General features: G+C 44.1%; 1 protein-coding gene and 1 long non-coding RNA gene across 5 annotated transcripts in view; both read left to right on the forward strand.

The window, feature by feature from the left end:
* Nucleotides 1–1,376: 1,376 nt before the first annotated feature.
* On the forward strand, nucleotides 1,377–28,802 carry LOC148757353 (uncharacterized). Of its 3 annotated transcripts, XR_016021865.1 has the most exons (4): nucleotides 1,377–1,997; nucleotides 3,861–3,949; nucleotides 25,727–26,295; nucleotides 26,845–28,802. It is a non-coding gene; the product is annotated as an uncharacterized LOC148757353 (long non-coding RNA). The 3 variants fall into 3 exon arrangements; XR_016021864.1 differs by lacking the exon at nucleotides 1,377–1,997 and having other exon boundaries at nucleotides 2,063–3,949; XR_016021866.1 differs by lacking the exons at nucleotides 1,377–1,997; nucleotides 3,861–3,949 and adding an exon at nucleotides 6,086–6,558.
* Nucleotides 28,803–42,891: 14,089 nt separating this feature from the next.
* Nucleotides 42,892–72,089, forward strand: part of VIPR2 (vasoactive intestinal peptide receptor 2) — an 85,120-nt gene continuing 55,922 nt past the window's right edge. Inside the window, exon 1 of one of the 2 annotated variants that reach the window (XM_088799756.1) lies at nucleotides 42,892–43,080. The gene's annotated coding sequence lies outside the window, so the exon portion shown is untranslated. The remainder of the gene's footprint in view (nucleotides 43,081–72,089) is intronic. The other variant, XM_088799757.1, reaches the window with a different exon arrangement.

Consider the following 72,089-nt stretch of genomic DNA (forward strand, 5'->3'; position numbering starts at 1 on the left):
AACCCTAACCCTACCTAACCTAACCCTAACCCTAACCCTAACCCTAACCCTAACCCTAACCCTAACCCTAACCCTAACCCTAAACCCTAACCCTAACCCTAACCCTAACCCTAACCCTAACCCTAACCCTAACCCTAACCCTACCCCTAACCCTAACCCTAACCCTACCCTAACCCTAACCCTAACCCTAACCCTAACCCTAACCCTAACCCTAACCCTACCCTCACCCTAACCCTAACCCTAACCCTAACCCTAACCCTAACCCTAACCCTTACCCTAACCCTAACCCTAACCCTAACCCTAACCTACCCTAACCCTAACCCTAACCCTAACCCTAACCCTAACCCTAACCCTAACCCTAACCCTAACCCTAACCCTAACCCTAACCTAACCTAACCCTAACCCTAACCCTAACCCTAACCCTAACCCTAACCCTAACCCTAACCCTAACCCTAACCCTAACCCTAACCCTAACCCTAACCCTAACCCTAACCCTAACCCAACCTAACCCTAACCCTAACCCTAACCCCTAACCCCTAACCCTAACCCTAACCCTAACCCTAACCCTAACCCTACCCTAACCCTAACCCTAACCCTCACCCTAACCCCTAACCCTACCCTCCCTAACCCTAACCCTACCCCTAACCCTAACCCTAACCCTAACCCTAACCCTAACCCTAACCCTAACCTAACCCTAACCCTAACCCTAACCCTAACCCTAACCCTAACCCTAACCCAAACCCTAACCCTAAACCTAACCCTAACACTCACCCTACCCTAACCCTAACCCTAACCTAACCCTAACCTAACCCTAACCCTAACCCTAACCCTAACCCTAACCTAACCCTAACCCTAACCCTAACCCTAACCCTAACCTAACCCTAACCCTAACCCTAACCCTAAACCCTAACCCTAACCCTAACCCTAACCCTAACCCTAACCCTCAACCACGAAGCTCTGAACCCCAAAACCCAAACCCTGAACCCCGAAAAACCATTACCCCAAAACCAGAGCCAAAACACAATCCCTAAACAGAGCCTGAAACCGAAACCTCTATACCCTAACCCTGAACCCGTGAACCCCAAAATAATGTACCCAGAAACTCAAATTAGAACCAGATCACCGAAACCAAACCCAAACCTCTAAACATTATCCAGGAACCATGAACCCCAAAACCTGTACCACGAACCCCAAAGACATGTACCCCAAAACAGGACACAAACACAAACCCCAAAATTAAACCGCAAAATGGAACACCAAACCCCAAAACCCACACCCCTAGCATGAACCCTGAACCCCTGTACCATAAACCTCATACCCAAACAGCATCCCCAACCCAACCCCCAACCATGAAACCAAATCCAAATGCTGATAGCACAAGAAAAAAAATGAGAAACAAAAACTCATAGACAAACAATACTTTAATATTTACCACAGGGTAAGGGGGGCGGGGGGTGGGAGATGAGAGTAAGGGGGATAAAATATATGGTGATGGAAGGAGAACTGACTCTGGGTGGTGAACACACAGTGGGATTTACAGATGATGTAATACAGAATTATACACCTGAAATCTATATAATTTTACTAACAATTGTCACCCCCAGTAAATTTTTTTAAAAAAACACTCAAAAAAACAAAAAACCCGCACACCCTAACCCTAAACCCAACATCTAAACCTACCCCTGAACTGTAAATTTTAACACTAACCCTAACCTTAGACATAAACCGTAAACTTTCACCCTATCCCTAACCTTAATCTCACGAGATAGGAGCTCAAGAGCCCAGCGTGAGAGCCACGGACCATATTCACGCGAGAGCCAGGAGAGCGAGAGACGCCAGGATATTTACCCGCGACTGGAGGTGTAGTTTGTTTAGAGAGCTTTGCTTAGCTCGGTGTTTGCCGTGGAGACACTGCTACTCTGGGGACGGCATCGACTGCCGTCTATACCTGCTTCTTTCAGTATTTCCCAGAGAAACACTGGACAAGGGAAGAGAAGGTAAGGACCTTGCTGTGCTGCTGAGTCGCTGAAGGGGGTGTTGAGCCCCGGCGGACAGAGCGGAGGCCGGGCTGGGTGTGGAGCCAGGGCTGGTGTTTGTTATGTGAAGCGAGATAGGCTTTAGGGTCATTGTTCTACGAGCGGCTGTTTACTGTTTTCACTGCCATTCGTGTAGGTTTTATTTTAAGCTCCATTTTGCTTCCTTGATGTATGTGGTTTATGTCAATTCCACTGTGTTGCTTATGATTTTTTGTCTTTTCTCGAGTGACCTGGATGAGTCCATTAAAACTCCTACTGTGTCTGCTGACACATTTCTAGTTACTCACGTCACCTGAGGCCCAACGGCTGCTGATGTAGTCTTCACACATTGCCTTTTAATAAAACGGTGATTGCAACAGGGGTGAACAGCTTCACCTCCTTGAGTGAACTTGGATATGCATAGGGCCTGGACTCTATTAAATGCATGTCTTTCTGCTTTCATGGTCCGGTTTTGACATTGTTGTGTAGAATTGTAATTTACTTTCCATTAATTTCAAACGTGAAAACTTTGAATAGCATTACAGGTACTATGTCTGCACTCAAATTATGCAGCTGCATAGCATCTGTTGATACACAAAAGTTTTTAAAATTGAGGAAATAGCATTTGTCCATTATTTATTACTTCTGCTTTGGTGTCAGATTACAGAAACCATGGTCAAGTCCTAGGTCAGACATTCATCACGATGTTTTCTTTTAGCTTTCTTAATCTAATCTCATACATGTAAGACTTTGATCTATCTCAAGTCAGTATTTTATGGTGTAAGTTAAGGGCACCATTTGATTCCTACACCTGGGGATACTCCATTGCCCATCACCATTTTTTTGAGATGACTCTTTACCTAAATGAATGGTTTCCTCCTATGACAAATGACTGAAGATGGATGCATTGATTTTTGAGGTCTTCATTCGGTTGCATTCTATGTCTCTAGAAATGCATCACATCGTGATATTTCTGTCAGTGAGACTGGACATATCACCGTGACCACAGAAAACTATAATGGTGCAGAAAATCTGTCACCTGGAGATGTCCTAGCTGTCCTAATGTACCACAAGGCATCATTCACGCATTCGTGGTGATGCTCATATAAATACTACAGTGCTGCCTGTCATCTAAAGAATGTACTTAATGTGAAAGTGTACATATTTGGAGTTAGCAATTTGGAGAGATGTGTGAAACGGGAAAAGTGATGGGAGATTGGAAGTTCCAGGCCCCACATACATTCATAGGGCCTCACCCCTCCAGGATAGTAAATGTGGCACAGAAAATGATACAGTTAAATTACACAAGGGCAAATCGTGACTGGCTTCACATAGGTTGTTGAGTGGTCTGTGATCTTTCTGTGATGCTCCTGTAAAAACAGTGAACCAAATGCAGGGGGTAGGAAGCATTGGTTATTCTACTTTGTCTTCAAAAATGATGAACTTTAGACATCGATATCTATGCATAGAATGGCTGCTTCTACTATTTTTCTTGGTAACTGTCGTGCACTTACAGTCTTGGCAATTCAATGGGGCTTTGACCTTACTGGGATAACTGATGTGCCCTTCAATAAGTGAAAAGTTTTTCACAATATATCTTAGTCACATTTTTAACGTAAAAGGTGCATCATCTGCAGCTTTAAGTCAAAAGGTAGAAAAAGGGGCATCTGCATTATAATGTTTTAGGTTCACTATTCTGCAGTTTGTACCATTCTCTAAACGCATGAAACTAATAAAAAATTCTCTTTGTATTTAACAAAGCAGACGTCAGTTTTAACTCTTAGCTCAGAGAATATCCAAACCTGTTTGGAGGGAACTTGGTAAACCTCTGTATCTACCCTGCAGGTACTACGTCTTCGAAGACGAGGTGGAACGTGCTTTTGTACCTGCTTTACTTCAGTATCTCTTCAGGAACTGTGGAAAAGAAGAAAAAGGTAAGGAGAATCTTCCTGTGTATATAGTCTGCTGAGAGGTGGGGAAAAGCTTATCTGTTATCTTAAAACGACGCATAGAAAGAAATTGGTGTGAAAAATCATGGTTTTTTTGGTGGTATCAGTAAGTATTCAGTGCTGATTTTTTTGCATGTGGCTGTCCAGTGTTAATAGTGCCGTTTATGTGAGTTCAGTCATGGGCTCCTTTATGCTCTATGATCTATGTCTTTGGTTTTATGCCAGTGCCACGCTGTTTTTGCTACTATACTTCGTGGTCTAGTGATCTGGAACACTGAAAATAAAACTCTGATTATGTCTACCACATCCCAGGTCACCCACGTCACCCGAGGCACAGTGGCTACTGATACAGTCTCCCGACAGTGCCTCTAATTAGCTTCACCTCTTTGGGAGAGTTGGGTCTGCATAGGTCTTATCCCCTCTGACAGACTTGGATGTGTTCTGCTTTTCTGGCATAGTATTGATGTGGTTGTTTCAAATAGATTACTATGCAGTTATTACAAAGTTATGGAAAACTTTCTATAGCACTAGATTCTTTCTGTGCTCAGATTTCAGGATTCGGTCCCTAGTCGGGCTCTGCATCTGATATCCGGGGTTCAAGACTGGTTGGGTCCAGCTTCAAGTCTGGGCCCGTGTGTGTGAGATATGTACAGCTCTGGCTCCAAGGTTTGATGTCTGCGACCTAGTATCCGTGGTCCGGCATCACATGTGAGGCTCTGGCGGTTGGTGTCCGGCATCCGTGGTGTCTAGCTTGTGTTCTGGCTTTGAGACTGGCTCAGATTGGGGTCCGGTTCTACTCTGCGACATCGGATCGATGTCCCGGGGTCTGTTGTCCAGCGTTGGAAAAATGGTTAGGTACCCAGTACAGATTCGGGAACACAGGATGTGTGTCCCGAATCTAGCATTGGCAGCAGGTGTCTGTCAAACTATGATCGTTTACCATGATTCAATGTCAAAAGGAATCCCCAAATTGGGGTTGTGGTGAAGATGGAAATTGTATTCAGTGCAAATAGCTCTATTGTGATACAGCATTGCTGTGAGAATAGCATAGCTGTGGAGCGGCTCAGTAGTGTTACAGCTCAATTATGCATCATCGGAGCCCTAAGTAGAAGAGACCCTGAGGTGAGTTCCCTCTCTGGCTAGACACTTCTACTCTACGTTCCTCCATGAGCTCCGGCGTTGTCTGGTCCTGTCTGCTTTGCCCCTGAGAGACATCGTTCATATGCAGTGCACTGTGGGAGGCAGGCGGTTTCCTGCCAGACCCTCCCTGAAGTGTGGTTTGTGTAAAAACCGTGTGTGAAAATGGCTGCTGGGCTAACTTTTTAACAATTTGAGGCGTTAGCCGGCCTTGACACTTAAGGAGATGTCTTCTTTCTCAGAGCTTACGTCTGTGTTCTTTTTGCATGTGAGGGGCACGGGTAAATGAAACATGGCTGCCAGAGTCTCCTGAGAGCAATTAGGCAACAGAAACATAGCTGTCAGAATCTCGGGACAGCAGAATTTCACACTAGAAACTTGTCCTCTGAAATATCCCAAGAGCACTTCCGTGTGAAAAATATGGCCACCAAAATCTCCCGAGAGCACTTTCGCTTGTAAAATATGGCGCCGAAATCTCACGATAAATATGGCCGAGATCTCCCAAGAGCACTTTCGCTTGAAAATATGGCGCCGAACTCTCGCGATAAATATGGCCGCCGAGATCTCCCAACAGCACTTTCGTGGGAAAATATGGCGCCGAACTCTCGCGATAAATATGGCCGCCGAGATCTCCCGACAGCACTTTCGTGGGAAAATATGGCGCCGAAATCTCGTGATAAATATGGCCACCGAGATCTCCCGACAGCACTTTCGGGGAAAATATGGCGCCGAAATCTCGCGATAAATATGGCCGCCGAGATTTCCCGACAGCACTTTCGCGGGAAAATATGGCGCCGAAATCTCGCGATAAATATGGCCGCCGAGATTTCCCGACAGCACTTTCGCGGAAAACATGGCGCCGAAATCTCGCGATAAATATGGCCGCCGAGATTTCCCGACAGTATTTTCGTGGGAAAATATGGCGCCGAAATCTCGTGATAAATATGGCCGCCGAGATTTCCCGACAGCACTTTCGCAGGAAAATATGGCGCCGAAACCTCGCGATAAATATGGCTGCTGAGATTTCCCGACAGCACTTCCGCATTAAAATATGGCTGCCGAAATCTCGCCACAAACACAGCCGCCGGTATCTCCCAACAGCACTTACGCGTGAAAAATATGGCCGCCAAAATCGCGCAAGAGCAGAGGTTCGCGCGTGAAACATGGCCACTGGAGTCACGGGAGAACAGCAGTTTGCACAATAAACATGGTCGTGGGAATCTCATGAGAGCAGAGGGTCACACCAGAGCTGGGGCCGCTAGAGAATCAGAAGAGAGGCCTCTGCCGTGACAGACGCCATGATGCCTTTCGTGTCCTGCAGTGGTATCTTCTGTGAGGGAACTGGTTTTTTCACTGTATCTATCCTGGACGCTCTCCGGCTGGGACACGACGTGGGATTTCCTTCTGTACCTGCTTTACCTCTCTGTCTCCCCGGGAGGCATGAACAAGAGCCAAAGGTAAGGAGACTATGCCGACTCTGCGGTTCGTGGGAGGTGTGTTGGCCAGTGTTGGCCACTAGAGGGCCCAGCACTGAAAAGACATAGTAGTGAAAATTGTTGGTTTTTATTTCTGGCGTAAAATAGCGTTCAGTGCTGTTGTTTTGCATACAGCTGTCCCATATTCCCAGTGTCGTTTCTGCTGCTTCAAATTTGGCTGGATTCTGCTCCACTGATCTCCGTGTTTGATTTTATGCCAATACCACCCTGTTTTGGTTAATATAGGTGGTTTTTGGAATAGTAATATGGAAAACTGGAATTAGAAATCTTGCTGTCTCCCAAAGCCCAGATCATCCACGTTACCCAAGGCGCTAATACGGTCTCCCCACAGTGACTCTTACGCCAAGGGCAGTTAGCTTCACCTCTTTTGGAGAACTGGGTCTGCGTAGGGCTTGTGCTGTGTAATAAACTGGGATGTCTTTTCCACTATTTCGGTGTGGTGTTGACATGGTTGTTTAGAATTATTACTTTCCAGTGATTTCAAAACCATAGCCATTCTACTGTGTGTGAAAGGGGTATCGTATTGTGATTTCAATTTTCATTTACACGAGTAATAATGTTTAACATCTGTTTGAGTGTGTTTTTGCCCATTGGTGTTTTCTATGGGGAAGGGTGTGTTCAAGTCTATTGTCAGCCATAAAAAAATAAACTGATAAATACCCTAACTACAGAGATGAACTTTTGTGGTATAAGTGCCTGAAAATTAGTTCAGTTTTGTTTTACTGTAATGTAACTGTTGGGCATTAAGCTTTTGGTTGCTGAGGCACCAACTTTAAACCATCCATCTGAAATATACTTGCGCGGGTACACAGTCACAGAGAGAGCCAGGCTGCCTCACCCATAAACTTCCCCTTTGAAAAAGCCCAAGTTGACCTAAATTTCTGCCTGCTAGAGTGACCCAATAAAGAGTGAATCTCTGAAACCCAAGGTACTCCCAACATCTGCCCCTACAAAGGCAGAAACGCAGGTCTGCACATGCACTCCCTCTATACCCAGGACCTTACCGTGTGGCCAGGGACAGTCAGACCTTCCACGGGCCGTAAATTATAAACCTTGTTTTTTTCCCCCACTCATAGTTTCCTGATAGTTGTTGCTGAGGTCATTCTTACAATCATAATAATAACAAGGGCGGGTCCGGCCACATTGCTTCAGGTCAGGGAAATATCTACAGCGGCTCACGACAAGTGACAAGGACCCCAGGCATCCATAGGCAATAGCATCGTGACAGACCAGCTCAGACCAACGCAAAACAACCTTGACAGAACGCTAAATGACAGCCAGATAGAAAAGGCCACCGATAGAATGCTTCTCTTTATATGGGTTTATACAGATGTCCAGATTAAGTACACTCCTAAAAATACAAAGTAGAGTAATGGTACCTAGGGGATAGGGGAAGGAATGGAGTCACTGTGAATGGCGACAGGGTTTCATTTTGGAGTGATGATAATGTTCTGGAATTTCACAGTGGTGAGATTTGCACAACTGTGTGAATACCGGGGTCCCCTAGATCCATGTTTTCTCACTTTCCGTGGTCAACTTTGGTCCAAAATTATTACATGGAAAATTCCACTAAAAAAATTTTAAGTTTTAAAATGCAGTGTTCTGAGAAGCATGATGACATCCAGTGACATTACGTACTTTTTCACCCAGGATGTAAATCATGCCTTTCTCCAGCGTACACACGCTATATATTTTCCCTGCGTATTAGTCACCTGGGTTATCAGGTGGACTGCAGCGGTACTGCAGTGCTTTTGTTCCAGTGACCCTCGTTTTACTTAATTATGGCTCCAAAGTACAACAATAGTGATGCTGGCAATTCTGACACACCAAAGAAAAGCCATAAAGTTCTTCCTTTAAGTGAATATATAGGTATGGTTCAGTACTATCTGAGGTTTCAGGCATCCATTGGGGGTCTGTAAATGTATCATCCATAATTAAATGGGAACGATTATGCTGAAAGTGAAACAATGATACACTTTAAAATGATGAATTGTATGGAATATAGATATTATACTTCACGAACTCTCCTAAAAAGAGAGCAATTTTTTAACCTCAAAGATTTTGAGTAATTTGATAGTTTTTCAACAGTCATCTCATCAAGATTTACAACATTTCCATTGCCCTGGAAGACAATCTTTTAAATGCCAGGCTTAATAGAAACTAGCTGGAGTCTCATGGTATCTTCTGCATTCAATCTACATCTTGTACTTGTGGAAATGCATTAAGGAAATATGGACACGCCCAAGTATGTAGTTGAAAAAGGACAGGTAGTTTAATATACTTATCCAGTAACTGTGGATATTGCTCTTAGACAGTAAAAACTGAACAAGGGATCATTTACTAGCAATGTACAGTCTGAGATCATACAGATGTTGACCTTAAACAAAAAGTCAACTAGATATTCCTTCGACAACCAAAAAAAAGGTTTATTTGGGGGAAAAGGGAGAATTCCCACCCAGGACATGCAGCCGTGGACAGCCAGTCCCCAACAGAAAAGCAGAGATTCTTTTCTAGGAGTTTGGAGAGCTGTGATAACTAAGGGGCTCTTCCTGTAGGGCTTTGTCATCCGTGTAGCAGTGAGAGCTCCCCCTACATGCCCTCCCCATTCCAGTCTTGGGCGAGGGTCTGTATTTTTTTTACACAGGCAAACTTTTTTTGCTGTATTATATTACAATCCATTGGTCTAACGTGCACTTTAAATCGTAGTTTCGTGCATGATTTTGTAACATCATGCACTGGTTATTTCAAAAAACTATGGGTTCGATGACCTATGCAGATCTCACGAATGTGAACACATTTCATTTTACATCAATAATCATATTCATCACTATCATCAGTCTTAAGTACTTGGAAGCTGTGACATTCACAGTGGCAGATACAACTTTTCCAAAATTCTGTTTTTCATTTGAAGCTCAGTTTTATATTGACAAGAAACGCTGTTATTTATTTTGCATGAATTTTCCTTCATGCAAAGTTGAGCTTCCAAATCTTATGATCACACAAGTGCTCTTTCTGGGGACAATTTAAATACAAATTGTAGAATATTTGTTACATAGATATTATAAGACAGGTAATCAAAAGTTGAGATCGTATAAAATTATTTTTTAATGCTCCATTAAGGACATTCTGAAGTGAAATATGTCACATTTCTTAAAACTGTGAATGTGGTCATGAAGAATAACAACATAGCTACTGATTAATCAACTCTAGTACCATTTGCTTGATGCATAATGAGTGGCAATAGTTTTACTGACTATAGTTTTTGCAAATCAAGGGAAATAATGCAAATAATCGGTGGAAATCCAACAAATATGTTAAATCTGGGATTATCAGTGATAACTGTAAAATTCTTTCGTCTTTTCTGTATGTGTGAAATTTTTCATAATAACACATTGGGGGAGAAATATAGTAGACAGCAGGACAGATGTGGACTATGATCTATTGTTTGCCAAGTCCTGGTGAATTACCCTAGGCCAATACATCACTGTCTCGTTCTTAAAGCATTACGGTGAGCCGTGACAAGTAGTAGGTCAAAACACTTCTTATTCTTCTTCAAAGTGGTCTCGGTTATTTTAATTCCTTTGGTCTTGCATGATATTTTAGACTCTGATTACCCACTTCGACATATACCACCCTTTATGTATATTGTGATGTCTGTTAGGATGTATCTCCATGTGCCAAGCACGGTGTCTTCATTATCCAAGGACTATCCTCTCCCCTTCCTCTTTGCTAAAAGATGACTGTGTCTTTACTTATTGGTTGGTGGTAAATATATGACACCTCCCCATTTGTGATTCACTGGATGAAGGTTGATGTCGTCATTGATTCATTCAACACTTGAGAAATATTTCTCAAATGCCTGGTATGAGCCTGCCACGATTACTAGGCACAGAAGATACATCGGTAACTAATGTTCCTTGTGATAAATTCATTGAGGCGTGGAACACAATAAATGATATAAATATTGATTTTTTTAAAGGTAACAAGTACTCTGGAAAAACTAGAAATAACCAAGTAAAGGGGATTGACAGTGCCAGTGGAGTAGCTGCAATGTTAAATAAAGCAGTGCCTTAGTTTCCTAGGCCTGCTGTAACAAGTACCACATAGTGTGGACTTAAAAAAAAATGTATTGTGTCACAGTTCTGGAGACTATATGCCCATAATCAGGGTGTTGGTAGCATTGGTTCCTTCTGAGGGCTGTGAGCGAAGGATGTGTTATAGGCCTGTCTCCTTCACTCGTAGACCTGTCTTCTATCTGTGTCTTCACATCATCTTTACTCTATGTGTGTCTGTGTCCACATTTCTCCTTTTTTAAAAAATAAGAACAGAGGTATCGGATTGGTGATCTAATGACCTCACTTTACCTTGATGACCTCTGTAAAGACCCTTTCTCCAAAAAAGGCCGCATTCTGGGCCTGGGGGATATAACTTCCGAGCGTGACTTTTGGGAGGACACAATTCAATGCTTAACAGACAGTCAGGATAGAATTCATTTATTTATAAGGTGATACATACTAAATCTAATCTTTTTCCATAGGACTGTGTGATTGAGTGAACTTTATCACTAAAAATATCTAAACTGTAATTGCTGATGGACGTAACCAAAAGCGGTTGGTCTTTCAAACTGTTCGAAGCCCAAAATCTGTGGAATCTCTATTCCCTTGCCATCCATCTCTTAAATTCATCTCATTCTTGGAATAACTTGCCAACTGCAACCAATAGCTGTTTTATACACCATTACTTTGTTTTTGCTTGATTCCTATACAGCTGCTGAGACACTAGCAACATAGTTAGTTTGGAACTGGGCTAAGGACAAAGTTAACTAAATCAATTTCTTTCATTGCCTGCCAATGAACAGGAAAGCCAGTGCCATGGGTTTCATCAGTGTGTGCTTAATGAAGGGATGAATGTTAAGATACATTGACCCCCCATGTGCCTATAGCTTTGGACACTGTGATGCTGGGGTTTTTTAATTCGTCAGGGCTTTCCCATTCCTCTTAGTAAATTGCCAAGATCCTTAGCCAGACGTGGCAGCAAGGAGTTTCATAAAATAGTTCAGCCTCTGGATTATGGAGCCAAAGTGATCTGGGTGTGAACCCTGGCCCCAACATTTCTTATTGTGCAACCTGGCCCAGATCACTTTGAGCTTATGAAGTGGAAGTTAGTACATATGAGCAGATTTACCGTGAAATTTAAACGAGATGGTGCGTGTAACTCACATGCCACAAGATGTTTGAAACATTACTTTCTTCCCTTCAAATTCTAATTTCAACTTAGTAGCCGTTGCATTTTAAGTTATTATGTCATCAACACAATGATGGAGGGAGACGGAACAGTATTCGAGGGAGCTCTGAGTGGTTTTTCAGAGAGAATTGTTATTCGCCCAAGAGAATAACGATGGTAGGGCATATTTACTTTTTCAGTTAGAATAGCTGATTTTATAAGATGCTATGCCATGTGCCAGGCATTGTAGTATTGAGACCAGCCACACACTAGCCAGTTATTTTGTCATTGAAGCTTCGCCATTACTAGCTGTTTGCATTTGGGCAAATTACTTAAAAATTCCAAACTCTAGTTCACTTAACTAGAGGGGGGAGAATATTATGTTCCTCGTACGGTTATAGATAGAAATAACGCAGTAAAGGGCTCAGCAGACGGGGCACCTCACAGTCCGGTGTCTGTAGTTTTTAAAATAAGCAATGATGAGTACAACTTGTTGTGAGCATTCACTTGGAGCTGAAGATTTGTTTCCCAAAAATCCCTGTTTTTCTGAGTATTTCTTAAAATCGGCTTTACTGAGGGTACAATTTACAGAGAGCAAACTGGGTCCATTTAAAGTGTTAGCAAATGAATAGTCACGGAACCACCACCATCAACAGACAGATCGCTCCCAGTGGCTCCATGGTGGTCCTGTTTGCAGTCCGTTGCTCTCCCACCCCCAGCCGCAGACAACCAGGGACTTACCTGTTGTCATTAGACATTATCTGTTTTAGAATGGCATATACGGGAGTCACAGAGTGTGTACTCTTGTGTGTCTCACTTCTTTTACTTAGAATGCTTTTCACATTTAACCATGCAGTTTAGTGGTCATTAGTTTGTCACATTTTATTGCTGAGTAGAATTCCATTATGTGGCTATACCCCGATTTGTTTATCCAGTCACGTGTTGTGAATTATTATACGTGACATCTGTTCTTTACATGGACATAGGGTTTCAATTCGATAAATGGACTTGATGAATCATATAACTGTACATTTAGCATTTTAAAGACATGCCAAACTGTTTTCCATAGAGGCTGCACTGTTTCATAATCCCCTCAGCCAAGGATGAGGTTTCTATTCGCTCCAGTACTCATCAATTATTACACTTTTTATCTTAGTTCTGTTACTGGCTGTGAAGTACTAGCTCCTTATCTTTTCATTTGCATTTCCGTAGTGACTAATGAATGCTGAGCCTCTTTACATGGGTTTAATGGACAGTCAGTCCTATGTATTCTTTTAAGTGAAGCATCTGGTAACATATTTTTATTGTGGTTTTTTTTTTTTTTGGTTTGTCTTACTACATAACTTATGAGTTATAAGGGAGACATTTTATACTTCTCTGTACAGACCATCCTCGTTTCGTTACATTTATCTAAGTGTCTCATGTTTTTGTATTACCCAGAAAGCACAGCTCATGGTGGAAGTAAGGTTCGGTGGATTAGGAAAAGGCCTGACCTGAAGCCCAGAATGACTGCTGCTTTTACTGTAACCAAAGCAACTGGGAAACCAGGGGCTCACAAGGCGGTGGATCAGCCCAGGAATGTTAACAGTGTAAGGGGAGGTATTCCCTAAATGCCAGTATTTCCAAAAGCCACACCTATGACGTGTGCCAAGTAAGGCCAACTCTGAGACATGCTGACCTCTCACAGTTGGGGCTCAGTGCTAGTCCTGTAACCGCAACACAGCAACTTTCAGCAGGAGGCTGCCTTAGGTCTGGGTCAGATTTTGCTTCAAGAAAAGCATCTTGGGTGCCAGTGGGCCCAGAGGGGCTGGTGCTGAGTCTGCACATGCAGTGGCTGAATGAACTCAACCAAGGATTGGCACACACACAAGCCACCACCAAACACTGATGACCACAGAACAGCAGCAGGGTTGTGCCACATGGCTCTTGAGACCTTAGTCTCTGTGAATTAAATCCCATACTCAGGGAGAGAAGGACTAGAATCCAGGCCTTCTGAAAACCAGAATAGCCAGTAGTCTCATCGGACCTCGTAGGAGCTCATATATGTTATATATGAGATAACAAGCTCCTGGATTGACCTGATTATTTCCCACGAAAAGATACTACTGGGGTGGGGGGGCCTGGTTGGGCCCAAAGTCCAACCCCTCCTCTGATCACCAGCCTGGTCTCTTGTCAGTCACGGGGAGAAAAAATATTTTTAGTTACTTAGCCCAGAGTGGCTCCTTTTCTAATTGTCACTTCTTCATGTGAGACTGCAGGAGTTCTGAGAGAGGGAACTCCAGCATTAGGCCTCTGGAATTGGTGTCATTCATTGTTCTGATGATGACACTTAAAACTCACATGAGTGAACATATTAAAAATAATGGTAAAACTTCTTTAAATAAAGTTGTATTTGAGGCTTATTGCTATTAGACAAGACTAATATTTATACTCATATTTTTCCATCTATTGAGCAGATAGTTTACTGGATAGTGGAATTGGAATAGAAAGATACTGAGAAAATTGTCTGCATACATTATTCTTATTGCTCAACTGGTAACTTAAACTTTGAGTCTAATCTCCTTCCTGGCATCATCTCAGAAAAACGTGGTCAGAGCAGGAAAAAATGCTTACAGACCCAGTTATGCAGAAACTCTACAGCTAGGAGTATACTCTGAGGAACTGATATTAAATGTGTGGACAGTGTTAGAATATTCATTGCAGAGAAATAGTTGAAGTCAACCTAGATTTAACGGGAGGAAGTCTATAAATACGACATATACATGAGATGGCATATACGCAACCATTTACAATCACATGTACACAGAATATTTATGCAGTGGGAAATAATCTTGATGTATGTGAAATTTCTTAAAAATGTAGTAACGGTCTTGGTTAAATGTCAAGGAACACAATACCTACCAAGACTAAATCACAAACAAATAGAAAATCTGAATAGACCTGTAACAAATAAGGAGATTGAATCCGTAATCAAAAATCAAATAGAGTAGTACATACAGAAAGGGCTTTGGGAAATGGGGAGAGGTCTACAAACATAAGCTTTTATTGCAGAACACTTAGCAGAATTGTGTCTATAGGTTTACCCAAATTACTTAATGTCTGAATGACTAAATAAGTCTTTTTAACATATGATTGGTAGAAAAGGGAATGGTGAAGATGCTGAGGAGTCACCTTCCCAATGTCACAGGGGCTCCTGTGCCGGTTCATGCTCTTCTAAGTTTGCGGCACTTCAGTGTGTGAGCAACTTGGGGAAATAGGAATTTAATTGTTAAATGACCCGAATAGAACCTTCTCCATAGTAGACACACAGACGGTCAACAGGCACACTAAAATGTTACAGATCATTAGCCATGATGGAAATACAAATTAAAACCACAATGTGAAGCCCCTTCACATGAAACAGAATGGCTATAATTGAGAAAAATAAAACAAACGGCAGCAACAATGTGGAGAAATTAGAACCTTTAAATATTCCTTCTGAACATGCAAAATGGTGGCCTGAGTGCACTATAGTTGAGAATTTCTAACCCATAAAAAAATTCCCCTGTGGTACAAGTCCACTTCGAGAAGTAGACCCCACAAAATTGAAAACAGGTGTTCAAACAAACACTGATACATGAATCCATGGCAGCGCTGTTCACAACAGCAGAGGCCTAAACAATCCAATGTCCATCTTAATCAGCAGTGAAAATTAAGTAAATAATTGTGCAGCCACTCCAGGATTCTTTAGATTAATATAATTATGAACATATTAATAATTTCTAGAAACATATCCCCATAGCACACACAGACTTTTAATGTACCACATGGCATGTTTACTAATACACCAATGTATTTAGTTCCTCTACAATAAATACCCAAAAAGTTGATAAATCTATCTTCAGTAATCAGTGTTTCATTATTTTCTCCTATTATGGAAGTAATCTAGACATTAAATACATATCCATCATTAATTTAGATAACAAAACTGTTAAGTTTCAAATTACCAAATACACGTAGAAAACCTTTTCAAAGCTTATGTACAATATAATTATCGCTGAAAAGTTTACATAAATATCTTTTATTTCCATTGTATCTATCTTACATACTAGTTAAAAATTAAACATGTCAAAAGCAGTTATTACCGAAGCTATTTTCTGGACACATTTTGTAACACAGATAACAAATTTATTTTTAGAAACCCAGTTAAAATATATATTTTTTATGCTAATGACTTTCACAGACATGCCTATGTGATAAACCCAAACTAAAACCATCTGTAATATCAAATATTTCACCACATCATCTGATCCTGAAAAGCATTTGGGTCAGTTTGTATTTTATTTCTTAATTTATATAAGTATTTGATTTGTTCAAACCAATCAAATATTACACTAGTAACACCATCCACAGATACAAAACATTTTACCACACACAAAACAAACTGGTTTCACATAGAGATCACAAATTAACAGAATTAGTAATAACTTAGAGAACGCACAAGGTGGTTTAGAAGAAAACAGCTGGTAGTCACAAGAGCTCTGTAATACAATTTAAATGTAGAAGTTTTTCCCATTCCACGATCCATCGTCTATCCCTGGACAGTGAGGACTAAATAGTAAAACACACCAACCAGCCTCCTTACAGCTCAGGCCAGGAAGCCAGAGGCCCCTACACACGGAATATAGAGGAAGCAGCCCTCCCAGAGCCAAAGGGTCACCCCCAAAGACAGTCGGAGAAAGTACAGACCTTCGTCACCCAGGAGGTCAGGATGGAGGTGTGGACAGGGTGTCTCCGGTCTCCCACAAAATGTGAGGCACCTCCAGCCCCAACCCACTAAATCGTGGTCCCCGGGAGGTGCTACTAGACTGGGATCTGTCCAGCTCTAACGGGTGAGAAAGGCAGGGGGGACAGATGCCCCTTATGGGCAGAGGCCCCTCAGGACACACTCCCCTGGGAGCTGGCACAGCCAGGCAGAGGCGCACTGGGAACCCCAGCTTATCTCACTGGCCACCAGGTGCAATGGAGTAAGTGCACCTGGCCGATGGTGGGGACGCCGGTCTGGACAGAACCGCTTAACTCCCCAGCCTGTGGGGCCGGCTCCAACGACAGGCTTACGGGAGCCTGTGCCTGTGTTCCGTCCCCGTGGTAGTGACTTCTTAGGACAAACGACATGCAAGACACAGATACAAGAAAAAACGAACACCTCTGGGAGGAAAGAATATAGAGTCTCTAGGTGCAAGAAGTTAGCTGCAGAAATATTTTTTTCTGACGATCTAAATTCAGAAAAGAGACAAAAGCCTCGCACCCCTTCTAACTTCTACCCAACACCACAGACAGAGACCAGGAATTGTAATACATGCGCACCTAGAATTCACATCACCATGAAATTTCCAAATACAGCGAGGAGAAATCAGGTAAATATGACATTTCGACAAGGGTGGGAGTGGACTCTTAGATTTCAGATGTAAAAATGGGAGATTTACAGGTAATTCAGGAAAAGCTGAACACACGTGGCAGGTACATTTGGTGAGGCTCATGCATGGAGTCTTCCTGTCTACTGCTGAGGGGATTGTGCTCAGGGTTTTATTTGTGCTTCACAGTCTTTAAGGAGGCAGGAAAAGGGGAGTCAGGCTGGAAGAGGGAGGCTTGTATTGTTAAAAATGCCCCTTTTGCAATTTATTTTCCTCGGCTCGGCTCTCTGGCCTCAGACAGTTGTGGGCTGTGTTTACATTTCTGATCTGCTCGGCAGAGGACCTGGGGGAGATGCTGAGACTCTAATTTTTATCAGACTGAAAAAGCCGCCTCAATTTTGGTCAAGTTCCTGATCAGTTATTACATTCCTTAAAACTTGTTCCAACATACCAATTCTCGTAATATTAGATCGAAATACAGTTTTTAAAAATTTGCACATCTCTTGATTTTCCCTTCTGCTTTTTTTAAACCTGATGTTGACATTAGCATTTTTAAGACCCAACAAGCTGAAGAACTAATTCAAAAGTTAAATCTCCTTGAATTCGTTTGTATTAAACATGTGGTCTTCCTCTAGGTTCCAATAAAACAGCTGTTTGCCATGAAAATTCTCCAACGCAGTTTCAAAATTTGAAGTTTTTCCAATTCAAAGCAACTGTGGTATGACCACTGATGATAGGATTTTAATAGCTCCTAAAACCAAAAAGCCCTTTTACTAGCTTAACCAAGGAAGCCAAAGGCTTTCTGTCCCTTGGTATTTTCTTTCTTTTTTTTTTTATTAGAGTTTATAGGAGTGACAATTTTCAGTACAGTTACATAGGTTTCAGGTGTACAATTCTGTATTACATCATTTATAAATCACATTGTGTGTTCACCACCCAGAGTCAGTTCTCCTTCCATCACCATATATTTGATCCCCTTTACCCTCATCTACCACCCCCCTCTCCCCTTGGTATTTTCTTTCGATTACAAACGGCACAAGACACAGACACAGAAAAAAATTACCACTTCTGAGAGGAAAGGATCAATAAAGAAAACCTGAGTCGCTACTCCCAAGAAGCCAGCTTCACAAACATTTTTTCTTGCCAATCTACATGTAGAAAAGAGAAAACGGACACGCAGCACTTCTAAATTCTCCCCAACCCCACAGAAATAGACCAGGAAACATGACAGGGTGAACAAAAACACCGCTTACCTCTGCCTGCAGATGAGATGTCCATGAGCTCCCAGCTGCAGAGGTTTCCAGGCGCTGTAATCCAGCCAGTAATTCTCCTCCCAGGCTCCCCAATACTGTGGGGCTTTAACAAAATTCTTTTGCTCTCATCTTGTGTGTTAGAGGAGATCAGGTCCTTGTATCTATCACCACAGGAAGGCATTCCAGGACGTAGGAACAATGCATCATGAGCAGAGGCAAGCAGGCCAAGGATTTAATAAAAGAAACAAAATATATTCCCAATATGCAGGAGTGCACAAGACCACGAGGAGAGTGACTGCACCGGAACAAAGAAAAGTTAGGATTATATCTGAATGAGGGCGGGAAATATTCAAAGGTGGAGTCACAGGTGATCTGTGGGCGTTTCTAGGGCCTGTCTTTGTTGATGCCTCCTTCCCACCCGGAGGAGGGATTCCCTTATAGGAACTGTGAAAGGGGTGGAGAATTTTCCCGCCTGTAATGCTAATACTGTCATAGCCAATTACAATTAGCTGTAGCTGTAGCATTTCTTAGGAATTTTTCCCTGCCTGGAATTCTGATAGTGTTATAATCCATCACAATTAGCTGTAGCTGCACTTTCTCTTACGAATGATTGCATTGCATTTCTGTTTTCTTTGTTTCCTCTCACATCTTCCTTCCTTTCCTCCCCCATCTCCCGTGGCCCTGTGCTCTCTGCCTATGGTAATTTTTTTCTAGCTGAGCTAATCATAAAATTAATAGAATCAGATTAACGTAAAATAGAATTTTAACATATGCGCATGGGGAATTCACATACGTGTAAAAATTCCAAAGGCAGCGAGGTCAGATTGGGTGCTTGGCAGGTAATTTAGGGAGAGTGGCACACTCTCAGGAGGTAACTTGTTGTTAGGCAACCCAGAAAATAATGGGAATGGGGGAAGGGTGGTCAGCAGGCTCCACTGGGCGTCTTCCCGCCTTATGCTAAGGAGTTTATGCCAAGGGTCCCTCCCTAAACCTGGTCTTTCCATCTGAATCTCTTAGACAGGAAGGGGGGAGGGTCAAAGGCTGTTTCAGAGTCTTTTGTTCCCTAACAAGGAGCTTAAAGTCAATGTGCACAAAGACAAAACTTTTCATCCTCTTCATTCCCACCTTTGTAACTTTAATACAAGTTTCACAGCCAGAAGTTAAATTGGTAGATTGTTCCATATTTCATTGATCTAATCATTCAATCCGGAGAATAAGTTAGTTAAATTGTTGGATCTTATTTCATGATGCAGTGATGTAGATACAATCCCAAATTTCACCTTTTAGTAACTACCCTGCTTAGGTGACTTGCTCAGGTGGAGGGAAGGAACAAACTGTCTTCTACCCTCAAGGTTTCTTCTGGCTGCTCTAATAATCAAACAGACATGAGACAGATTAGCCAAGAGAAAATAAGCCGATTTAATACATACACATGGGAACCCCGCACACAGGAGAGAGTCAGAGACCCCACATACAGGAGAGGTAGGGAATTAGAAAGGGAACCTATGTAGCTAAGACGTGCCAAGCTGGAAAAGAAGTAAGGTTCCTTGGGGGCTTGAAAGTGTCACTGCAGAGGGGTGACAAGAGGAAATGTTTCATAAATATCTTGAACCTAGTCAGACAGACAGATGTTGACAGACACTAAAGGAGGTCTGACAGGGGCAGAAATAGACAAAGCATGTTGGGTGTGGGGTGCTGAGCTGCTACCAGCCCAAGGTCGCTGTGTGCGTGACCTGTGGGTTTGGGATCTCTCGGGGTGTCCTTGGCTGCCTCTGCACTGTTTTCCCAGTTCTTCCATATATGCCTTTAGGCCCCCACGAGACTGAAGTTCCCACACCAGGCCAGCACTCTGGACCTGAGAGTGGCCCCAGCCTTGGATGAGACCCCTTATGCCAGGGAAAAGCTGAGTGACTCTACCACAACCCACCGGACATGTCCAGCTACCACAGCCGTGCAGGGGGGAGCCTGTTCCAGCAAAGCTGCCCCAGGAGCCTGGTGTTCGGCTCCCCCTGCAGATGCTGCACCTGGAGTGGAGTCCCCAAGGCCCCTTCAGCCCCAGTGCACAGGCCAAACGCTGGGATCCCACCACAGCCTGCCTCCCCTGCCAGGAATGCTAATAGTGTTTTAACCCACTCCAATTAGCTGTAGCTGCACCATTTCTTAGGAATAATCTCATCTCCTCTCTTTTCCTTCTTTTGCCTCACGTCTTCATTCCTTTCCTCCCCTCTCTCCCTGAGGCACTGTTCGCTCTGCCTATGGTAACAACTTCTTCTAGCTGAGCTAATCATCAAATGAACAAAATGAGATTAATGACATACATCAAATTTTAATATATGTGCATGAGGAATTCACATACTTGTCAAGATTGGGTGCTTTGCAGGTAATTTAGGAAGAGTGGCACACTCATGGAAGGTAAATTGTTGCAACTCAGAAAATAATGGGATACGGGGGAAGGGTGGTCAGCAGTATCCACTGGATGTCTTCCCGCCTTGTGCTAAGGAGTTTATGCCAAGTTTCCCTTCCTAAACAAGGTGTTTCCATCTGAATCTCTTCGGCAAGAAATGGTGGTGGTGGTGGGGCGGGGGTCAAAGTTTCTTTCTGAGTCTTGTTTAACAACCAGCTTTAAATCAATGGTCCCAAAGGCAAGTTTTAGTCCTCTTCTTTCCCACCTTTGAAACTTTATGAAAGTTTCACATCCAGAAGTTAAGTTGGTAAATTGTTCTATATTTCATTGATCTAATCAGTCAGTCCTAATGATGGAGGAATATTTTCCTGTGATTCCCCAATTGATGTGGATGATGTTGGATCTGCCAGCAGTTTCTGGGTAAAGGCCAGGATCGTGTCTCGTGAGACCCAAGAATGGAAACACGGACCCAGGAGAGGTAAAGAGTTTTAAAAAGAGGATAGTTTATTGAAAGCAAACAGTCAGAGCTCCCGAGCGGGAGGGGGTCCCGAATGGGGGTGGCCCCGTGACGGAGGCAAAAGCCCTTACTTTTATATCTTCCCTTGCCTGTTTGGGGAAGGGGAGCTGTTTGAAGAAGGGAACTAGCGCCTTCTAATGCTTTCTAATGAAATTCGTCTACCATGTTTGTTCTGCTTGCCCATCCTAAAGGAATTAGGAAAGTAATCCACTCTTATGTATCAGATCTGTTCCGTTTGTCAGGCCAAAAAGAATTTTATGATTAATCTAAAGGCCTTGTTATATTACGTCCTGGAGCAAAGGAGTGATTTCAAAACCTGGAGTTTTAGGATTATGGTTGTCTTTTGTTTATTCCACCAGGGACCTCCCTGTCTACCTAGGGATGCTAGCTAACCTGTATCACTAATAAGTTAGTTTATAAAGTAATTGTTGAATCTTATTTTATGATGCAGTGATATAGATCTACTCCCAAATCTCACCTTTTGTTAACTATCTGATTACTTGCTTATGTGAAGGAGGAAGAAACTTTCCTCTACCATCAAGTTCCTTTTGGCTGCTCTGATAATCACATAGACATAAGACAGATAAGCAAGAGAAAATAAGCAGATTTAATACATACATAGGGGAACCCCACACAGAAGAGAGACTCAGAGACCCCGCGTACAGGAAAGGTGGGCAGATAGAAATGGTGAATAAGGCATCCGGAGCTAGGGATGAGATAAGGTTCCTTAGGGGCTTCATAGTGTCACTGCAGGGGGGTGTGACAGAGCAGATGTTTCATGACTATCTTGAACCTAGTCAAAGAGATGCTGACAGAGACCGAAGTAGAAGGTCAGACAGGGACAGAAATAGAAGCACGGTGTAGGGTGTGGGGTGCTGAGCTGCTGCCAGCCCACAGTTGCCGACTGAGCGCGTGGCCTATGGATTTGGGATCTCTTGGGGTGTCCTTGGCTGACTCTGCACTGTGGTCCCAGGTCTTTCATATGTGCCTTTAGGCTCCTGCTTCCCCAGCTCTCCCAGGGGACTGCAGTCTGGACCCTGCAGGCCTCTCTCTAGTCTCTCTGAAACATTGCCCGATTGGGACACCCACAAAAGAGGCCTCACCTCTCCCTGTCCTAGAGCTTAACAGATGACCAACCCCCTCCCGGCGGTTTGGGCTTGGAATGTCCCGTTCCTGAGCTTAGGAGATCCCCTGTCCCCGTTACATGCTTTAGATAATTACCCTGAAACTTACGCTTGCTTACTACTCACAGTGCCCTGTGCCTGCCGATTACAATCTTTAAGGCCTAGCATTCTTTCCAGTCTCTGCTCCTGGGTTGGTGAACACGTTGGAGAGCCACGTCGCCAAAGGGAAGCCTGCATGCAGACCCCCGGAACCATCACAGCTTCTGGAGGAACGCCCAGATTTCCCCATAAATATCCCAGGCTGGTCTGAGAATGTTATGGCAGTTTTTGGAGGTGTTAACCCGCTGCCTTCTCAGGCCACCGGTGCTCTGATAATAAATGCTTATTCTATGACCCAACTCCTGTGTCGGTCTATTGGCTGAGCGATGCAGGCAGCACGAGCCCCGGACTCGTTTGCCTCCGGTTTCAGTTTCTGGCGACCCAGATGGGACAGCCTCGGGGCTCCTCCGGTAAGTCTCGGGGGCTGCCTGGGACTGGGCAGATTCCTTGGTGCAGGACCGACCTCTGCCGAGATATTTTGCTCGTGGAGGTGGGGTTTGTGCCAGGGCCTGCCCGTCATGGACGCCTTTTCTGCACATTTGGGATAGAATAAGCGTTGGCTCTGTTTCCGGCCTCTAATTTCTGGTTTGGAAATCGGGGTGGCTCTGGCATGCGCAGCCAGAGGACTTTACACTCAACATCTGCAGCTCCTCTTTGAGGGCCATCTGGGGGTCACACTGACCCATTGGCGTCAATAGGTGAGGTTGCAACATCCAGCAAGGCGTAATACCCCACCAGTAAGGGGCTCTGGTTGCAGGCTTCCTCTGGTCTTGGAAGCACGCCTGTGGTCGGCACTGTGAAAGCCACCATGCTCGGTTTCAGTCTTTGGGCATTGGGTGGCCTTAGGGCCACACTTGGTTTTCGGTATTCGCTCACTAGCTGATTGTCTGATGGTCAACGGACCATGTATATGGATTAAGACGATGTCGCATCCCAATTTGGTGCCTGGCCAGGTTTTGGTTTTGGTATTCGGATCCAAAGTTAGTTTTTCTGGTTTTTGTCTGTCTGATTCAGGAAATACTTGGATCTGTCTCTGTGTGTGTGTGTGTGTGTGTGTGTGTGTGTGTGTGTGTGTGTGAGTGTATATCAAGTGTAGCTGTATGTGTTCAAGCTCAAACATGGGATCTAAGGTTTCAATCCCAGCTGGGAGCCCATTGGGTAAAATATTAGGACATTTGCAAAAGTACAGCTATAAGCCGTTGACCAAAAAGACATTAATGTTCTATTACAGTGCTGTTTGGCCAATGTATACATTAGATTCTGGAGAGTGCTGGTTGCTCAATAGTTCATTAAATTACACTATTTTGCAACTGGAATTGTTCTGTTAGAGGTCTGAGAAATAGGGTGAAATTCCTTATGTATGCCTTTATGATAGACTCTGAAAAGAATGGAACTAAACTGATAGTTCAGCAAAAAGGGGACTCCACCCATCTCCTAATCCACTAATAAACAGGAATGCTGAGGCTGAGGTAACTGAAGGAAACAAAAGACACTTTTAAAACCAACTGGCTAATTCTCAAGCCAGACCTCCCACCCTTTGTTCCATCATCTTTGAAATTTTAAGGGTAACTGTAAGATCTTAGGACCTCTCTGCAATTGTTAATGATTCTGTTCATATGTATATTATCTGTGATATGTGTGTTTGTACATTTTATATATAATGTTTTTGCCTCCAGATGTATTGCCAGTTTCTAATTGATTGGCTTAAAAAAAAAGATTAAGCACTTATAAATTTAAATACTAAAAACTAACTAGAGTACTTGATACTAAAATATTTGATACTAAGACTAGTTTAACTTTTAGTTAGATTTTTTTTTTTTTAGGTTAACATTAAATATGGTATCTTTTGCCTGGGTTTACAAAAATAAATTCCTGTTATCTCAGTCACAAAATTTTTCCAAAAATAGCTTGGGTAATAATTACCTTTGAAATCTCCTAAACTTAAGAACTAATAAAATGTTAACAGATAAAACTTTTCAGTAGTAACAGAGTGTGCATGCTTGGACGAGGTTTCTCAGCATCTGTTGGTAACTTAAGATTTCAGTTTTAGGCGACTGGTTGGCTCAGTGGTTGGAGTGCAGTGCTCATAGCAACAAGGTCGCTGGTTTGATTCCCCCGTGGGCCAGTGAGCTGCGTCCTCCACAACTGGATTGAAAGCAGTGACTTGACCTGGAGCTGAGCTGCGCCCTCCACAAGTACATTGAAAATGACTTGACTTCTGGCGATGGGTCTTGAGAAAAAACACTGTTCTCCAATATTCCTCAACTGAAAAAAAAACAGAACAAACAAAAAAAAACACCTATAAATAAAAAGATTTCAGTTTTACTAACTTGTGTTAAATGATAAAAAGTATTGAATATCTAGGTATTTCAAAATAACAAAATGCTGAAATATTAATTATCGGATGAGTCTGAGTTCACCTATTTTTTGGTTTCTTGTCACAGGATATCTGAAAGCTAACTTACGATGTCAGTAAATGTGTTCTTTAATTTTCTTTAAAATATAATTTTAAAAAATTGGTAGATATATTGCTAACAAAAACCTATACTTCTAAAGGTTGCAAAATGTGTTTATGGATTTGCTAATGGAAATGTTGAATACTTGCTTTTAGTTGTCAGTAAAAATTAAGGCTCTGAAGGTTATGGATCTTCATTAATATGTAAGGAAATGATGTATGTTTCCAAAAAATGCATAAGGTATAAAAATATATTTTTGAAGGAAAAGAAAGGAGTTTGTCCTAAGTATGATTATTTCTGAATAAGTGAGAGGACACAAACCAAGAGGGACTGGGAAAGTTATAGAAGGTTTGTGAAGAGAAATCTTGAAGACATTTTATATATGGTTAAACTAAATGTGACTTAAAGAAATTTAAGTATCAAAAGTAAGACAGTACAAAATTAGTTAAGTTTTCTCTCTCTGCTAAATAAAACAAAGTTTGTTAGACTATGGTCTGCTACTGATATTATAGGAAAGTTTTCTGTCTGAAAAGCGAAGATTTTCTGTATCATCAAAATAATTTTCTATGTTTATATCCTTAATTAGATCTTCAATTACTCAGGAAAATTAAATCTAAGAACTGACTTTTGCTAATAGTTATGCAAACTTGTGTATTTCAGGACTGCTGGAGTTCACGTGTTCTCCTCGGTGTCAGATATAGACCAATATAAGGAAGCTTGTTTTCCTAACCTGGCAAGGTAATACAATGGTTCTGGTCCACTGTTACATTCCTGATAGAGGCTCAGATCCTAAAAGAAGGACAGGGGATTTGTTTATTTGTCTTTAACAACCACGACAGGGAAAAGGAGGAAAGAAAGGAATAGTGAGACTGTAGATGAGGCCAGAGGCAGACCACATTTTTGGCTGCAGTTAATAGACAGGCCAAGGCCAGGGCCACCTCAGGGCCACCCAGGCAGCCCCAGAAAGGAAAAGGAGCCTGCTTTGGACGTGGAAGCCCAGGCCACTGAGGTAAGGCGTGCTAGAATCCTGCAAAGCAGCCATTCCCACTGTGCAAACTGAAGGGCAGTGGAGGAGGGATTGTCCGCTGTTCTGAAGGAAGCAGGGACCAACTCCTTCCTTACAAATGGCTGTAATTGACTGAGGAACCTAAAGTGCCCAGTGGCTCCCAAGAAGAAACAGCTCATGCTCATCACAGAGGAGGAAATGCGGGTGACCCTTGACGTGGCAGGTAAGCCTGTTAATTCCCTGGTTGATATGGGAGCCATTTACTCTGTCTTGACTGCTCACTCTAGACCCATTTCTTCCTCTAAAATCTGCTTGGTTATAAAGATAAAAACAGCCCCTAGACTTGGGCTCATTTTACTCAGCCTGTTCCTTACCAATGGTCTATACCTGAGAGAAAATATAAAATGAACGAATCAGACTTAAAAAGGGCTCTGGAAGTTTTCTGAGCAGACCTCTAGGCCTGCCCGTTGCTTTAGATTGTGACCTCAATTCTTTTACGTCCTGTGTTAACTTGGGAGAGGTTCAGCAGACGCTTAGGAAATATGGGGGACCAGTACCTCCCCCAGGCCAACCCCTCTACATATTGTAGCCCCAGAAAGCCAGGAGGCCAAATACTACTGAAAGCCTAGAAGGGGAGGAGTCTCTAACAGATCAGTTAGCTCAGAAATGAAACGGACCCTTTGCAGTTTTCCCAAGCCCCACAACTGTTGTTGAGCTTCAGGGAGTCAGTGGCTGGGTCCACTTCCCTTGAATCAAACCTGTTTCATTTAAGTCTCCACAGGACGCCCCCAGAAGGAAGACTGTCACTCCTGTCCTGTGAGCCGGCTGAAGGCCTTAAGCTCCTTTTCAAACAGACAAGTTTGTGTCGTCTGAAACACAGCAGTTTTCATCTCCAGATGGCCATCTGCCAGGCATGGCCATCATCCCTCCTGAGGATGACAAGCCAGGCCAGTAGCCACTTAATAACCAGAGGACCTTTCCTCTGTAGTCCCCTCCCCGCTAGAACTGAACAGCAGAGAACTCTCTGTTAGCCAGAGGCAAGGACTACGCCCTCTCAGCAGGAAGTAGCGAGAGACCTTGTCACCCGTATCCCTGGATTTAAAAATTGTCTTTATAATATAGTTATTTGTTTCTAATCTAACCTTACTGATTTTATATAAATAAAATGAACATAAGATGGGGAAATTTAAACCCGGGCCCGGTTGGAACCACCATGAAATAGGCCTCGCCTCTCCCTGCTCTAGAGCTTAACAATTGACGGATCCCCCCTCCCTGCGGTTTGGGCTTGAAATGTCCTGCCCCAATTCCTGAGCTTAGGATGCCCGGTTCCCTGCTTTACATAATTACCCTGAAACTTGTGTCCCTGTACTTACTGATCACAATCTTTTATGGCCCAGCATTCCTTCCAGGTTACTCTCATCACTGCCCCTGGTTGGTGACCACATTGGAGAACAACATCGCAAGAAGGAAGGCTCCATGCAGACCCCTGGAACCATCAGGTGGCCTCTAGAAGAACGCAGAGGTTTCCCCTTAAATATCCCAGGCTGGTCTGAGAATGTTACAGCAGTTTTTGGAGGTATTAACCGGCTGCCTTCTCAGACCACCGGAGCTCTGATCATAAACGCTTATTCTATGACCCAGCTCCTAGTAGGTCTAATGGCTGAGCAGTGCAGGCAGCACGAGCCCGGAACTCGTTTGGCCTCCCTGTGGTCTTTCCATACCCAACCTTTCAGCTCTCAGACCTGGGTTACTTTTGGTCTGGCTCTCCTGGGCTGCCTCTTTTACAAGCAAAATAAACCATTGGTTTGCACCCCACTGCTCCCAGATGTGGTGACTTACAGAGGCTGCCTAGGCGCACTGTTAATTCAAAAGTGGCCCTGGGGATGCTCGGGAGCCAAGAGGGGAGGGTGGCCTAAGGCAGCATAGGTAAGAGACAGGTAGGAAGGCAGTTAATTCAGGTGTGCCAAGCCCTGTGCTTGGTTTCACCTCCAGGACTCCACATTCCAGTGGGCAGCTCCCAGGGCACAGAAGACTGCACCTGGGGCACAGCCCTGGGTCTGACACCTTGGCTCAGAAGCCTTTGGAAAAAAGAGCTTATCCTGACCTCCACTCAGTTGTTATTCCCAAGATGCACACAAGATGGCAGCAGAGAATAACTTTTCCCGGTGACCTGCACAGGGTGTTAATTCCAAATTGCACACCAGATGGCAGCAGAGAGCATTTCCCTGCCCACTAGCCTTAAAATGAGAATCCAGGCCCCTGGGACTACATTCTCTTTGAGATAAATCTGTTTTAGGCCCTCACAGGTCCCATCTCACCTACTACTCCTATTTTCCAATTGAGGCAGAGACAATTATTATCTCCCTTTCACAGGTATTTAAAATGAAGACTGATTCTAACGCAGTTCTGAGTCCGAACCGAGGCTGAAATTACCAGCGTGGGCCAGAATAGCTTGCACACACACACAGGGTCCTGGACAAACAGAGTGATCCAAATAGTCCTTATAGCATTGGGTGCAATCTTGGTTATTCTATTCTGGAAAATCTGCAGATAACCTTAATAACCTAATCTAGTGAGCTGAGCTAACCAGCCACCCCTAGAGAAAGATATTTTTAAGAGTGCCCTATTACCAGAATTTAAGCAGTAGAAATATTAGTTTTGTAAGTGTAACTGATATAAATTACAACCCAATTGGAGATTTTTTCAGTATGGTTACTATACAAATGAAATAAATGGCAAAAGGACATGATAGCAATATTTTGTTATTTATGTATCACCAGATATTTTAGGACATGAACAAAGATTCTGAGTGTTCAGACTTCTTTTGTTGTGTTTCATATTTAAATAACTCCCTACCTGTATTCCGAGTCAAGCTACTTGACAAACAGGTATGATCTGAGAAGGCATTTAGCTTTATACCAAAAGTTTTTCTAACTACAGTTACCACCTTCAAGGAATTGACATTACGAGACAAATAATATGCTGGGTCCCTTTTTTGAACACTGCAAAAAATTGTGTCAACAGCACTGGAAGTCAAACTGATACCCCCCAAAAAGGGAAAAATCATTCATGGTCCAGGAAAGTATGTTAAGTTCTCCCCCGCATAACAGTTAAGCAATAAAATATGTAAACTACAGTTGACTTGGTTTCAGGAGAAGCACATTTGAGGATTACGTTATTGTTCTCTTCTCATCTACAGTCATTAGCAGGGATTCTGTGGGCCGCCATGCTATTTACTCTGTGGATTGTGGTAGTGAGGCAGGAAGACAGACTTGCTCACAATTGGTGATCAACTGTGGTCCTGTCTCTTCCCATTTTTCAGGCACAATATAATATTTGTATAAATCAGGAGGTCAAAGGAACAAGAAACTTCGACAATGACAGGAATATCACTGTAGCTGTGATCTGTCTGATCACAGAAAGGATTTCATCTTGGAGAGCTTTCTGAGCCTTTTCTCTGAGTGTACTGTAATCTATGGCAGTCTTGTCACTATATCAAATTATCGTCTTTCAAGGACCCTTTCAATATTTGAGAGGACTGCCACTGCTTTCTTAACTGAACTCTTGTATAATCCAACTTTTAGTTGTCCCACGTTATTTAGGTATACCATGAGCTCTGAATGAGTAGTTAGAGTCAAGGTGAGCCCACATTTCTGCACTAAAGTTTTCAAGTGGATACAGGCCACGCTGATATAACATGTTGTTGATGTCAAATAAGAACTCAGCCACGGTTTCAGTGCTCGTGCAGGGTGGTGCCTCACTCCCGGGAGACCTGCAGGACCATTGCCAGATCCACAGACGGGCGAGCCCACTAACAGGGTGATGGCAGGGCTTACGGCAACTCCCTGTCATCTAAGTCCAGTGATCTTTTTTCCAAACATAAACTTTTTTAATTGTATATCTCTTACATACAGTAAAATGTAAAGATTTAAAATCCATTGATTTTTTGTTGTTGTTCAAGGGTCAAAATCCATTGATTTTTTATAAAGGGCAGACAACATTAAATTGTGTAAAGAAGGGTATTTCCAACAAATGTGCTACACAGCTGGCCATACACATGAAGAGAAATGAAACTGGACTCTAACCTCACACCACTTAAAAAATTAACTGGAAATAGATGAAGGGCTTAAATATAGGAGGTAAAAGTATATATTCTCGAAAAAAACATGGATATACATTTCTGTGACCTTCGATTAGCAATGTTTTTTTTAGATTTGATAACACATACAAGCAACAGCAGCAAATAGGTAAATTGGACATCCTCTAAATTAGAAACGTGTGTATCAAAAGGAGCGATCCAGAAAGTGGAGGCAGCCCATCGAATGGAAAAATATTATATACCTGACAAGAGTCTGTTATCCAGAGTAAAGAATTTCTAAAACTCATGAACAAAAAGACAACTAAAATTTTTAAATGACCTGAATAGAACCTTCTCCACATTAGACACACACATGGTCAACAGGCACAGGAAGATGTCCCACATCCTCAGTCCTGATGCAAATGCAAATTAAAGCCACAGTGTGATCCCCCTTCACATGTACCAGAATGGCCATAATAGAGAAAAATAAAACAAATGGCAGCAACAATGTCGAGAAATTAGAACCCTTAAACATTCCTTCTGAAAATGTAAAATGGTGTGGCCTCGGGGTACTACAGTTTGGCATGTCCACCCCATAAAAGATTGCCACGTGTTTCAACAAATCCACTTACAGAAATAGACCCCCCCCAAAAAAAATTTAAGAGATGTTCAAACAAAAACTGATAAACTGATACATAAATCTACAGCTGCACTGTTCACAGTACCAGAGGCCTAAACAATCCAAATGTCCATCTTAATCAGCAGTGAAAGTAAGCAATTCTGTAGCAATACCAGGATTCTTGAGATGGATGCAATTATGAACATATTTAACAATTTCTAGAAATAATACTACCCATAGCGCATACAAAAATTTTAATGTGGCAGAAGACGTCTTTACTAATACACCAATATATTTACTTCATCTACAATAAATAGCAAAAATTGATAAATCTATCTTCAGTACTATTTCATTATTTTCTATTTGGAAATAGTCTAGACATTCACTACATATCCATCATTAATTTAGATAACAAAACTTCAAAGATTCAACTTACCAAAGACTGGTAAAAAACCTTTTCAATGTATATATACAATATAATTATTGCTAAAAAGTTTACCTAAGTATCTTTTATTGTCATTGTATCTATTTTATATATTAGTTAAAAATTTGAGATTTCAAAATCACTTATTACCGAAGCTGTTTTCTTGACACATTTTGTAACACAGATGACAAACTTATTTTTATAAACCCACTTAAATATATATATATTTTACGTTAATAACTTTCAAAGACATGACTGTGATAAAACCAAACGAAAACCAGTTTTAATATCAAATATTTCACCAGATCATTTGATCCAGAAAAGCCTATGGATTACTTTGTATTCTGTTTAATTTATATAAGCATTTAATGTATTCTACCTGATAAGATACTACAAACTAGTAACACCATCCAGAGCTACAAAACATCTTACCACAAACACAAACTGGTTTCACACTGACATTACAAATTAACAGAATTAGTAATAACTGTAGAGAACGCACGAGATGGTTTACCAAGAAAACAACTAGTTGTCACAAGAGCTCTATAACACAATTAAATGTAGACGTTTTTCCCATTCCAGGATACATCGTCTATACAAGGACAGTGAGGTCTAAATAGTGAGACACACCAACCACAGCCTCCTTACAGCTCAGGCCAGGAAGCCAGAGGCCCCTCCACACAGAGTGCAGAGGATGCAGCCCTCCCAGAGCCAAAGGGTTACCCCCAAAGACAGAGACAGCACAGACCTTTGTCACCCAAGCGGTCGGGATGGTGGGGTGGACAGGGTGTCTCAAGTATCCCACAAAATGTGAGGCACCTCCAGCCTCAAACCCACTAATTTGTGGACCGGCATCTAGAAAGCTGGGGGGACAGATGCCCCTTATGGGCAGAGGCCCCTCTGGACACACTCCCCTGGGAGCTGGCACAGCCAGGCAGAGGTGCACTGGGAACCCGATCTAACCCCACTGGGCACCAGGTGCAATGGAGTAAGTGCACATGGCGGATGGTGGGAACCAGAGAGGATTACCTTCCTCGGTCACAAACTCAAGCTCCCGGGACACAGCAGAAGGAAAGAAAAACCTCATGTGGTTTCTAGACAGGGACCCACACAGCAAAGTTTGTTTCCGCAGACGCCGGTCTGGAGACAACCGCTTAACTTCACAGCCTGTGGGGCTGTCTCCAACGACAGGCTTATGGGAGCCTGTGCCCGTGTTCTGTCCTTATGGTAGTTCCTTCTTAGGACAAAGGACACGCAAGACACAGACACATGAAGAAACAAACATCTCTGGGAGAAAAGAATTAAGAAAACTCTGGAGTCTCAAGGTACAAGAAGTTGCTTCAAAAATATTTTCCTGCAAATCTTATTCAGAAAAGAAAGGACTCGCACCCCTTCTAACTTCTACCCAACGGCAGACAGAGGCCAGGAATGTAATACATGCACATCTGGAATTCACACAAGCATGACATTTCCAAAGACGGGAGAAATCAGGTAAATATGACATTTTAGACAAGGGTGGGAATGGGCTCTTAGATTTTAAATATAAAAATGGGAGATTTACAGGTAATTCAGGAAAAGATGAACACACGTGGCAGGTCAAGTTTTGTGAGGCTCCTGCATGGAGTCTTCCTGTCTGCTGCTAAGGGTACTGGGCTCAGGTTTTCATTTGTGCTTCACAGTCTTTCAGGAGGCAGGAAAAGGGGAGCCAGGCTGGACAGGGAGGCTTGTGTTGTTAAAACTGCCCCTTTTGCAATTTCTTTTCCTTTGTTTAGCTATGTGGCCTCTGGCAATTGTGGGCTGCGTTTACATTTCTGATCTGCTTGGGAGAGGACCTGGGGGAGATGCTGAGACCCTACTTTCTATCAGACTGAAAAATACAGCTTCCATTTTTGTCAAGTTTCTGATCAGGTATTAGAATCTTTAAAACCTGTTCCAACATAGCAATTCTCATACTCTTAGATCGCCATACAGTTTTTAAAAATTTGCACATCTCTTAATTTTCCCTTCTGCCTTTTTTAAACCTAATGTTGATATTAGCATTTTTAAGACCCAACAAGCTGAAGAACTATTTCAAAAGTTAAATTTCCTTGAATTCGTTTGTATTAAACATGTGGTCTTTCTCTAGGTTCCAATAAAACAGCTGTTTGTCATGAGAGTTTTCTTAACACATTTTCAAAATTAGCAATTTTTTCAATTCAAAGTAGCCACAGTCTGGCCACTGATTATAGGATTTTAATAGATACTCAAACCCATAAGCCTTTTTACATCTTAACCGAGGAAGCCAAAGGGTTTCTGTCCCTGTGGTATTTTCTTTTTATGACAAACGGCATAAGAGACATAGACACAGAAAAAAATGATCACTTCTAAAAGGAAAGAATCACTAAAGAAAAGCTGTGAGTCGCTACTCCCGAGAAGCTAGCTTCACAAACATTTTTCCCTGCCAATCTACTTGTAGAAGAGAAGAAAAGGACATGAGGCACTTCTACATTCTCCCAAACCCCATAAATACACCGGGAAGACTGACATGGTGAACAAAAACACTGCTTACCTCTGCAGGCAGACATCCTTGTGCTCTCAGGGGCAGCAGTTTCCAGGAGCTAGCAGTGCCCCAATAATTCTGGCAGGCTCCCAAAAACTGCGAGGGCTTAAAAAAATTCTTTTGCTCTCATCTTATGTCTTAGCTGAGATCAGCCCCTTGTATCATCGCAGGAAGGCATTCCAGGATGTAGGAACAATACCTCATGAAAAAAGGCAAGCAGGCCAAGGATTTACTAAACGAGAGAAAATATATTCCCAAAATTCAGGAGTGCACGGGACCAGAAGGAGTGGGACTGCACCGAACAAAGAAAATTTAGGATTATGTTTGAATGGGGGCGCGAAATATTCCAGGGAGGTGATCTCTGAGCGTTTCCAGGGCGTTCCCAGGGCGTGTCTTTCTTGGTGCCTCCTTCCCACCGGAGGAGGGATTCCTTGTAGGAACTGTCACGGGGACACAAGAGGTAGAGATTTTTCCTGCTTGCAATGCTAATACTGTTGTGATCCATCACAATTACCTGTAGCTGCACCTTGTCTTAGGAATTTTCCCTGCCTGGAATTCTGCTAGGTTATAATCCCTCACAATTAGCTGCAACTGAACCTTTTCTTCGGAATGATTGCATTTCTGTTTTCTTTGTTTCCCCTCACATCTTCCTTTCTTCCCCCTTTCTCCTTGTGACCTTGTGCTCTCTGCCTATGGTGATAACTTCTTCTAGCTCAACTAATCATAAAATTAATACAATCAGATTAAGATAAAATCGAATTTTTATATATGCACATGGGGAATTCCCATACATGTAAAAATTCCAAAGGCAGCGAGGTAAGATTGGGTACTTTGCAGGTAATTTAGGAAGACTGGCACACTCATGGAAGGTAAATTGTTAGGCCACCTAGAAAATAATGGTACACAGGGGAAGGGTGGTCAACAGGCTATACTGGGCATCTTCCCTCCTTATGCTAAGGAGTTTACCCCAAGTTCCCCTCCTAAACCAGGTCTTCCATTTTAATCTCTTAGGCAGGAAAGAGGGAGGGTCAAAGGCTGTTTCAGAGTCTTTTGTCTGGAACCCTCGAACTCTAACCGGAACTAGAACTCGAACCCGAACTCGAACATGAACTCGAACCCGAACTCGAACTCGAACTCGAACTCGAACCAAACTCGAACTCGAACCCTAACTCGAACTCGAACCAAACTCGAACCCGAACTCGAACTCGAACCAAAACTCGAACCAAACTCGAACTCGAACTCGAACTCGAACCAAACTCGAACACGAACTCGAACTTGAACCCGAACTCGAACTCGAACCCGAACTCGAACTTGAACCCTAACTCGAACTCGAACTCGAACCCGAACTCGAACCAAACTCGAACCAAACTCGAACTCGAACTCGAACTCGAACCAAACTCGAACCCTAACTCGAACTCGAACTAAACTCGAACCAAACTCGAACCAAACTCGAACTCGAACCCGAACTCGAACCAAACTCGAACCAAACTCGAACTCGAACTCGAACTCGAACCCGAACTCGAACCAAACTCGAACCAAACTCGAACTCGAACTCGAACTCGAACTCTAACCAAACTCGAACTCGAACTCGAACCAAACTCGAACCCAAACTCGAACTCGAACTCGAACCCGAACCCGAACTCGAACCAAACTCGAACCAAACTCGAACTCGAACCAAACTCGAACCAAACTCGAACCCGAACTCGAACTCGAACTCGAACCCGAACTCGAACTCGAACTCGAACTCGAACCAAACTCGAATCAAACTCGAACTCGAACTCGAACCCGAACTCAAACTCGAACCAAACTCGAACTCGAACTCGAACTCGAACCAAACTCGAACTCGAACTCAACCTGGAACTCGAACCAAACTCGAACCCGAACTCGAACTCGAACTCGAACCCGAACTCGAACTCGAACCCGAACTCGAACTCGAACTCGAACCCGAACTCGAACCCGAACTCGAACTCAAACTCGAACCTAAACTCGAACTCAAACTCGGACCCGAACTAAAACTCAAACGCGAACTCAAACTCAAACTCGAACCCGAACCCAAACTCGAACTTCGAACAAGGCAGCATAGGTAAGAGCCAGGTGAGAAGGTAGTTAATTCAGGTGTGCCAAACCGTGCGCCGGGTTTCACCTCCAGGACCCCACATTCCAGCGGGCAGTTTCCAGGGGACAGCCCTGGGTGTGACACATTGGCTCAGAAGCCTTTGGAAAGAGCTTGTCTTGACCTCCACTCAGGTGTTACTCCCAAAATGCACACGAGATGGCAGCAGAGAATAACTTTTCATGGTCACCTGCAACCAGGTGTTATTCCCCATATGTACACGAGATGGCAGCAGAGAATAACTTTTCATGGACACCTGCAACCAGGTGTTATTCCCCATATGTACACGAGATGGCAGCAGAGAATAACTTTTCATGATCACCTGCAACCCGGTGTTATTCCCTATATGCACACGAGATGGCAGCAGAGAGCATTTCCCTGCCCACCGCCCTTCAAATGAGAATCCAGGCCCCTGGGACTACATTCTCTTTGACATAAATCCTGTTACAGGCCCTTCACAGGCCTCAGCTCACCTACTGGTCCCATTTTATAGAAAAGGCAGAAACAATTAATATCTCCATGCACAGGTAATTAAACGGGAGAGTGATTCTAACACAGTTCTGAGTCCAAAACCGGGACCGAAATGGGCCCACATGGGCCAGTAGAGGTGCATACATGGGATCCTGGTCAATATTATCTACGTATTATCAGATACTTTAAAACATAAGCAAAGATCCTGAGTATTCAGACTTCTTTTGTGGTGTTTCATATTTCAATTACTCCCTACCTGTATTCTCAGTTGAAGTACTTGACCAAAAGGTGTGATGTGAGAAAGCATTTAGCTTTATACCAAAAGTTTCTAGTTTTATACAAAAAGTTTTTAAGGGTGAGGCCAGGAAGCCAGAGGCCCCTCTATACGGAGTGCAGTGAATGCAGCCCCCCCAGAGCAGATGGTAAACAAAGACAATGAGAGAAAGCACAGACCTTCGTCACACAGGCAGTAGGGATGGTGGGGTGGACAGGGTGTCTCCGGTCTCCCACAAAATGTGAGGCACCTCCAGCCCCAAACCCACTAAATCGTGGTCCCCAGCAGATGCTGCTGGACCGGGATCTGTCCAGCACTAACGGGTAAGGAAGGCTGGGAGACAGATGCCCCTTATGGGCAGAGGCCCCTCAGGACACACTCCCCTGGGAGCTGGCACAGCCAGGCAGAGGTGCACTGGGAACCCCAGCTTCTCCCACTGGCCACCAGGCCCAATGGAGTAAGTGCACATGGCGGATGGTGGGAACCAGAGAGGATTACCTTCCTCGGTCACAAACCCAAGCTCCCGGGACACAGCAGTAGGAAAGAAAAACCTCATGTGGTTTCTAGACAGGGACCCACACAGCAAAGTTTGACGCCGGTCTGGAGAGAACCGCTTAACTTCACAGCCTGTGGGGCTGTCTCCAACGACAGGCTTATGGGAGCCTGTGCCCGTGTTCTGTCCCTATGGTAGTTCCTTCTTAGGACAAAGGACACGCAAGACACAGACACATGAAGAAACAAACATCTCTGGGAGAAAAGAATTAAGAAAACTCTGGAGTCTCTAGGTACAAGAAGTTGCTTCAAAAATATTTTCCTGCAAATCTTATTCAGAAAAGAAAGGACTCGCACCCCTTCTAACTTCTACCCAACGGCAGACAGAGGCCAGGAATGTAATACATGCACATCTGGAATTCACACAAGCATGACATTTCCAAAGACAGGAGAAATCAGGTAACTATGACATTTTAGACAAGGGTGGGAATGGGCTCTTAGATTTTAGATATAAAAATGGGAGATTTACAGGTAATTCAGGGAAAGATGAACACACGTGGCAGGTCAAGTTTTGTGAGGCTCCTGCATGGAGTCTTCCTGTCTGCTGCTAAGGGTACTGGGCTCAGGTTTTCATTTGTGCTTCACAGTCTTTCAGGAGGCAGGAAAAGGGGAGCCAGGCTGCATAGGAAGGCTTGTATTGTTAAAACTGCCCCTTTTGCAATTTCTTTTCCTTTGTTTAGCTATGTGGCCTCTGGCAATTGTGGGCTGCGTTTACATTTCTGATCTGCTTGGGAGAGGACCTGGGGGAGATGCTGAGACCCTACTTTCTATCAGACTGAAAAATACAGCTTCCATTTTTGTCAAGTTTCTGATCAGGTATTAGAATCTTTAAAACCTGTTCCAACATAGCAATTCTCACACTCTTAGATCGCCATGCGGTTTTTAAAAATTTGCACAGCTCTTAATTTTCCCTTCTGCCTTTTTTAAACCTAATGTTGGTATTAGCATTTTTAAGACTCAACAAGCTGAAGAACTAATTCAAAAGTTAAATTTCCTTGAATTCGTTGGTATTAAACGTGTGGTCTTTCTCTAGGTTCCAATAAAACAGCTGTTTGTCATGAGAGTTTTCTTAACACATTTTCAAAATTAGCAATTTTTTCAATTCAAAGTAGCCACAGTCTGGCCACTGATTATAAGATTTTAATAGATACTCAAACCCATAAGCCTTTTTACATCTTAACCGAGGAAGCCAAAGGCTTTCTGTCCCTGTGGTATTTTCTTTTTATGACAAACAGCATAAGAGACATAGACACAGAAAAAAATGATCACTTCTAAAAGGAAAGAATCACTAAAGAAAAGCTGTGAGTCGCTACTCCCGAGAAGCTAGCTTCACAAACATTTTTCCTGCCAATTTACTTGTAGAAGAGAAGAAAAGGACATGAGGCACTTCTACATTCTCCCAAACCCCATAAATACACCGGGAAGACTGACATGGTGAACAAAAACACTGCTTACCTCTGCAGGCAGACATCCTTGTGCTCTCAGGGGCAGCGGTTTCCAGGAGCTAGCAGTGCCCCAATAATTCTGGCAGGCTCCCAAAAACTGCGAGGGCTTAAAAAAATTCTTTTGCTCTCATCTTATGTCTTAGCTGAGATCAGCCCCTTGTATCATCGCAGGAAGGCATTCCAGGATGTAGGAACAATACCTCATGAAAAAAGGCAAGCAGGCCAAGGATTTACTAAACGAGAGAAAATATATTCCCAAAATTCAGGAGTGCACGGGACCAGAAGGAGTGGGACTGCACCGAACAAAGAAAATTTAGGATTATGTTTGAACGGGGGCGCGAAATATTCCAGGGAGGTGATCTCTGAGCGTTTCCAGGGCGTTCCCAGGGCGTGTCTTTCTTGGTGCCTCCTTCCCACCGGGAGGAGGGATTCCTTGTAGGAACTGTCACGGGGACACAAGAGGTAGAGATTTTTCCTGCTTGCAATGCTAATACTATTGTAATCCCTCACAATTAGCTGTAGCTGCACCTTTTCTTCGGCATGATTGCATTTCTGTTTTCTTTGTTTCCCCTCACATCTTCCTTTCTTCCCCCTTTCTCCTTGTGACCTTGTGCTCTCTGCCTATGGTGATAACTTCTTCTAGCTCAACTAATCATAAAATTAATACAATCAGATTAAGATAAAATCGAATTTTTATATATGCACATGGGGAATTCCCATACATGTAAAAATTCCAAAGGCAGCGAGGTAAGATTGGGTACTTTGCAGGTAATTTAGGAAGACTGGCACACTCATGGAAGGTAAATTGTTACGCCACCTAGAAAATAATGGTACACAGGGGAAGGGTGGTCAACAGGCTATACTGGGCGTCTTCCCTCCTTATGCTAAGGAGTTTACCCCAAGTTCCCCTCCTAAACCAGGTCTTCCATTTGAATCTCTTAGGCAGGAAAGACAGGCTGTTTCAGAGTCTTTTGTCTCGAACCCTCGAACTCTAACCGGAACTAGAACTCGAACCCGAACTCGAACATGAACTCGAACCCGAACTCAAACTCGAACTCAAACTCGAACCCGAACTCGAACTCGAACCAAACTCGAACTCGAACTCGAACCAAACTCGAACCCTAACTCGAACTCGAACCAAACTCGAACTCGAACCCTAACTCGAACTCGAACCAAACTCGAACCCGAACTCAAACTCGAACTCGAACTCGAACTCGAACTCGAACCAAACTCGAACCCGAACTCAAACTCGAACTCGAACCAAACTCGAACCCGAACTCGAACCAAACTCGAACCCGAACTCGAACACGAACTCGAACTCAAACTCGAACCAAACTCGAACCAAACTCGAACTCGAACTCGAACTCGAACCAAACTCGAACCAAACTCGAACTCCAACTCGAACTCGAACCCGAACTCGAACCAAACTCGAACCCGAACTCGAACCCTAACTCGAACCAAAACTTGAATCAAACTCGAACTCGAACCAAACTCGAACCAAACTCGAACCCTAACTCGAACTCGAACTCGAACCAAACTCGAACCCGAACTCGAACTCGAACCAAACTCGAACCCTAACTCGAACTCGAACCAAACTCGAACTCGAACCCTAACTCGAACTCGAACCAAACTCGAACCCGAACTCGAACTCGAACCCTAACTCGAACTCGAACTCGAACCAAACTCGAACTCGAACTCGAACTCGAACCAAACTCGAACCAAACTCGAACCCGAACTCGAACTCGAACTCGAACCAAACTCGAACCTGAACTCGAACTCGAACTCGAACCAAACTCGAACCCGAACTCAAACTCGAACCAAACTCGAACCAAACTCGAACTCGAACTCGAACCCTAACTCGAACTCGAACCAAACTCGAACCCGAACCCGAACTCGAACTCGAACTCGAACCAAACTCGAACCCGAACTCGAACCCGAACTCGAACTCGAACTCAACTCGAACCCGAACTCGAACTCGAACCAAACTCGAACCCTAACTCGAACTCGAACCAAACTCGAACTCGAACCCTAACTCGAACTCGAACCAAACTCGAACTCGAACTCGAACCCTAACTCGAACTCGAACTCGAACCAAACTCGAACTCGAACTCGAACTCGAACCAAACTCGAACCAAACTCGAACCCGAACTCGAACTCGAACTCGAACCAAACTCGAACCCGAACTCGAACTCGAACTCGAACCAAACTCGAACCCGAACTCAAACTCGAACCAAACTCGAACCAAACTCGAACTCGAACTCGAACCCTAACTCGAACTCGAACCAAACTCGAACCCGAACCCGAACTCGAACTCGAACTCGAACCAAACTCGAACCCGAACTCGAACCCGAACTCGAACTCGAACCAAACTCGAACCCGAACTCGAACTCGAACCAAACTCGAACTCGAACCCGAACTCAAACAAACTCGAACCCGAACTCGAACTCGAACCAAACTCGAACTCGAACTCAAACTCGAACCAGAACTCGAACCCGAACTCGAACTCGAACTCGAACCAAACTCGAACCCGAACTCGAACTTGAACCAAACTCGAACCCAAACTCGAACTCGAACTCGAACCAAACTCGAACCCGAACTCGAACTCGAACCAAACTCGAACCCGAACTCGAACTCGAACTCGAACCAAACTTGAACCCGAACTCGAACCCGAACGCGAACCCGAACTGAACTCGAACTCGAACATGAACTCGACCCCGAACTCGAACCTGTACTCGAACTCGAACCCAAACTCGACCCCGAACCCGAACTTGAACTCAAACCCAAACTCGAACCCGCACTCAACACCTAACCCGAACTCAAACACGTACCCGAACCCTTGAATTCGAACCCGAACCCGAACTCGAACCCTCGAAACTGAACCCACACCCTCGAAGACTAACCAAAATTTATAAACCCGAACCCAGAACCCTTCAACCTGAATCCCCTTCCAATTAACTTCGAACCCAAAAAAAGCTTAAAGCCAGAAACTTAAACACAATCCCGAAACCCAAACCCCTAACTCCAAGCCTCTGGACTCTGTACTCCAAAACCTGAATCCAAATGTGAACCCTGAACCCAAACCTGAAGGCCAAACACCAAAACTGAGTCCGGAACCCCTGAAACCCGAAAATCAGTACCCAAAATCCGAACCCAAACACAAACACAAACACCAAAAACGAACCCTGAAACCGAATCCCAACACCATAAACACTATAACCCAAACCCTGTACACTAAACCCCAAAATCTTCTACCCGGAAACTCAAAACAGAACAAGAAACACGAAACCAAACCAAATCCCTAACACCAAACACAAAGCCCTAAACCTCAACCACTAACCCCTGAACCCGAATACCCGAACCCTGAACACTGAAAAAACGTTACCCCAAAACCAGAGCCAAAACACAATCCCTAAACAGAGACTGAAACCGAAATCTCTATACCCTAACCCTGAGCCCGTGAACCCCAAAATCATGTATCCAGAAACTCAAATCAGAACAAGATCACCGAAACCAAACCCAAACCTCTAAACATAATCCAGGAACCATGAACACCAAAACCTCTACCCCGAACCCCAAAGACCTGTACCCCAAAACAGGACACAAACACAAACCCCAAAATTAAACCTCAAAATGGAACACCGAACCCCAAAACCCACAACCCCAAACCCTGAACCCCTATACCATAAACCTCATACCCAAACAGCATCCCCAACCCAACCCCAAACCCTGAAACCAAACCCAAACGCTGATACCTTAACCCGAAGTTGGAATCCCTGAACCCCAACAACTGAACCCCAAACACCGACACACACGTGGACCCAAAACGGGAACCTGAACCCTGAAACCAAACCTCAAAACCAAACACGAAACAACAAAAGAACAAGAAAAAAAATGAGAGAAAAAAACTCATAGACACAGACAATAGTTTACTGGTTACCAGAGGGTAAGGGGGGGGGGGGAGATGAAGGTAAGGGGAATCAAATATATGGTGATGGAAGGAGAACTGACTCTGGGTGGTGAACACACAGTGGGATTTATAGATGATGTAATACAGAATTGTACACCTGAAATCTATGTAATTTTACTAACAATTGTCACCCCCAATAAATTTTTAAAAACTCAAAAAAACAAAAAACAAACACGAACCCTAACCCTAAACCCAACATCTAAACCTACCCCTGAACTGTAAACTTTAACCCTAACCCTAACCTTAAACATAAACCGTAAACTTTCACCCTATCCCTAACCTTAATCTCCCGAGATAGGAGCTCAAGAGCCCTGCGTGAGACCCACGGACCATATTCATGCGAGAGCCAGGAGAGCGAGAGACGCCAGGATGTTTACCCGCGACTGGAGGTGCAGTTTGTTTTGAGAGCTTTGCTTAGCTCGGTGTTTGCCGTGGAGACACTGCTGCTCTGGGGACGGCATCGACTGCCTTCTGTACCTGCTTCTCTCAGTGTTTCCCAGAGAAACACTGGACAAGGGAAGAGAAGGTAAGGAGGAGCTTGCTGTACCGCTGAGTCCCTGAAGGGGGATGTTGAGCCCCGGCGGACAGAGTGGAGGCAGGGCCTGGTGTGGAACCAGGGCTGGTGTTTGTTATGTGAAGCGAGACGGGGTTTAGTGTCATTGTTCTACGAGCGGCTGTTTATTGTTTTCACTGCCATTCGTGTAGGTTTCATTTTAAGCTCCATTTTGCTTCCTTGATGTATGTGGTTTATGTCAATTCTACTGTGTTGCTTATGATTTTTTGTCTTTTCTCGAGTTACCTGGATGAGTCCATTGAAACTCCTGCTGTGTCTGCTGACACATTTCTAGTTACTCACGTCACCTGAGGCCCAACGGCTGCTGATGTAGTCTTCACACATTGCCTTTTAATAACACGGTGATTGCAACAAGGGTGAACAGCTTCACCTCCTTGAGTGAACTTGGATATGCATAGGGCTTGGACTCTATGAAATGCATGTCTTTCTGCTGTCATGGTCTGGTTTTGACATTGTTGTGTAGAATTGTAATTTACTTTCCGTTAATTTCAAACGTGAAAACTTTCAGTAGCATTACAGGTACTATGTCTGCACGCAAATTATGCAGATGCATAAAAAAAGGTTTATTTGGGGGACAAGGGAGAATTCCCACCCAGGACATGCAGCCATGGACAGCCGTGCTGCCAGTCCCCAGCAGAAAAGGGGAGATTCTTTTCAGGAAGGAATTTGGAGAGCTGTGATAACCAAGGGGCTCTTCCTGTAGGGCTTTGCCTTCCATGTAGCAGTGAGAGCGCCCCCTACAGGCTCTCCCCATTCCAGTCTTGGGCGAGGGTCTTTATTTTTTTTACACAGGCAATCTTTTTTTGCTGTATTATGTTACAATCCGTTGGTCTGATTTGCACTTTAAATCGTTCTTTCGTGCATGATTTTGTAACATTATGCACTGGTTATTTCAAAAAACTATGGGTTCAGTGACCTATGCAGATCTCATGAATGTGAACACATTTCATTTTACATCGAATCATATTCATCACTATCATCAGTCTTAAGTACTTGGAAGCTGTGACATTCACAGTGGCAGATACAACTTTTCCAAAATTCTATTTTTCATCTGAAGCTCAGTTTTATATTGCCAAGAAATGCTGTTATTTATTTTGCATGAATTTTCTTTCATGCAAAGTTGAGATTCCAAATCTAATGATCACATAAGTGCTCTTTCTGGAGACAATTTAAATACAAATTATAGAATATTTGTTACATAGATATTATAAGACAGGTAATCAAAGGTTGAGATCGAATAAAATTATTTTTAATGCTCCATTAAGGACATTCTGAAGTGAAATGTCACATTTCTTAAAACTGTGAATGTGGTCATGAAGAATAATAACATAGCTACTGATTAATCAACTCTAGTACCATTTGCTTGATGCATAATGAGTGGCAATAGTTTTACTGACTATAGCTTTTGCAAATCCAGGGAAAGAATGCAAATAATCGCTGCAAATCCAACAAATGTCTTAAATTTGGGATTATCAGTGATCACTGTAAAATTCTCTCAACTTTTCTGTCTGGGTGAAATTTTTCATAACACATTGGGGGAAAATATAGTAGACAGCAGGACAGATGTTTGCCAACTCCTGGTGAATTACGCTAGGCCAATACATCACTGTCTTGTTCTTACAGCATTACGGTGAGCCCAGACAAGTAGTAGGTCAAAACACTTTTTATTGTTCTTCAAAGTGGTCTCGGTTATTTTCATTCCTTTGGTCTTGCATGCACATGTTAGACTCTGATTACCCACTTCCACATATTAGGATGTATCTCCATGTGCCAAGCGCGGTGTCTTCATTATCCAAGGACTATCCTCTCCCCTTCCTCTTTGCTAAAAGATGACTATGTCTTTACTTATTTTATACTTCTCACAGACCATCCTCGTTTCGTTACATTTATCTAAGTGTCTCACGTTTTTGTATCACCCAGAAAGCACAGCTCATGGTGGAAGTAAGGTTCGGTGCATTAGGAAAAGGTCTGACCTGAAGCCCAGAATGACTGCTGCTTTTACTGTGACCAAAGCAACTGGGAAACCAGGGGTTCACAAGGCGGTGAATCAGCCCAGGAATGTTAACAGTGTAAGGGGAGGTATTTCCAAAATGCCAATATTTCCAAAAGCCACACATATGACTTGTGCCAAGTAAGGCCAAGTCCAAGACATGCTGACCTCTCACAGTTGGGGCTCAGTGCTACTCCTGAAAACGCAGCACAGCAGCCGGGGGGTAGGGGGGGGCAGCAGGAGGCTGTCTTAGGTCTGGGTCAGATTTTGCTTCCAGAAAAGCATCTTGGGTACCAGTGGGCCCAGAGGGGCTGGTGATGCGTCTGCACATGCAGTGGCTGAATGAACTCAACCAAGGATTGTCGCACACACAAGCCACCACCAAACACTGATGACCACAGACCAGCAGCAGGGTTGTGCCACATGGGTCGTGAGACCTTAGTTTCTGTGAATTAAATCCCGTACTCAGGGAGAGAAGGACTAGAATCCAGGCCTTCTGAAAACCAGAATAGCCAGTAGTCTCATTGGAACTCGTGGGAACTCATGTATGTTACATATGAGAGAGAACAAGCTCCTGGGTTGACCTCATTATTTCCCACGAAAGGATACTAATGGGGTGGGGGGGGCCTGGTTGGGCCCAAAGTCCAACCCCTCCTCTGATCACCAGCCTGGTCTCTTGTCAGTCACAGGGGGAAAAAATCTTTTTAGTTGCTTAGCCCAGAGTGGCTCCTTTTCTAATTGTCACTTCTTCATGTGAGACTGCAGGAGTTCTGAGAGAGGGAACTCCAGCATTAGGCCTCTGGAATTGGTGTCATTCATTGTTCTGATGATGACACTTAGAACTCACATGAGTGAACATATTAAAAATAATGGTGAAACCTCTTTAAATAAAGTTTTACTTGAGACTTATTGCTATTAGACAAGACTAATATTTATACTCATATTTTTCCATCTATTGAGCAAATAGGTTATTGGATAGTGGAAATGGAATAGAAAGATACTGAGAAAATTGTGTGCATGCATTGTTCTCATTTCTCGACTGGTAATTCAAACTTTCAGTCTAATCTCCTTCCAGGCATCATCTCAGAAAAACGTGGTCAGAGCAGGAAAAAATGCTTACAGACCCAATTATGCAGAAACTCTACAGCTAGGCGTGCACTCTGAGGAACTGATATTAAATGTGTGGACAGTGTTAGAATATTCATTGCAGAGAAACAGTTGAAGTCAACCTAGATGTAACGGGAGGAAGTCTATAAATACGACATATACGTGAGATGGCATATACGCAACCATTTACAATCACGTGTACACAGAATATTTATGCAGTGGGAAATAATCTTGATGTATGTGAAATTTCTTAAAAATGTAGTAACGGTCTTGGATAAATGTCAAGGAACACAACACCGAGCAACACTAAATCACAAACAAATAGAAAATCTGAATAGACCTGTAACAAATAAGGAGATTGAATCCCTAATCAAAAATCAAACAGAGTAGTACATACAGAAAGGGCTTTGGGAAATGGGGAGAGGTCTACAAACATAAGCTTTTATTGCAGAACACTTAGCAGAATTGTGTCTATAGGTATACTCAAATTACTTAATGTCTGAATGACTAAATAAGTCTTTTCAACATATGATTGGTAGAAAAGGGAATGGTGAAGATGCTGAGGAGTCGCCCTCCCAATATCACAGGGGCTCCTGTGCCGGTTCATGCTCTTCTAAGTTTGCGGCACTTCAGTGTGTGAGCAACTTGGGGAAATAGGAATTTAATTTTTAAATGACCCGAATGGAACCTTCTTCATATTAGACACAAAAATGGTCAACAGGCACACTAAAACGTTAAACATCGTAAGTCATTATGCAAATACAAATTAAAACCACAATATGAAACCCTTTCACATGAAACAGAATGGCTATAATTAAGAAAAATAAAACAAATGGCAGCAACAATGTGGAGAAATTAGAACACTTAAATATTCCTTCTGAACATGCAAAATGGTGGCCTGAGTGCACTATAGTTGGGAATTTCTAAGCCATAAAAAGAATTCCCATGTGGTACAACAAATCCACTTCTAGAAATAGACCCCCCAAAATTGAAAACAGATGTTCAAACAAACACTGATACATGAATCCACAGCAGCACTGTTCACAGCAGCAGAGGCCTAAACAATCCAAATGTCCATGTTAATCAACAGTGAAAACTAAGTAAATAATTGTGTAGCTATACCAGGATTCTTTAGATTGATATAATTATGAACATATTAATAATTTCTAGAAACATATATCCCAATAGCACACACAAAACTTTTAATGTACCACATGGCATGTTTACTAATACACCAATGTATTTAGTTCCTCTACAATAAGTACCCAAAAAGTTGATAAATCTATCTTCAGTAATCAGTGTTTCATTATTTTCTCCTATTTGGAATAGTCCAGACATTAAATACATATCCATCATTAATTTAGATAACAAAACTGTTAAGTTTCAAATTACCAAAGACACGTAGAAAACCTTTTCAATGCTTAGGTATAATATAATTATCGCTGAAAAGTTTACATAAATATCTTTTATTTTCATTGTATCTATCGTACATATTAGTTAAAAATTAGAGATGTCAAAATCAATTATTACCGAAGCTATTTTCTGGACACATTTTGTAACACAGATAACAAACTTATTTTTAGAAACCCAGTTAAAATATATATATTTTATGTTAATGACTTTCACAGATACGACTATGTGATAAACACAAACTAAAACCAGCTTTAATATCAAATATTTCACCACATCATCTGATCCTGAAAAGCACTTGGGTCAGTTTGTATTTTATTACTTAATTTATGTAAGCATTTAATTTCTTCAAACCGATCAAATATTACACTAGTAACACCATCCACAGATACAAAACATCTTACCACACACAAACTGGTTTCACACAGGGATCACAAATTAACAGAACTAGTAATAACTTTAGAGAACGCACAAGATGGTTTACCAAGAGAACAGACAGTAGTCACAAGAGCTCTGTAACACAATTTAAATGTAGAAGTTTTTCCCATTCCAGGATCCATTGTCTGTCCCTGGACAGTGGGGACTAAATAGTGAGACACCAACCAGCCTCCTTACAGCTCTGGCCAGGAAGCCAGAGGCCCCTCCACACAGAATACAGAGGAAGCAGCCCTCCCAGAGCCAAAGGGTCACCCCCAAAGACAGTCAGAGAAAGCACAGAACTTCGTCACCCAGGAGGTCAGGATGGAGGCGTGGACAGGGTGTCTCCGGTCTCCCACAAAATGGGAGGCACCTCCAGCCCCAAACCCACTAAATCGTGGCCCCAGCAGGTGCTACTAGACTGGGATGTGTCCAGCACTAAGGGGTACGGAAGGCTGGGGGACAGATGCCCCTTATGGGCAGAGGCCCCTCAGGACACACTCCCCTGGGAGCTGGCACAGCCAGGCAGAGGCGCACCAGAAACCCCAGCTTCTCCCCCTGGCCACCAGGCCCAATGGAGTAAGTGCACCTGGCCGATGGTGGGGACCAGAGGATTACCTTCCTTGGTCACAAAGCCAAGCTCCCGGGACACAGAAGGAGAAGGAAAGAAAAACCTCAAGCGGTTTCTAGACAGGGACCCACAGCAAAGTTTGTCTCCGCAGACGCCGGTCTTGACAGAACCGCTTAACTCCCCAGCCTGTGGGGCCAGCTCCAACGACAGGCTTACGGGAGCCTGTGCCTGTGTTCTGTCCCCATGGTAGTTCCTTCTTAGGACAAACGACATGCAAGACACAGACACAGGAAAAAACAAACAACTCTGGGAGGAAAGAATATAGAAAACTCTAGAGTTTCTCGGTGCAAGAAGTTAGCTGCACAAATAATTTTTTCTGCCGACCTAAATTCAGAAAAGAGAAAAAAGCCTCACACCCCTTCTAACTTCTACCCAACCCCACAGACAGAGACCAGATATTATGATACAAGCGCACCTACAATTCACATCACCATGAAATGTCCAAATACAGCGAGGAGAAATCAGGTAAATATGACATTTAGACAAGGGTGGGAGTGGACTCTTAGATTTTAGATGTAAAAATGGGAGATTTACAGGTAATTCAGGAAAAGCTGAACACACGTGGCAGGTAAAGTTTTGTGAGGCTCCTGCATGGAGTCTTCCTGTCTACTGCTAAGGGGATTGTGCTCAGGGTTTTATTTGTGCTTCACAGTCTTTAAGGAGGCCGGAAAAGGAGCCGGGCTGGAAGAGGGAGGCTTGTATTCTGTTTTCTTTGTTTCCTCTCACATCTTCCTTCCTTTCCTCCCCCCTCTCCCTGTGGCCCTGTGCTCTCTGCCTATGGTAGTAAGTTTTTCTACCTCAGCTAATCATAAAATTAATAGAATCAGATTAACGTAAAATAGAATTTTAACACATGCGCATGGGGAATTCACATACGTGTAAAAATTCCAAAGGCAGCGAGTTCAGATTGGGTGCTTGGCAGGTAATTTAGGGAGAGTGGCACACTCTCAGGAGGTAAATTGTTGTTAGGAACCCCAGAAAATAATGGGACATGGTGGAAGGGTGGTCAGCAGGCTCCACTGGGCGTCTTCCCTCCTTATGCTAAGGAGTTTATGCCAAAGTTCCCTCCCTAAACCAGGTCTTTCCATCTGAATCTTTTAGGCAGGAAAGGGGGAGGGTCAAAGGCTGTTTCTGAGTCTTTTGTTCCGTAACAACCAGCTTAAAGTCAACGTGCCCAAAGGCAAACTTTGGTTGTCTTCATTCCCACCTTTGTAACTTTAATAAAACTTTCACATCCAGAAGTTAAATTGGTACATTGTTCCATATTTCATTAATCTAATCATTCAATCCTGAGAGTAAGTTAGTTTAGTTAAATTGTTGGATCTTATTTCGTGATGCAGTGATGTAAATACATTTCCAAATTTCACCTTTTATTTACTACCTGATGACTTGCTTGGGTGGGGGGAAGGAACAAACTGTCTTCTACCCTCAAGGTTCTTTTGGCTGTTCTAATAAAAAATTAGATGTGATTAGCCAAGAGAAAACAAGCAGATTTAATACATACACATCAGAAGCCTGCACACAGGAGAGAGTCAGAGACCCCACATAAAGGAGAGGTAGGGAGCTAAGACATGCTCAAGCTAGGGATGAAGTAAGGTCCCTTGGGGGCTTGAAAGGGTCACTGCAGAGTGATGACAAGAATAGATGTTTCTTGAATTTCTTGAACCTAGTCAGACAGATGTTGACAGAGACTGAAGGAGGTCAGACAGGGACAGAAATAGACAAAGAATGTAGGGTGTGGGGTGCTGAGCTGCCACCAGCCCAAGGTTACTGACTGTGTGTGTGGGCTATGTGTTTGGGATCCCTCGGGGTGTCCTTGGCTGGCTCTGCACTGTTTTCCCAGGTCTTCCATATAAGCCCGTAGATCCCCAAGGACTGGAGTATCCACACCAGGCCAGCACTCTGGACCTCAGGGTGGACCCACCCTTGGAGAAGACACCTTATGGCAGGGAAAAGCTGAGGGACTCTACCCCAATCCACCGACAGTTCCAGCTACCACAGCTGTGCAGGGCAATGGCTCTTCCAGCAAAGCTGCCCCAAGAGCTTGGTGTTCAGCTCCCCCTGCAAATGCTGCACCAGGAGTGGAGGCCCCAAGGCCCCTTCAGCCCCAGCGCCCAGGCCAGAGCCTGGGATCCCACCACAGCCTGCCACCCAGCTCTCCCTGGGGGCTGCAGTCTGGCCCCTGCAGGCCTCACCGTGGTCTTTCTGTGCCCAGGCTTTCGGCTCTCAGACCTTTTGGTCTGGTCCTCCTGGGCTGCCTCTTTTACGTACAAATTAAATGTTTAGTTTGCACCGCACTTCCCCAAGATGTGGTGTCTTACAGAGGCTCTCTAAGCAGGGTTTTAATTTTAAAATGGCTTTCGGGAAGGTCGGGAGGTAAGAGGGGAGAGTGACATAAGGCAGCATAGGTAAGAGCCAGGTGAGAAGGTAGTTACTTCAGGTGTGCCAAACCGTGCACCGGGTTTCACCTCCAGGACCACACATTCCAGTGGGCAGCTTCCAGGGCACAGCCCTGGCTGTGACACATTGGCTCAGAAGCCTTTGGAAAGAAGAGCTTATGTTGACCTCCACTCAGGTGTTACTCCCAAAATGCACACCAGATGGCAGCAGAGAATAACTTTTCATGGTCACCTGCAACCAGGTGTTATTCCCCATATGCACACGAGATGGCAGCAGAGAATAACTTTTCATGGTTACCTGCAACCCAGTGTTATTCCCCATATGCACACGAGATGGCAGCAGAGAATAACTTGTCATGGTTACCTGCAACCCAGTGTTATTCCCCATATGCACACGAGATGGCAGCAGAGAGCATTTCCCTGCCCACCGCCCTTCAAATGAGAATCCAGGCCCCGGGACTACATTCTCTTTTAGATAAACCCAGTTACAGGCCCTTCACAGGCCTCAGCTCACCTACTGGTCCCATTTTACAGAAAAGGCAGAAACAATTAATATCTCCATGCACAGGTAATTAAACGGGAGAGTGATTCTAACACAGTTCTGAGTCCAAAACCGGGACCGAAATGGGCCCACATGGGCCAGTAGAGCTTGCATACATGGGATCCTGGACAAACAAAAAGTGATCCAAATAGTCTTGCAGCGTTGGGTGGAGTCATGGTCATTCTATTGAAGAACATCTGCACATGACCTAATGGTCCACCTTGCCATGCACTCACCCAGGCAGGTTTTGGGGTGGAACCAGGGCAGGCAGCTGGCGATGGAGACAGGTGGGGAGGGAGGTGGTGGCCTAGCCCTTCCCAGGAGGAGAAGCAGCACCAGATCCCTGTGATGACGACTCCCCCACAGGTATGAGATGCCTGAGCTCGGGCCTTTTAAAATCTCTTCTTCCTCAGCCCAGGGCACGGCTCTGCTTCTCCCCCATGTTCCCTTCCTCTGAGGTCACAACTGACAGGAGCTTCAAGGCTGCTCAGAATGGAGTCTGGGCTGACACTTTCATTATGGAGGGTGCCTGAGCCTCACACAGGTGCAGAGCTGGCTTCCATCTCCTCCAAGTACAAGCTGTGTGACTTCAAACAAAGACACGGAAGGTCCGTCTCCTCACCTGTCAGGTGGGGATAACCGCTCCCTCTCAGGTGGCTGTGAGATCAGTGAGGTGAGGCAGGTCGGCTCCTGCCCCACACGTGATGGGCCCTCACTCCCCTCCCTCTTCCCTTCTCAGTCTTTTCTCTACCTCTATGGGCTGGAAGGATCAAGAGTTTAGCAAATAGTCTCCTTGTGGCAGAATGAGCTCTCCTGTTGGTGTCCACACAGCCACAGCCCCTGAGTGCTGACTCTGCCATCTGTGCCAGCTTCACGCTCAGGGCAGCGCTCACCACAGCCCCTCCTTGCTCTTCTCACCCCCGCTCATCTCCAAATTCAGGGCCCTTGTCTCAGCTCAGGCCAGAGCGCCTCTCACAGCTCTTCTCACTGGTCTCCCTGCTTCCCATCCCTCTCTCGTCCAGTGCAACCTCCACACTGTGACCAGCTACATCTTTCTAAGTTAAGGATCTGATCCTGTCATTTCCTTTGCCTACAACTACCAACAGCTTCACTTGGGCTAGAGAGTAAAGTCTCTATTATCAGCACAGTGTTGAGACTTTATCAGGCCTCATGTTCTTCTCCTGGTCTCATTTCCTATCATAACACCCCAATTCACTCACCAGGTACCCCAGCTGTCAGCATTAACCTGTCTGGTGTCAGCTTTAACAGCTAGAAGTGCCAGCACTGAGACCGGGCCTGAGCGCAGGAACATGAATAAAATACAGACTTTGGTGAACAATAACACATCAGAATTTGTTCGCTGAGTGTAACAATTCTGGAAGGAGAGGAGGAAGTAAAACTAAAATAAAATAAACCTATTGCATCGAAATGGATGATTGCCATTAACAAAATGGACCCTAAAATAAGGCAAATAATAACCAATTAGCCACCCAGGACCTCTTCCTCCTGCTTATTCTTGTCACATTGCTCTGGAGTTCACTCTCCGGGGACAGGGAAGGAATGGTGAAAGACCAGCTTGGAAGTTCCCCTGATATCGGTCCCCACCCTGTGTCCTCATCTTCCCCATCCAGGGGCCTCAATTCTGATATGTCAGGTAGGACCGGAAGCTACTGAGAGGAGCTCCCTGGAAGCTGAGGTGCTGGACTTGGGGCCAGAGAACAGATGCTGGGTCAGGAAAGCAACAGATTCCACACCACTGAGCCCTAACCCTAGCCCCAAACCTAAAACCTAACCTTTAAAACCTAAACACTAAACCTAAATCTAGGTTTAGGCCCTAAGCCTAAATATAAACCTAAATTTAGGCCCAAAGCCTAAATCTAAACCTTAACGTAAACTGTGAAACCTTACAACCATAAACATCACTATAACCATCACTATAAACCATAACCTAAACCCTCACCATGATACTAAACTATCTCCAGAAACCAAAAACTAGGAACCATATCCGTAAACCATAACTATAACCATAAACTATAACCAAGCACACATAGCCATGAACCATAAACGTAATCCATAATCAATCCCATAAACCATATAACACACATGTAGCCATAAACAATACACATAAACCATAACCAAACTATACCCATAATCTTAACCTTCACCCCTAAGTCAGCACTAAACTCCACCTCAGCCCCCACCCTAGCCCCGGTAGGGCACTAGTAGCCCCTAACCAGTCAAATCAGAAGTATGTCACAAAAACAGAATATAAAGATCTATATCCCTTATAGAGATGTGATAATGTTCCGTATCATAGTTAAATGACACAATATCAATACACAGAAATCTGTTTTATTTGTATACACTAGCAAGAAATAATCTCAAAAGGAGTTTAAGAAAACTAGTCCATTTTAAATAACATGAACATTGATAAAATACTTAGGAATACTTTTAATCAAAGTGCAAGACTTCTACACTGAAAATTACAGAACAGAATGTCTTTGTTTGCCGAAAGAAATTAAAATTAAAGAAAACTAGCTAAATAAACGTGCAGCCAGCCCCTGGTGATGGAAATTGTTCAGAGGCAACAGAACAGACGCGGTGTACGGATTCAGTGTCATTCCTGTGAAAAGGACCCAAGGCCTTTGGTGGAAAATGCAAAAGCTGATCCTAATATTCATAGGAATTTCCAGGAAGGCCAAAGAACCATAACAATCTTCAAAAACCAAATCAAGTTGAGGCTCACCCTTCCCAAACGTAATTCTTAGTACACAGCCACAGTAAGGAAAACATAGTGACACTTGCATAGAGATATACATAGAGATCAATGGAAGGGTATTGAGAGCCCAGAAATAAACCCATCGATCTAAGTCAGGTGATTTTTTTTTAACATACACATCTAACTTATTTATCATTGTCATTTACAGCTTTATTTTATAAAACACAGAAACACATTTTTTTTCTATTTTTTCTTTTTCTTTTATTTCTTTTTTTAAGGAGCGTGCAGCTCACGGTGGCCCATGTGGGGATTGAACAGGCCACCTTGGTGTTCTCAGCCCTACACTCTAACCAAGTGAGCTAACCTAACCAGGCACCCACAGAAGACACTCTTAAAAATACTCTATCACCGAAATTTAAACACTAGAAATATTAGTTTTCTAAGTGTAACTTATATAAGTTACAATCCAATAATTGTAGATTTTCCTCAATATGGTTACTATACAAATGAAATAAATGGCAAAGAGACTTAATAGCAATATTTTGTTATCTACGTACTATCAGATACTTTAACACATAAGCAAAGATTCTGAGTATTCAGACTTCTTTTGTGGTGTTTCATATTTCAATCACTCCCTACCTGTCTTCTCAGTTGAAGTACTTGACCAAAAGGTGTGATGTGAGAAAGCTTTTAGCTTTATACCAAAAGTTTCTAGTTTTATACAAAAAGTTTTTCAGGGTCAGGCCAGGAAGCCAGAGGCCCCTCTATACGGAGTGCAGTGAATGCAGCCCCCCCAGAGCAGATGGTAAACAAAGACAATGAGAGAAAGCACAGACCTTCGTCACACAGGCAGTAGGGATGGTGGAGTGGACAGGGTGTCTCTCAGGTCTCCCACAAAATGTGAGGCACCTCCAGCCCCAAACCCACTAAATCGTGGTCCCCAGCAGATGCTACTGGACCGGGATCTGTCCAGCACTAACGGGTAAGGAAGGCTGGGGGAACAGATGCCCCTTATGGGCAGAGGCCCCTCAGGACACACTCCCCTGGGAGCTGGCACAGCCAGGCAGAGGCGCACTGGGAACCCCAGCTTCTCCCACTGGCCACCAGGCTCAGTGGAGTAAGTGCACCTGGCCGATGGTGGGGACCAGAGAGGATTAGCTTCCTTGGTCACACAGCCAAGCTCCCGGGACACAGAACGAGAAGGAAAAGAAAAACCTCAAGTCCGCAAACACCAGTCTGGAGAGAACCACTTAACTCCCCAGCCTGTGGGGCTGGCTCCAATGACAGGCGTATAGGAGCCTGTGCCTGTGTTCCGTCCCCGTGGTGGTTCCTTCTTAGGACAAACGACATGTAAGACACAGACACAGGAAAAAGTGAACATCTGTGGGAGGAAAGAATAAAAACCCTAGAGTCTCTAGGCAATAAGTTCACAGATATTTTTTTTCTGACGATCTAAATTCATAAAAGAGAGAAAAGCCTCGCACCCCTTCTAACTTCTACCCAACCCCACAGACAGAGACCAGGAATTGTAACACATGCACACCTAGAATTCACATAACCATGAAATTTCCAAATACAGCGAGGAGAAATCAGGTAAATATGACATTTTAGACAAGGGTGGGAGTGGGCTCTTAGATGTTAGATGAAAAATGGGAGATTCACAGGTAATTAAGGAAAAGCTGAACACACGTGGCAGGTAAAGTTTTGTGAGGCTCCTGCATGGAGTCTTCCTGTCTCTTGATAAGGGGATTGTGCTCGGGGTTTTATTTTTGCTTCACAGATTTTAAGGAGGCAGGAAAATGGGAGCCGGGCAGGACAAGGGAGGCTTGTATTGTTAAAAGTGCCCCTTTTGAAGTTTTCATTTTATTTAGCTCAGCAGGCCTGGGGCAGTTGTGGGCTGTGTTTACATTTCAGATCTACTCAGCAGAGGGCCGGGGGCAGATGCTGAGACTTTCTCATTTCTATCAGACTGAGAAATCAGCTTCCATTTTTTGTCAAGTTTCTGATTGGTTATTAAATCCTTTAAAACCTGTTTCAACATAACCGTTCTCTAAATCTTAAATCTCCAGAAAGGTTTTTAACATTTCCACATCTCTTGATTTTTCCTTCTGCCTTTTTTAAACCTAATATCGATATTAGCATCTGATATGACCCAAGAAGCTAAAATACTCATTGAAAACATTACAAATATAGTTGAATTTCCTTGTATTCATTTGTACTGAAAATGGGGTCTTTCTCTAGGGTCCAGTCAAACAGCTGTTTGTCATGAGAGTTCTCTGACACATTTTGCAATTTAGAAGTTTTTCCAATTCAAAGGACCCATAGTCTGACCACTGAAGATAGGATTTTAATAGCTACTCAAACTGATAAGCCTTTTCACAGCTTAAACAAGAAAGCCAAAGGCTTTCGGTCCCTGTGGTATTTCCTTGTTACAACAAATGACACAAGAGACATAGACACAAAAAATGACCACCTCTGGGAGGAGAGATTCAATAAAGAAAACCTGTGAGTTGCTACTCCCGAGAAACTAGCCTCACAAACATTTTTGTGAAGCCAACCTACATGTGGAAGAGAGGAAAAGGACATGAGGCCCTTCTAGATTCTCCCCAACCCCACAGAAATAGACCAGGAAGGCGGGCAGGGTGAACAAAAACACCGCCTACCTCTGCCGCAGACGTCCCCGAGCTCTCAGCAGCAGCGGTTTCCAGGAGACAGCAGTGCCCCGGCCAGTAATTCTCATCGCAGGCTCCCCAACACTGTGGGGGCTTTAAAAATTATTTCTTTCGCTCTAACCTAGTAAGTGTGTTATCGGAGAGCAGGTCAGAGTCATCACAGGAGGGCATTCCAGGATGTCGGTTGTAACAACGCCTCATGAACAAGGGCAAGCAGGCCAAGGAAGTATTAAAAGAAAATATATCCACAAAATGCAAGAGGGGACAAGCCCAGGAGTAAGACAGACTGCTGGAACAAAGAAAATTTAGGATTGTACTTGGAAAAGGGCGCGAAACATTCAGGGATGGAGTCACAGGTGAGCCCAGGGCGTTTCCAGTATGTTCCCAGGGTGCGTCTCTGCTGACCACTCCCTCCCAGCAAAGGAGGGATTCCCTCGTAGGAACTGTCCTGGTGACATAGAGGGTGGAGATTTTTCCCTGCCAGCAATGCTAATAGTATTAAAATCCATTACAATTAGCTGTAGCTGCACCCTTTCTTAGAAATGATCTTATCTCCTCTCCTTTCTGTGTTTCCCCTCACATCTTCCTTCCTTTCCTCCCCCCTCTCCCCTTGGCCCTGTTCTCTCTGCCTATAACTTCTTCTAGCTGAGCTGATCATAAAATTAACAGAATCAGACTAAGATAAAATAGATTTTTAACATATGCGCACGGGGAATTCATATACACGTGAAAATTCCTAGGACAGTGAGGTAAGATTGGGTGCTTTGCAGGTAATTTAGGAAGAGTGGCACACTCACAGAAGGTAAATAGTTGTTAGGCAACCCACAAAATAATGGGACATGGGGGAAGGGTGGTCAGCAGGCTCCACTGGGCGTCTTCCCGCCTTGTGCTAAGGAGTTTATGCCACGGTTCCCTCCCTAAACCTGGTCTAACCATCTGAATCTCTTAGGCAGGAAAGCGGGAGGGTCAAAGGTTCTTTATGAGTCTTTTGTTTCCTAAGAACCAGATTAAAGTCAATTTGCCCCAGGGCAAAACTTTTGGTCCTCCGCATTCCCACCTTTGAAACTTGAATAAAAGTTTCACAGCCAGAGGTAAATTTGTAGATTGTTACATATTTCATTGATCTAATCACTCAGTCCTGAGAATAACTTAGTTTAGTTAAATGTCGAATCTTATATTTCAGGACCCAGTGATGTACACACACTCCCAAATTTCACCTTTTATTAAATAACTGATTACATGCTTATGTGGGGGAGGAAGACTTTCCTCTACCCCCGGCTTCTGACTGCTGTAATAATCAAATAGACATGGAACAGATTAGCAAGAGGAAATGAGCAGATTTAATACATACATATGGGAACCCTGCACAAAGGAGAGTCAGGGACCCCACGTGCAGGAGACGTAGGGAGACAGAAAGGGAACAGGGGTAGGTAAGACATCCTGAGCTAGGGATGAAGTAAGGTCTCTTGGGTCACTGCAGGGTGACGACAAGAGCATGAGGACGGAAAAGGGGCCACAGGTTAAACCTGACAAGCTCAGGAGACTGAAAATAACCACATAGGAGGGTGTGAACATAAGAATTCATAACTAGGGTGGGCCATGGTGGGAAGTCACATCCGCTTTGGCAAAGGTCAGTCTTTACCTTAAGCGAACCTGACTGTAGTCTTTTTGCATCTAAGATAACACACCCTTTGGAAGGTCAGTAATCCCTCCCTTCCCCGCCCCCACCACCAGAGCAGGAAGCTGTAGACCCCTCATTGTTATTCTTATCCGGACGACCAGCTCTATGTGCTGTGAAAAGTGAACTATTAAGTATCCTGTACCCACCTGTGTGGAAGAAGTACCTGTCTCCCCAATTCACTTCAATCACAGAGATTTCCCTGCCTTGCTTACTCCCACCCCATTAATCGACCACCAATGGATTTCATGTAACCCTCCTCCTTTGATTCTATGTATAAAATAAGCTGCAAACTGCCATTTTGTAGAGCATTATTTTCAGTCCATTGAGATTTTGCTTCCCAGCAATCGGTATTGGTTTGGCACAAATGAACTCTTTATAGCCTTTCTCTTAGGCTGAATGTTTTCTCATCGTCAAGCATGTTTTATGAATATCTTGAACCTAGTCAGACAAAGACAGATGTTGACAGAGACTGAAGGAGAAGGTCAGACAGGGACAGAAATAGACAAACAATGAGGGGTGTGGGGTGCTGAGCTGCTGCCAGCCCAAGGTTGCTGACTGTGTGCGTGACCTATGGGTTTGGGATCTCTTGGGGTGTCCTTGGCGGACTCTTGTGTTCCCAGGTCTTCCACCTAAGCCTTTAGGCTCCCCAGGACTGGAGTTCCCACACCAGGCCAGCCCTCTGCACCTGAGGGTGGACCCAGCCTTGGACAAGAACCCTTATGCCAGGGAAAGCTGAGGACAGGTCCAGCTACCACAGCTGTGCAGGGGGTCGGCTGTTCCAGCAAAGATGCCAGAGGAGCCTGGTGTTCAGCTCCCCCTGCAAATGCTGCACCAGGTGTGGCGGCCTCAAGGCCCCTTCAGTCCCAGCACACAGGCCAGTGCCTGGGATCCCACCACAGCCTGTCTCCCCAGCTCTCCCTGGTGGCTGCAGTCTGGCCCCTGCAGGCCTCCCTGTGGTCTTTCCATACCCAAGCTTTCAGCTCTCAGAGCTGGCCTCCTTTTGTGGTTGACCTCCTGGGCTGCCTGTTTTACATGCAAAATAAATCTTTGGTTTGCACCCCACTCCCCCAGATATGGCGACTTACAGAGGCTCTCTGTGCACACTGTTAGTTCGAAAACGGCCCTGGGGAAGGTCGGGAGGAAAGACGGGAGGGTGGCCTAAGGCAGCATAGGTAAGAGCCAGGCGAGAGGCAGTTAATTCAGGTGTGCCAAGCCCTGTGCCGTGTTTCACCGCGAGGACTCCACACTCCAGTGGGCAGCTCCCAGGGCACAGATGACTGCACCTGGGGCACTGAGTCTGACTCGTGTTTCATTGGCTCGGAAACTTTTGGAGAGAGAAGAGGATTTCCTAGTGACCTCCGCTCAGGTGTTATGCCCATGACGCACACGAGATGGCAGCAGAGAAGGGCATTTCCTGACCACTTTCATGACCTCGGACTTAGATATGACACCACATAGAAGCAACTACAAAAAGATGAATTGGGCTTCCTCAAAATTAAAAACTTATGTGCATCAAAAGACACTATCCAGAAAGTGAAAGGACAGCCCATAAATGGGAGGAAATAGTTGCAAATTATATCTCTACTAAGAGTCTGTTATTCAGGTCAAAGAACTTATAAAACTCATCCACAAAAAGAAAACTAAAATTTTAAATGGACTGGAATAGACGCTTCTCCAGAGAAGACGTACAAAGCACACTAACATGTTCAGCATCCTCAGTCATGATGGGAACGCAAATTATAACCAGTGTGATCCCCTCACACAGATGGGAACGCAAATTATAACCAGTGTGATCGCCTCACACAGATGGGAACGCAAATTATAACCAGTGGGATCCACTCACACAGATGGGAATGCAAATTATAACCAGTGTGATCCCCTCACACAGATGGGAATGCAAATTATAACCAGTGTGACCCCCTCACACAGATGAGAACGCAAATTATAACCAGTGTGACCCCCTCACACAGATGGGAACGCAAATTATAACCAGTGTGATACCCCCTCACACATAACAGTTGTAATCAAGAAAAGTAAAACTAACAAAAGGCACCATGATGTAGAGAAATTAGGACCCTTAAACATTCCTTGTGAAAATGTAAAATGGTGTGACTTGTGCATGCAATACTTTGAAATTTCCACCCTGCAAAACATTCCTCTGTGGTTCAACAAATCCCCTTCTAGAAATATACCCCCCAAAACTAAGCCAGGTGTTAAAAGCTGATACCTGAAACCGCAGCAGCTCCATTCACAATAGCAGAGAGGTATGAACAGTTAAACGTCCATCTTAATCTTTAGTAAAAACTAAGTAAGAAATTGTGCAGTTAAACCAGAGTTCTTTAGATAGTTATGACTGTAATGAATAATTTCTAGAAATATATTTCCTCATAGCACATAAAGGAATTTTAATGTGATAAAAGATATGTTTAGTAATACACCCAAATATATTAAGTACCTATAAAATAAATGGCAAAACGTTGATAAATCTATGTTTAGTAATTAGTGTTTCACTATTTCCACTTATTTGGAAATGGTCTAGACATTCAATGAATATTCATCAGATAAATGAGATAATGAAACTTTACAGTTTCAAATTACTAAAGACACCTAGAACCTTTTCAATGTATACGTACAATATAATTATCACTGAAGTTTACTTAAAACCTTTTATTTGTACCTATTGTATTTATTAGTTAAAACTTATTGAGATTTCAGTCAATAATTGCCCAAGCTCTCTTCTTGACAGGTTATGTAACATAAGACCCACACTTAATATTGTAAACCCACCTAAAACAAATATATTTTATGTGAATAACTTTCCAAAACATGATTGTAATGAAACTAAGCTCACCACTTTTAATATCAAATATTTCAAATTATCATAATCCTGAAAAGCATTTGGTCAGTTTCTATTTTATTTCTTAAATTATATTAAGTATTGAATTTCTTCAGTCCCATCAAATATTACAAACTAGTAATATCACCCAAACATAAAAAACATCTTACCACACAAATACAAACCTGTTTCACACACTCGTCAAAAATTAATGCAATTAGCAGTAATTGTAGAGAACACATAAGAAGCTTTCCCAAAGACACAATGATTGTCATGATATCTCTATAACAGTTTCCAAATTAGCGGTTTCCCGTTCCAAAACTTCATCTTCTGAACGTGCACAGCGAGGTCTCAGCAGCAAGTCACACCCATCAGCCTCTTCGCACCTCAGGCAGGAAGTCAGAAGCCTCCACACACACAGGACCAGGGACGCAGACCTCCCAGAGCCGAAGGGTCACAAAGACAGAGACAGCACAGATCTCATCACCCAGGCAGTCAGGGTGTTGGGCCGCACCCTGACTTAGTGTCTCGGGTCTCCCACAGAACGTGAGGTGCTCTAGCCACGATCCTGCTCCTCCGTGGCCCCCTGCGCGACTGCACTGGGATCTGTCCAGCACTAACGGTGACGAAGGTTAAGACGACAAAGTCTTCCTGTGAGCTGGGGCCGCTCCTGACACACTCCCCTGGGAGCTGGTGTGGCCAGGCAGAGGCGCACTGGGAACCCCAGTCTATCCCACTGGCCACCAGGTGCACCGTGGAAACTGCAGTTTGCCGATGGCAGAGACCAGAGAAGATTATGTTCCTGGTCATAGAGCCGTGCTCCCGGGACACAAAACGAGATGGAAGGAAAAATCTCATGCGGTTTCTAGACAGGGAACCAAAGCAAAGTTTGTCTCCGCAGAAGCCGGTCTGGAGAGAACCGCTTAACTCCCCAGCCTGTGGGGCCGGCTACAGCAACGGAGTTACGGGGGCCTGTGCCTGTGTTCTGTCCCCGTGGTAGTTCCTTAGGGCAAATCGCATGCAACACACAGACAGACACCAAAAAAACAAAAACCCAACATCTATAAGAGCAGAGACTCAATAGAGAAAACCCACCCCTCCGTATGCCGAGAACCTAACTTCACAAATAGTCGTCACCACCAATTTAAACTCAGAAGACAGAAATAGGTCTCATCACATCCAACCCCTACTAAACCCTACAGGAATTTTAATTCATGTGCAGAAGGAATTCACAGCAGCATGAATGTTCCACAGATGGTGAAACAACACATGGCATACGTAACATTTTGCAAAAGGGGTGGGATGTACTTCTAGATTTCATTGTAGGAATAGGCGATTTGCTGGTAATTAGGAAAAGCTCAGTATACCTGGCAGGTATGTTTCTGTTGGGCAACCAAGAAAGCAACAGTATATTATGCAGTGTGGAGGGCAGGTGGGTTTCCAGGCTCCTGCTTGGAGTCTTCCAGTCCACAGCTGAGGTCATTGTGTCGTGGTTTTTATTTGCCTCGGACAGTGTTTAAGGAGTCTGGGGAGCGGGACTATGCAAAGGCGTTGTGTTAGTAAATATACCTTTTATCCTCTTTTTTTCCTTCCTTTGCTCCGCTGGCCTGAGCAGTTGTGGCCTGTGTTAGTATTTCTGATCTACTCGCCAGGTGGGCGTGGGGGAGGTGCTGAGACTTTTGTTTAAATTCCTATCACACTTTGAAAAAATCTGTTTCCATTTGCCCAATTTCTTATCAATAGGTTAATGAATGCACTCAATAGCTTGTCAGATTTCAGATGGGACACAGTAAATATTTCTAATGTTACTAATCCCTTAGACCAAAGAGGGCACTAAAATGATAACTTCTAGAGTCTTTCCCTCTGATAACAAAAATAAAACACTGACAGTTTTCATTTCCCGTTTCCCCACTGAGACACGAGGTCTATTTTCACAATACAATCAGGTCAAAGAGATGCAAATAAAGCCTGTTTCAACATTCCAAATTCCATCATCATGCCAAAACTTCCATGTCTATATATTTTTTAACATAGTCATAGCCCGAGTCAGGGCTACACCGATGGGTTTTGGTCCTCTAGTCAAGAACTGCAATATCAAGCAAACCTGGAAATTTCTCTTTTCTGACCATTTTACGTGCTCTCGAGTCAAAATTCTCTGGCTCCTCAGCAAAGAAGTCAGCCCAAGGGACCCTGCCCTGTGATCAATCTTTACTGGACTGAACCATCCTGACTGCCGCCCCAAGGGATGGCTGGTCAGATTTCTCATAGTAATCGCTTCCTTCCAGTGTTTTAAGTTTCTTAACACTGGGGCACAATACAGGTGACTTGTTTGAGGCCCTTCATTTTGGGGGGACCATCAGGGGTCAGTTTGGTCCATTCAGCTTTCGGTAGTGCTGTTCTGAAACTTTGGTCGTAACACCATCAATGTCCTTTCCACCTAGCTCAATTCACGTAAAATATCTAAGGATTTCCACCCTGCGAGGACAAGTCATGTAACTGACTCTCCTTTCTGTTTTGCCTTTATTAATATTTTAAAATACGTATTGCTTTCGTTATTTGATTTGGTAGCGTATGCTTTCCAAGTGCACTTTTAAATCATCTAATAGGAATATTCCTCATAATTGCCACTGTAGTTTTACGTTATCATTCCCTTAGGGTCGCAGCAGTTTGATAGGACCTTAGCCACATACGCAGACTTTCACCCATGTTTCTGTCTGGCCGTATTTTTGAGCTTTCACATTTCCTGACCTTGGACCAACAATCTATCTTGGCTGCCCACCAGATAGATGCATGAGCCTCCTCCAGCTGGGGGAGATAACAGACCATCTCTGGGAGGAATGGGAGAGATACTGAAAGCTCTCTTGAGAGCTTGTCATGACCGGATACTCAGCAAGGTGCACCTTGTCAATTACACCCCCTGGATCAGAGGCCAGAGAGAAAATATTCTCATTGATCATAAGACAAAGCTTTCAGGACATATAGGAGGATGAAAGGACAGAAACCAGACGGAGACTGAGAAATGTGAGACCCACGAGCACTCATACTAAATCACAAAGAGCCACTAGCCCAAGAAATGAGTCACAGATATTTTCTCCTTCCAATCTGAATGTAGAGAGAGAAAAAGATTCTCACCAGTTTGGCTTCCACCACACCCTACAACAGACATCTGTGTGTGTCTGTGTGTGGGGGGGGCGGGGGTGGGGGCTGATGTGGTAAGAATCTTTACCTTAAGTAGGCCAGTGTTAGATGCCCCAGGATCTCCTGGTGTCCAGCAGCCTGGAGGCGAAGTCTGGGTTCCAGCTAGAATGTGTGTTCTGCTCACAGCACCAACTCTGCGATTAACTTTCCTCTACCCTCCGGGTTCTTCTGGCTGCTCTAATAATCAAATAGACATGAGACAGATTAGCAAGAGAAAATAACCCATTTTAATACATATGAGGTCGGACAATTAAGTTTGTGGACCCATCCTACAAAAAGTGCTACATGCCTCATTGCTGAGTATCACTACGGTCACCTTCGAAGTACTCCCCTTGGGAAGCTATGCACCAACGCCAGCACCTAATCCACCCTTCAAAGCAATTTGGAACTCTTTTTTCTAGAATGGCCATCAGAGCTTTCATCATGTTACCCTTGATGTCCTGAATGTCATCAGAATGTCTTCCTTTCAATATTTCCTTTATCTTCGGGTAAAGAAAGAAGTCATTGGGGGCCAAATCAGGTGAGTAGGGAGGGTGTTCCAATACAGTTATTTGTTTAGTGGCTCAAAACTCCCTCACACACAGTGCCGTGTGACCTGGTGCATTGTCGTGATGCAAGACCTATAAACTGTTAGCCAAAACTTCAGGTCGTCCTTTTTGTACAGCCTTTTCAGCACTTCCAGATAGTAAACATGGTTAACTGTTTGTCTAGTTGGTACAAATTCATAATCAATAATCCCTCTGATATCAAAAATGGTTAACAACAAGTTTGTGAACTTAATTGTCAGACCACGTACATCTACATGGGAACGCCACACACAAGACAGAGTCAGAGACCCCACATGCAGGGGAGGTACAGAGATAGAAAGGAAAATGGGTATTGAACACATCCTGAGCTGGGGGTGAGGTAAGGCGCCCTGGGGTCCTCAGAGAGCCAGGGCAGAAAGATGAGAGCACATGATCAGTGACAACCAGGTTGCCCTGCCCTGTAGGCGGGTCACACAGAGACGGTGGCTGATGACCTCATTATGGGCAAAGCGAACTTGTCTGTTGCCCTGAGATTTTTGCTTCCTATCCCAGGTAACCAACAGATTGCCTTTCCTTTGTTCTGTATCCCTATGGATCACCTATGGCGCGTCACGCTTTGAACTATTTATGATTTTAGAGGCCACGGAGGCTCTTAAAGGGAGAGGTTGAGGCAAATGTAATTGGCAAGCCAATCCCAGGACATCACAGCCTTGTCACCATTGTTCACCACAACAGAGCAGACAGCAAGACAGAACGATGGGGTATGGTGGTCCACGTGGGGCTGCCAGGTGCACCTCCATGGCTCGCCCGCCGTCTGAATGCTGGTGCCCACACCTGTGTGGGGGAGGTAGTACTCATCAGTCTGCAGCCCACAGTAACGGCGGCTGTGGTGAGGGAGTGTGTGTGTGCAATAGGGACAAAGAGAGACACCGAGAGACCAAGAAAGAGAGGGGCAGAGACACAGACAGAGGGAGGTTTTAGGGTGAGATACCACTTCCTTTTTCTCACTGGAAATCTGAAAACGTGATGCTGTGGAAATTCGTAGCTTCTCCACCGATTAATCCCGTGACTCCCTCCGTTTTGGGCTGAGGTGACTATCTCACCAACTCAAGTCTTCTGAGAGTGGGGGCTCTGGTCTAGTCTCGTCTCTTTTTGTATGAGAACCCTCAGCCACGTGGGCCCACAGTGCAGTCACTCAGTGAGGGTGACACAAGGTCACGTAGGCACAGGTACTTTGTGAGGTACGCAGTGGAGTTTAAAGAATGTGGGAAATAGCTCCTAAGCATGAGCCCCTCTGGTGCTTCAGTCAGGAGCGGAAACGTGTCCAGACGTTGAAGGGAAGGTTGCCCAGGCCGGCAACATGAAGGCGGCACCACGTGTGCCTCATATTGCAACTTCCGGGTGGTGTGGGACATGTGACTGGGAGATGACTTGAGATCTTAGTCCACAATGAGAAGCCCGCCGCAGATCACAGAAGTTGTGATGATCGCAATAGAAAGAGAACAGGAGGAAGTTCAAAGGTCTCACTAAGAGTCCAGAGAAAGCATCTTGCCCAGGACCGACATCTCTCTCTCTCTCTTTTTTTTTTTTTTTTTAATGATTTGATTGGGGAAGGGGAACAGGACTTTATTGGGGAACAGTGTGCACTTCCAGGACTTTTTATTTTTCCAAGTCAAGTTGTTGTCCTTTCACTCCTAGTTATGGAGGGTGCCATTCAGCTTCAAGTTGTTGTCCTTTTAGTGTTAGTTGTGGAGGGCGAAGCTCAGCTCCAGGTCCAGTTACTGTTGCTAGTTGCAGGGGGCACAGCCCACCATCCCTTGCGGGAGTCGAACCAGCAACCTTGTGGTTGAGAGCCCACTGGCCCATGTGGGAATCGAACTGGCAGCCTTTGGAGTTAGGAGCACGGAGCTCTAACCGCCTGAGCCACCGGGCCGGCCCGACATCTCTCTTAAAACTTAATTCTGCATTAATTATTACCCTGAACTCTTTCTGCTGCTACTTCTAGTTCCAGCATTTGAGTGCAAATTCCAGGGGGTTCGCCAATAATCCTACCCACAACTGAAAGCGACTGGCTATTTCCCTGGTGTCCAGACACGAACCCTCGTCTTCTCTGCACATTTCCCCTCCTTCCTGCATGTGTGCTTTAAGTGTGGAAAGGTGCTGTTGCCTCAGGAGGCATCAGGCCGAAATAGCAGACCATGCAAGGCTGACCCAAAAACTGAAGCTGTCAGCTGACACCACGTGAACCACAGCCTGGCTCCCCTGCTCGGGGGATGTTGGCCTGGAAGGGAGTTGTGCCGTGTTCTGGAAACAGGACCTCCTAAATCTCCTACCAGAGCTTACTTTGGGCTCAGGGAGAGATTTATGCTCAGGGGGAGGAACAGAAAGTCCAAATTCAGCATTTTTACGCTTCATAAGATCAGGGCAATGCATTTCCATGACATGGTGTTCACGCACAAAGTGTGTTTATTACACGAGTGGCCTCCTGCTGCATCTGCTGATTCCCACATCACTTTCTGTACAACCTTCGCAGAAACAGCCCAGACCTCAGACGTCCAAAAAGTAGTTCCTGTGGAAGAGATGACAGGGAGCAGAGGACTTTTGGTTGCAAAGATTTTGCTAAGGGACACTCGTTCAGTACTTAACATTTGCAAGTTATTCTTTCTCTCTCCACCTCCCTTCCAGTTTCTTTCTCCACCCACCCATCCATTCGTTCGCTCAGCCACGACTGACTCAGTGCAGGACTCTGACAGGCACTGTGGGGTTTACAAAGAAACGACATATACCATATGCACAGTCTGCTTCCCAGGGGATTAAGATGAGGGTGTCACAATAGAGCCCTATCCACACGCACACGCGGTCCCCATCCAGGACACCCAAACAAGTGAGCAGACAAGTCCCATGGGCGCGCCGAGGAGGGAAAGTCACTGTGGGCTGTGAAGGGAGATGAGAGGCATGGAAATGGCAGTTATCAACCTCTGTACAGTTTCACAGGTGAGAAGGGGGAGCAAATTAAAGGCAGATGTTATCTGCTTGACTCAAGGTTCCTATAACTTAGTTTTCTACAAAATTTGAAATTAAGTACCTTTGGAGTGAATCATCATAAACATTAAACACTGGGCCGGCCCGGTGGCTCAGGCGGTTAGAGCTCCGTGCTCCTAACTCAACCACAAGGTTGCCGGTTCAACTCCTCCAGTCCCGCAAGGGATGGTGGGCTCTGCCCCCTGCAACTAAGATTGAACACGGCACCTTGAGGTGAGCTCCCGGATGGCTCAACTTGTTGGAGCGCGTCCTCTCAACCACAAGGTTGCCGGTTCGACTCCCACAAGGGATGGTGGGCTGTGCCCCCCTGCAACTAGTAACGGCAACTGGACCTGGAGCTGAGCTGCACCCTCCACAACTAAGACTGAAAGGACAACAACTTGAAACTGAATGGCACCCTCCACAACTAAGATTGAAAGGACAACTTGACTTGGAGAAAATAGAAAGTCCTGGAAGTGCACACTGTTCCCCAGTAAAGTCCTGTTTCCCTTCCCCAATAAAGTCTAAAAAAAACACCAAAAAAAAAACAACCAGACAAAAAAGACATTAAACGCTATTTTCTTCCCCCCTTTAGCCTTCCAGTAGTTGCTGAGCAATGGATGCCGATTACTTTCTGTGTTGCACTACGTCATGAAGCTTTCTGCTTAACATTATCGCATATGAAGCTGACGTTCTTATTCTACCGGAAACCAAAAAATGTATGCACATGACTTGTATTCATCTTTTGCCATCGGTATATTTTGAGTATTACAATTTTAATACAGTTCTTTTCTTAAAACCTGTATACAGTTTTTTGGCGCCCTCTGTACTTGGTTATTTAATCATTGATTAGGTTAATATGATGGCAGCTTGCTTAGCCTTTGTTTACCATTGGACATTGACGTTTCATTTTTTCCTGTCATACCTTATACCCTATTTGGCTCTTCTGTGGAATGGTGTCTGTAGGTGCCATACAGTTCCAGTGACTTGAGCAGCTGTATTTCCTATGGTGCTACATTGCCTCTCAGAAACGTAGCACGTGTGACTTAGATACACAGTCATTCTGCCATCTTCAGTGACACTTCCTTTTATTATGTGTGTAGTTGCCAGCTTAGGAAATCATTGATAATAACGTACAGTCCTTCTCTCTACTGGTCTTTATTCCTCCCGAGCAAGGCTGTGGGTCAGCTTATTCTCTCCCCGGGGGAGAGCCACTCCTCTGGACCAGGGAGGGAGGGTCGCCACCTCAGAGGACTCCAGGCTTCAACAACGTGCCCGGGCTGCGCGGACAACCACCGTTCCTGCTCTGATCGGGGTAACCTTGGTTTGAGCTAGGGTTTCCAGGCGGGAATTCCCACCCACTCTCAGGAATTTTTTTTTTCCCTTTCCCATTCGCGAATCCCAAGATACAAACTGTTTTCTGTTCTCCACGATGAATCGTTTCCACAAAGTGACGGCCGATACTACCAACCACCTCGGTTCAAAGAGCCGAGTTTCCCTATCTCCCGACCAACTTTTCTCAGGATTCGGGAAAAGCGAAGGATGAAAACACCACAGGACTGGGGTTTTCATCCTTCGCTTTTAGATGCAGTTATTTGGGAATTATTTTAACCTTTCATTTTTGTTGTGAAAACATGAAAACAGATCACCTAGTTGAACTATTTCACAGTTAAAAACTTTGCCAGGTTTGCACAACTGGTTGGTGATAAACCTGGCCGGGTACCCAGGACCCTTCCGGCCCGTCACTGCACTTGGCACAATTACTGGCCACACAGTGCGAGATGCTTGTGAGCTGGCCTTCATGGATGTCAAGCAGGGCATTGGGAGAATGATTGTAGGTCGTGAGCACTGGGTTTAGTCATCTCTGAGTTAAAATGTATAATGATATCTCAGCCTTAGTTATAAATTCATTTTAGTGGTTTTTGCTTGTGTTCTATTTTTGCCATGATCTGTTTTTTTGAGCTTCATTAAGATGATGGATAGATTACTCTTCACAGCCAACACCACAATTGTCTAATTTAATCATTGTAAATAATGAAACCCAGTGAAAATCTGGCAAAAGATGGAATTTGACATGGCCTGCCACCCCAGGTGCTGCATTTCTAGTCATGTAGACTGGCGGGTATTTACACTTTAATATGTACAATGTATTCACATAAACACTGTAGATACATTGAATCAACACAAATGTATCATTTAGGGTCCACACTTGAGCACTCTAGGGTACCCTGCTTTGGCATTCACTTTCTCTACTCCATCTTACACAGGAGGAGGTGGGAGGTGCCCACGGCTCAAATGTTTTTATCTGTTTGAAAGCACTTGTGGAGTTGAGACATTTTATTAATAAATGCTGTGGCCAGGAGTGGTTGGACCACACGGTCTAGTCAGGTTAGAGTTCTGGTGTGTGTGTCATGGGCTCTTGCTTTGAAAGACTTTTCAAATGGCCAGAAACAAAAGCTGGGGCTGAAACTCTGAGAAATGGCTCTGCTCTGGAGGTTGTCACCCTCCTGCTGTTTTCAAGGCCTTTCAGCCTCTTCTTTGATCTGTTCTCAGTCTGTGCTTCGCAGCTCATTTCACTTGTTCCTGCAACAAAGTCAGTTGGATGAGGACACTGCTTGATGAAGAGTGACTCCAGAAAGGGAATATTCTCAGGGATATCTGTGTTCTACTGTATTTTTAAAACATAGTAATATAAAACTTTGCAATCAAGTAGGACACATCTCTAATATGGACGGACATTTCGAGTGGAGACTTGGGAGTATTAGCCCAAGTTTGCTGCTCGTGGAGGCAGGGAGGTCCCCCCCCCCCCCACAACAGGCACAAGTGAGCTTCATGAGTGACCTTCAAGGGTAACTCAGAGACAGCCAAGAGGGCTGAGGACCTGAGTGGATGAGCATGGGGGGAGAGGCCGTGGGGACGACAATCTCTCCCCCCAAACCCTCAGACTCATGCAGCCAAAGCTGTGACATTTGGGTGAAAGTGATTTGCTCAAATGGCTCTGGGGCATGCATGTCCATTCAACATTGGTGGCTGTGGACTTTAGCGTGGGTCAAATGCCAAAACTTGAGTCTGTCTACGGATTTGAGGATCTGGCTGAAGTCAAGATGGTACAACTAACACAGACCACAAACAGTCATGATTCAGCCTCAGGCTCTGAGAAGTGGTCCTGGCTCCTTCTGGGGCCCTAGCAACCTGTTTTGTGTAATTTCTCGCACCCTTTGGGACCATGGTTGTGTGAATCTTACATTTTGTTAAGCCCGCCTTTCATCATATGCAATATATTTTACCAAATGACTGGGCTTCCAAGGCTGCAGAGGGACCCGCCTCTGCACGGCGCCCCCTCCTCCTTGTACTGGGTGTCCCGTGTTCATCCCCATCCCACTCCTGTGCCCCAGTCTTCCCACTCTGCCAAGGAGCCACAAGCAGCTCCGATTTCTTAAAGCAGCTTCTGATGCTCAAAACAAATTGGCATCCAATAAAAATGTAGTGACTACATATTCAATTTTTCCAGAGCTAAGTTTTTTGCTAAATAATTGGAGATCCAATTTCTGGTTATTAACAAATGGGAAGGTACTGCCAGTTAAGACTGTCAAGATATATTATCACCTCCCCAACTGATTTACATTTTGAAAGAGAAATTCTTGAGACAAATGCTTCGTCCCAGAGCAGCTGTCCTGTGTTCTATGTTTCGGGAGTGATGGAGATGCCAGTTCCCAACAGTAATGACAGTTACCAACCTTTGAGTACCTATTTTATGATGGAGTCTGCTCTAAATTCTTTTTATCATTTAAGTTCTTATTTCATAAAAGCCT

This window comes from Rhinolophus sinicus, chromosome 8, assembly GCF_057876585.1.
Source record: "Rhinolophus sinicus isolate RSI-liver-muscle chromosome 8, RSI-T2T, whole genome shotgun sequence".
Classification (NCBI taxonomy): domain Eukaryota; kingdom Metazoa; phylum Chordata; class Mammalia; order Chiroptera; family Rhinolophidae; genus Rhinolophus; species Rhinolophus sinicus.